The sequence below is a fragment of the Streptopelia decaocto genome, assembly GCF_964273445.1.
Source record: "Streptopelia decaocto genome assembly, chromosome: 21".
NCBI classification, from domain to species: Eukaryota; Metazoa; Chordata; class Aves; order Columbiformes; family Columbidae; genus Streptopelia; species Streptopelia decaocto.
This window is the reverse complement of record NC_138676.1, coordinates 5,916,708-5,987,898: the sequence shown is the minus strand read 5'-3', so window position 1 is coordinate 5,987,898 and position 71,191 is coordinate 5,916,708. Positions and strand designations below refer to the sequence as shown.

General features: G+C 50.7%; 3 protein-coding genes and 1 pseudogene across 4 annotated transcripts; 1 reads left to right on the top strand and 3 right to left on the bottom strand.

The window, feature by feature from the left end:
- Positions 1-4,399: 4,399 nt before the first annotated feature.
- LOC309448657 (olfactory receptor 14J1-like) lies at positions 4,400-5,332 on the bottom strand (annotated as a pseudogene). The gene has a single exon. The product of its transcript is annotated as an olfactory receptor 14J1-like (transcript).
- Positions 5,333-27,855: 22,523 nt separating this feature from the next.
- Positions 27,856-28,797, bottom strand: LOC309448656 (olfactory receptor 14J1-like; the record flags this gene model as incomplete). The annotated part of the gene is made up of 1 exon (XM_082070389.1): positions 27,856-28,797. One exon carries the CDS (start codon positions 28,795-28,797, stop codon positions 27,856-27,858), a length of 942 nt encoding a protein of 313 aa, XP_081926515.1.
- A 12,289-nt stretch (positions 28,798-41,086) lies between these two features.
- LOC309448590 (olfactory receptor 14J1-like) lies at positions 41,087-42,001 on the top strand (the record flags this gene model as incomplete). Its single annotated transcript, XM_082070284.1, has 1 exon — positions 41,087-42,001. One exon carries the CDS (start codon positions 41,087-41,089, stop codon positions 41,999-42,001), a length of 915 nt encoding a protein of 304 aa, XP_081926410.1.
- Positions 42,002-54,253: 12,252 nt separating this feature from the next.
- On the bottom strand, positions 54,254-55,195 carry LOC309448655 (olfactory receptor 14A16-like; the record flags this gene model as incomplete). The annotated part of the gene is made up of 1 exon (XM_082070388.1): positions 54,254-55,195. One exon carries the CDS (start codon positions 55,193-55,195, stop codon positions 54,254-54,256), a length of 942 nt encoding a protein of 313 aa, XP_081926514.1.
- Between the last annotated feature and the right edge of the window lie 15,996 nt (positions 55,196-71,191).

Here is a 71,191-nt window from a genome sequence, read left to right as displayed (position 1 = left end):
GCCCTTTGCCATCTCCACCACAGGCTGTTCTACACGGTGCTACCCCTGCCCCTCTTTCCCTGCAGGCTGCAGACACCCATCTCGCTTCCCCACCTGCTCTCACCCCAGCATTTCTGCACCTTCACTGCTGTGTCTGCACCCTCACTGGCTGCTCTTTGGAACACAAACCATGGGCTGATCCAGCTCTCTCTGGGTCAGCTCTTGCCCCACAGCACTGCCCTTCCAGCGACATTTCTTCCTCCTGATATCCAGTCTGCACCTTACAAATTGCACTTTGTGATATTTTTTTCCCTCTTCTGCTTTTTCCCACTATCAAGGAAAGCTCAGCCACCTCAGAAACTGCCCTTCATGCAGGGAACCCAACCCGTTAGGCTTCTTGTGGTCTTTTACCTGACTGGAGAGAAGTCACGTCACCATGATCTCCTAAATCCCATGAGTGCTGCTGGCCTTTCAGCTTCTCTGACAGACACGACCATGTCCCTGCCGATGTCCCGTCATTTTCTCAGTGGGGATGGACATGACAACCCATCTCCAAGGGCTCTTCCTGGGTAGGGCCTGTGGGTACCTTGGCAGAGGTTCTTTCCCAGCCATGTCCCTGCTGCTGGGCTGTCACCTCCAGACACAGAACTGACCTCACTGTCCCCTTCACAGCCACATGATTCTGACTGGATTATGAGTGTCTGAGACACAACTGACCTCCTAATACCACACTCGTCCATCCCCCTCCTCAGCAACCCAGACCTGACCAAGACTGAAGTGTGTTCTGCATCATCCTACACCTGCCCCTCTTTCTCACAGGCTGTAGACACCCCTCTCGCTTCCTCAGCGTATTCAAATTTGTCAAATATATTTTCTATTAACATTGTGAGTGAAAAGTGCTCCTCACTGGAACTCCTGTACTTCCGTTAACACCTTCTATATCTCCTCTTCTGCCTTTCTTTTTTTTTTTTTTTTTCCTATTCTTCTACCTATTCTCTCTCCAAAAACCTCTCCAAGGCAAAAATTCATTCAAATCACAGAATAACTCAGGTTTGCAGAGAGCCCTTGTCTCACTCATCTTGTCTCACTCTCTGGTTCAGGGCAGAGTGAACCAGGTGAGGTTGCTCAAGGCCTCCACCCAGGTTTGCGTCTTCCTCAAAGGCACCGAAAGTGCTCTCTGTTACATCATAGAAGGGGAGAATAAAGATGTTCAACAGTGTTGTCCAAGTGCTGGTCACTGAGAGATGACACCACTAACTGGCTGCACGGAGGACTTTGTACCATGCCTTGTACACAACATGCCTTTCTTTGTCCTTTCCGTTTAGGTTCAGCAATTTCTTGCTTGTCCTTCACATTCCTGGACATGGCTGCAAGAGGACATGTCCCAACACCTTCCCAGGATGGGAGGAAGGGTGGCCAGCCTGTAGTTATCCCAGTTACAGAATCACAGAATCACAGAATCGACTGGGTTGGAAAAGACCTCAGAGATCATCGAGTCCAACCCTTGGTCCAACTCTAGTCCGTTTATTAGATCATGGCACTAAGTGCCATGTCCAATCTCAGTTTAAAAACCTCCAGGGACGGCGAGTCTACCACCTCCCTGGGCAGGCCATTCCAATGCCTGACCACTCTCTCTGTAAAGAATTTCTTTCTAATATCCAGCCTAAATTTCCCCTGGCAGAGTTTAAGCCCATGCCCCCTTGTCCTATTGCTAACTGCCTGGGAGAAGAGACCAATCCCCACCTGGCTATAACTTCCCTTCAGGTAATTATAGAGAGTGATGAGGTCACCTCTAAGCCTCCTCTTCTCTAGACTAAACAAGCCCAGCTCCCTCAGCCTCTCCCCATAGGTCTTATGCTCAAGTCCCTTCACCAGTCTTGTTGCTCTTCTCTGGACTCGCTCCAGCACTTCAATCTCTTTCCTGACCTGAGGGGCCCAGAACTGAACACAATACTCCAGGTGTGGCCTCACCAATGAATAGTACAGGGGAAGGATCACTTCCCTTGTCTTGCTGACCATGCTATTTTTGATACAGGACAGGATACCGTTGGCCTTCTTGGCCACCTGGGCACACTGGTGGCTCATGTTGAGCTTCCTGTCCATCAGTCCCCCAGGTCCCTTTCTGCCTGGCTGCTCCCCAGCCACTCTGTGCCAGCCTGTAGCGCTGCAGGGGGTTGTTGTGACCAAAGTGCAGCACCCGGCACTTGGCCTTATTGAACTTCATCCCATTGGAATCGGCCCATTTTTCCAGTCTGTCCAGATCCCTCTGCAGAGCCCTCCTGCCTTCCAACAGGTCGACACTCCCTCCCAACTTGGTGTCATCAGCAAATTTGCTGATGATGGTCTCAATCCCTTCATCTAAATCGTCAATAAAGATGTTAAATAGGATTGGACCCAACACTGACCCCTGGGGAACACCACTAGTGACTGGCCGCCAGCTGGATGCAGCCCCATTCACCAGCACTCTCTGGGCCCGGCCCTCCAGCCAGTTCTTAACCCAGCGTAGAGTACACTTGTCCAAGCCATGGGCTACCAGCTTTTGCAGGAGTATATTATGGGAGACAGTGTCAAAGGCCTTGCTGAAGTCCAGATAGACCACATCCACAGCTTTCCCCTCATCCACCAGGTGAGTTACCTGATCATAAAAGGAGATCGGGTTGGTCAGACAGGACCTGCCTCTCCTAAACCCATGCTGGCTGGGTCTGATCCCTTGTCCATCCTGAAGGTGCTGTGTGATTCCATTCAGGATGATCTGCTCCATAACCCTGCCAGGCACCGAGGTCAGGCTGACAGGCCTGGAGTTGCCAGGGTCAGCTTTGCAGCCCTTTTTGTGGACTGGGGTAACATTGGCCAATTTCCAATCATATGGGACCTCCCCAGTGAGCCAGGACTGTTGGAAGTTCTTGTTTTGCTCCTCTTGAAGATGGGTTTGAGGTCTGCGTTTTCTAAGGACCCCAGAACCACTCTGGTTTCTATGGCACTTTTGAGAGCACAATCCAGAATCATGGGCAAGGGTGAGGTAGGAGACTGGAGCACTTGCAATGAGCCTGTCCAAGGTAGCTGAGATGAATCTCAGTGGGCCTGTGGAGTTTGTTCCTGGAGTCACACACAGAAATGTCAGGGTTTCATCAAGCACCCACATGTGACTGGACCTCATGGACTCCTTATGCACCCAGGGATGTTCAGAGACAGAGTCTGTGCCTTTTACACACAGAGGCAGGAGTCACAGTGTCCCTCTGGCCTCCTGTTGCCATTCAAAGGGATGGGATGCACCTCAGCCCTGTGGTGTGTCACCTGCTCTGCACTCACCTGAGATATCCCACACCATGAGGAATGGACAAAGAGACCTCAGTTCAAGGATGAAGATCCCAGTGCGTGGTTTCCCATGAGCTGTTACTCCCAACATGAAGTGACCTCGAGAAACTGTCTGTCCCACAGGCCTTCATGGAACCTCCAGGAATCGCTGATGGAATTTTTCCTTACTCAGGTTCATGTCACCTCACATACATGATCTGCATGCTCACATCTCATCTGAACAGTGCAAACATGGATTTCTGACCTACTCATTCAGGGTCCCTCTGTGGAGGGAAGAGCAAGCTCTGTGAGCTGGGGTGAGAGGCCAGTGCTGGAAATGGTGGCTGTGAGGGGCCAGTCCATGATGATTGACCTGAGGGTCCTTCCCTGGGGTGTCCAGTGCACAGGGGCACAGCCCAGCCCCTGCTCTGCTGGTCCTGCAGGTCTCTGGCAGGAGCCTGGCTGTGAGAGGACACTGCTGTGTGCCAGCCCTGCACACACACACTGTTCAGCTGTACCCTGGGGTTTGAATCTGTGGGACACTTTTGTACTCATATGCTTGAAGACATAAACCATCATGCACTGCCCTGAGGAGATCACCTTTCTATCTGGAAAGGCTGTTGTGAGGCCAGCTCTGTCACAGCAGTGCCCATTGCCTGTCCCTGCCTGCACCCACAGGACTGACACACAGCAGGATGGTGACCAAGCTGCCAGAGCACTCAGGCCTTGCACCAACACCAGGGATGAGAAGGAGAGTGTGGAGTGGAACCAGAACAGCTCTGGAAGAACAAGCGCTGCTGCTCCCTGGCAGGGCTGCCAGGTTGGACACGTTTCCCCTCCTCCCATCACAGGAACTGTCCCTGCAGCTCTAGAAAGGCCTTGGAGTTACAATGTCAGTAGAAAAAAAAATTGTGGAAGATCCTTTTATTTTACTTAAACACAGAGAGCACGAATTCCTCACTGACACAGCCACTCAGTGAGAAAAAAAAAGCAGGCAGTGAATTACAAAGGGAATTAAAATATTTTCATAATAAACAAACACAAGGAGAAATAAAAAATACTGCACACAGGATGAACCTGTAATGAGTTAGACTATAACTCTTATGTAGAAGAAGTTAGAGACAGTTTATAGCTTCAGAAGAAATCCAGTCATCTGTTTCCTCAGAGCATCCTTGAGCTCCTGGTTCCTCATGCTGTAGATGAGGGGGTTCACTGCTGGAGGCACCACTGAGTACAGAAAGGACAAAACCAGGTCCAGGGATGGGGAGGAGATGGAGGGGGGCTTCAGCTTAGCAAACATGGCAGTGGTGAGGAACAGGGAGACCACGGCCAGGTGAGGGAGGCAGGTGGAAAAGGCTTTGTGCCGTCCCTGCTCAGAGGGGATCCTCAGCACGGCCCTCAAGATCTGCACATAGGACACCACAATGAACACAAAACAACCAAAAGCAAAAGAAAAGCTGACAACAAGAAACACAGCTTCCCTGAGGTAGGAGTGTGAGCAGGAGAGCTTGAGAATCTGGGGGATTTCACAGAAGAACTGGCCCAGGGCATTGCCCTTGCACAGGGGCAGTGAAAATGTATTGGCCGTGTGCAGCAGAGCATTGAGAAACCCAGTGGCCCAGGCAGCTGCTGCCATGTGGACACAAGCTCTGCTGCCCAGCAGGGTCCCGTAGTGCAGGGGTTTGCAGATGGCAACGTAGCGGTCGTACGACATGACTGTGAGGAGACAATACTCTGCTACTACCAAGAAGGTAAAGAGAAAGAGATGTGCGACACATCCTGTGTAGGAGATGTTCCTGGTGTCCTAGAAGGAATTGGCCATGGACTTGGGGACAGTGGTGGAGATGGAGCCCAGGTCGAGGAGGGCGAGGTTGAGCAGGAAGAAGTACATGGGGGTGTGCAGGTGCTGGTCCCAGGCTATGGTGGTGATGATGAGGCCGTTGCCCAGGAGGGCAGCCAGGTAGATGCCCAGGAAGAGCCAGAAGTGCAAGAGCTGCAGCTCCCGTGTGTCTGTGAACGGCAGGAGGAGGAACTGGGTGATGGAGCTGCTGTTGGACATTGGCTGCTGATGGTCATTACTGTGGAAACAGGAGAGCACGTTGACAAATCAGGACAGAGGTCTCCCAGAAAATCTCTTCCCCCCCTCAACCAACATCCCTCTTCCACTCCCACCTGTGCCACCGCATACAGAAATGCAAATTGTTCTCTCCTTTTTGGCAGCCCCTGTGGTCACCTCCCTGGCTGGAGCGTTGGTTTGTGCTTTCTGACTGCACTGTGAGGATCAGGGCCTCTCCCCGTGGGCTCCCAAGGAGTCAACCCTGCCCTACAGCACCAGGACCTGGGAGAGGGGGGGAGTTCTTGTGTTTATACATAATCATAATCTACTTATATCATAATCATAATTCACAATATCATGCCAGGGAAGCACTGGGGTGTCCTAAAGCTGTTCTGGAACAGAATGGGCTCATTCCCCAGCCCCACACATCACACATTCCAGAGCCCCACAGGGCATGATGGGCTTAGGGACTTTGCTCCCACAGAGACATCTGCATGGCAGGACTTGCAGCATCAGTATCTGATCTTCAGCTGAAAGCCCAACTGCAGAGAGTTTGAGGGAAGAACACAGGCAGCGGAGCCACCGAGTGGACAAGGAGACATGGCCCAGCGCTCCTGCTGAGAGAGAACAGGGACACACAGACAGGCCCTCAGGAGCTTCTCCTTCTTGGCAGCTGGGCTGCCAAGGAAGTGCCTCAGCTCAAGACACCACAGACCTGAGGACAGAAGCCGTGGTGGGTGGGAGAGGAGCCTGGCAGCACTGCTAAGGGGTAGACATCAACACTGCAGGGGATGGCAGGGAGGTGCTCAAGTTCCCCCTGTGATGTCACTTTTGGCAGAAGGTCCCTCTCTCCCCCTGCCCAGGTCTCCACTGCCTGCAGCTGTTCCTGCCGGGAGCTGTTTCTCTGTCCCCATGTCTCCTCCCTGTCACTGCTCTCAGTGTCAGTCTGTCCCACCCGCTGTGTGCTCAGCTCTTCCCTGCACAAACCTCCTGGCAGCTCAGCACTGCCCAGGAACATCTCTATGTGTGTGCGGATTCTGCTGAGAACATCACACCAGCCCTAAAGGGGCTGCAAAGGAGATGTTGCTGCTCTGTGAGCCGGAGAGCATTGAATTGCGCTCTCAGAGAAAAATAAATATTTGGAGTTTCAGCACTTCCCCCGGAAATGCAAGACATATTTCCATCTTACCTTTCCTAGCCAGCCAGCCAAGAGTAGAGGACAAAAGGCAATAATTGCTTCCCCTTCAGATAATCCCTGCCTTGTTGTCCCTCTTGGAATGTCCCTGGGGGTGAGTTGTCAGCAACTCTGATCCACAGGGCACCCTCTCAAAGGCAGAAGGACCCTGTCCTGCCTGGGACCACTCCTTCCCCCCACACCTTCTCCCCTCCTTGTTGCTGGGATCTCCCGGGCAGGCTGAGCGCTGACCCTGGCAGGCGGCAGAGTCCCTGCCCGGCACAGCCCTGGGGTGCAGGGACCCTGCTCTGCAGGACAGCCCTGGGCACCCCTGGGTGCTCACCCGGCTTCACAGTGTTCAACATGGCCTGACAAGAGCCCCGTCCTTACAGATCCCACCAGCTGTGCCTGTGCCAGTTTCAGGAGGTGCCTCCAGGAGCTACAGCTGCACTGCCCTGCACCAGAGACTTACCATGGCAAGGGCTGCAAAGGTTTCTCCTCCAGTGAGCTCTCAGTCATCCTCCCGTCCTGACCACCTTGAATCTCTCTCTGCCTTGCTCGTCTGCTGAGATCCCCAGGCAGAGCCCTCAGCCCTGCTGCGTGTGCAGAGGAGCTGCTCCTGGGCAGAGATGTCTCTCTGCAGCGCTGCCGCTGCCATGAGCTCCCTGTGTCCCAGGAGCCCAGCCCAGCTCAGCAGCACAGGAGCAGCCCAAGGCGCTTTAATGACCCCTCTGGTGGGTTTGGTGCTGAGTCCATGGACCTCTGGCCCTGGAGGAAGTTGATGAAACCTCCCAAGAAGTCAAAGTCAGAATCAAACTCCAAAGTTTCTTGTAATGTTAATGGGTCCCACTGGGGTACAGTACTGAGCAACTTTCCCTAGGGCCAGTTAGAGCAGAAAACTGGAGGCAGTGATGACAGATCAGGAAAAGCGAAGTAAATGAATCTCTAATGCTGAGTAAACCTGGATATGTTTCATTAATCAAAGGGCAATGCCCTGACCCCCAGCACTGGGAAGGCAGATCCTGTTCCTCCCACGTTGCCCAGGGCCCTTCCTGGGACAGTGTGATGTGGGGCTGTGCAAGGCCAAGGGCAGGACTATGGTCCCACCCCTCCCAGGCTCCTGGCTGGGGACAAGGAGGCCATGAGGCCCCTGTGCTGCAAGGACAAGGTGTCTCCTCACAGGCATCAGAGGTGCAGACAACAGCCACAGCCAAGGGGAGAAGGAGCTCATGGCTGGTGGGGCTTTCAGCCTCTTTATATCCCGTGATCATCTCCACGACAGCCTGTCCTGTGCTGTGGCATCCCCTGCACCTCTGTCCCTGCAGGCTGGAGACATCCCCCCTGCTGCCCCACCTTGCTCCTGTCTAAGCATCTTCCTTCCTTTGCTGAGATCTCTCCATCCTCCCCAGCTGCTCCTTGAAGCACAAAGCCTTGGGCTGATGCAGACTCCCTCTGATGACCTGCTCCACCATAGCACTGCCCTTCCATCACATTCCTTTCTGCTCATGTCCAGCCTGGACCTCCCCAGCTGCACTTTGGGCCATTATTTCTTTCTCATGTGCTTTCCCACTATGAAGAAACCTCCACCATCTCTGAAACCACCCTTCAAGCACTCTCAGGCTACTCCTGCACTGCTGCAGCCTCCCCAGCGCTGCTGGGCCAAAGCAGCCCAGGTCCCTCAGCACCCCACACCATGTGCACAAGGTGCTGAACCTGCCTTGGCACAGCCCTGCACTCTCCAGTTCCTCCCTGCTGCTCCACACTGGGAAGCCACACACTGGCACACACCCGTGTGTGTGGGTCACACCAGTGCTGAACCGAATGGGATGAGAACTGCAGGTGTCTGGGTCCCCACGCTCCTCCTCATGCAGCCCCGTGTGCAGCTGCCTTGTTCATGGTGAGCGTGCACCACGGGCTGCTCTGGGGACCTTGTAGTGCCCAGGCCCTTCTCCTCAGGGTCACTGCTCAGCGTGTCAGGTCCTGCTCTGTCCTGATGGATGGGGTTATTGTGCCACCCTGATACAGAACTGGCCACTTCCCCTTATCAAACTTAGATCTTTCTGATGGGTGAGTTCCAGATTTCCTCAAAGTTGTGTCTCTCCCTGGACAGAAGCTCCATTCACTCAGCTGTTAATGTTTCCATGCAGATGGCTTGTCCTGATTAGGGTGTCTCTCCCAAGAAAACAGGATAAGGAGTTACAGGGCACTACAAATACCGTTTCCTGGAGAAACTGTGGAGTCTTGGGCGTCCAGTACTCATAATGCCAGAGGTCTGGATTTTCTGATATTTCCCTTCATATGGTAGAGCAGTAGGATTACGTGGAGCTCCGCCTGGGGACAGACAATGTCAGCTGAACTTTGAGGAGTCAGCATGAGAGGACAGAACAACATGGGCCGTGTTGTGGTGACTGGACATCAGCTACTGACTCACTGATGAGGAAGAGGAATGAGATGAGGCCTCCTTCAGACAAATGAAAGAAGCCTCATGTTTCCAGGGCTGTGTCCTCATGGCAGACCTGAGATATCCCAATATCTGCAAGGAACCAGCCATCCAGGAGGGTTTGGAACCCATTGACAACATCTTCCTGACACGGTGACTGAGGAGTCAGTGGGGTGAGGTGCCCTGTGACACTTCACACTACAAACCAGAAAGAGTTGGTCAGGATGGAACAGTCAGGGATGGGAAAGTGGAGCTGAGGCTCCTGGGAGATGAGAACAAGGCCAAGAGCAGGATTTCAGGAGAGCAGGATTTGGCTGCTGAGGGACCTGCTTCGGTGCTATGGGATATGACCTTGGTGTCTGCAGAGCTTTTCTCTCACATCTCCTCCCTCCTCTCTCCCACCTGCTGTTGTGCAGCGTTTTTTACCCTTTCTCAAATACAATATCCCAGAGGTGCTGCCGGCATCACTGAGTGTCTCAGATTTGGCAAGGAGTGGGTCCATCTTGGAGCAGCTGAAATTGGCTCTGACTGATGTCAGTGAAACTCCTGTTGTCCTCTCAGAGGTGACAACTGTAGCACACCCACACTCACCCTCAGACTTTGCCATGTAAACCCAGTACAGGGTGACAGTGTGTTGGGTGTAACAAACTGCTGCATCATGGAGAAGTACTGGAAAAGATCTTCTGTCAGCAACCTGAGGAAATCACCAGTCAAAGAGCAGGTTCCCATGGGAAATTGTAATTGTTCTGACATTCACTGGCGTGGCATATTTGCACGTGCATTTTCAAAGGCTCTTGGGCCAACTTCTTAACATGTCTGCTTGATGGGCAACACGGGTGATTCTCACCTGGATTGGGATCTGGGAAACAAGGAAACCCTGGTGAGGGATGTGAACATCAGTGTCCACCTTGGCTGTTGTGAGCAGGACACAGTGGGGTCCCAGGCACCAGAGGGGAGGGAGGAAGGCCAGCAGCAGAGCACAGGCTGGTGGAATCCAGAGGAGAAGACTTGGACATACTGGGTGATGGTGGGCAAAGTGGTGACATGGAAGTAGCTCTGAAGGGTGAAGGAGCTCAGGAAATATGACAAGTCTTACAGGACAGGCTGCTCCAAGCACAGGAATGATCTCCCCAAGCACACATGAGAAGAAGCATTTATCTTCTGAGGCTGCTCCTATGCACTGATGGAGCTCCAGGGCACAAAGGCAGAACACAGGAGGTGGGAGCAGGGGAAGCTGCAAAGGAGGAATTTAGAAACCTTGTCCATGGATGTGGGGATGATGACAAAGCTGCCCTGGACTTGACACCTGCACGGGAAGGGCAGCAATATGAGCTGGCACAGCTTCATTTGCAGTAAAAGAATAGACAGGGTGAATGTGGGCCTGCTGCTGAACTTCATAAGAGTAGAATCAGACGGGACTGAGGTTCTTCATGGCTTCTTTGCCTCCATCTTCACCAGCAAGGTCTCCTGGGACTTTGTTCCTGAAGGCAGGAGTCTGGAGAACACCCAGCAGTGGATGGGGCTCAAGTCAGGGGTGACCTGAGCAAACTCAGACACCATTACAGAACAGGAGATGGGTCACTTGACCAGCTCCTGAACACAAGTATCACTGTGCTGTGGCACCTGAGATTGCCAGGGACACCCACCTCTTGGTCCAGAGAAGTGTGACTCCTCTTGAGCTGTCCTGGCCTGTCTTCTCACTCACATGGTGATTTAGTTACGCACTTTTCTGACATATTCAGTCTTTATCAGGAGATGCAACACATCAGTATGGACTGGAGGCTGCTGATGCCACCTGTTCTGGAAAGGGAGGGAAGGGCGAGCAGGGAAGGAAATAGAAGAAATTTGGCTTAACTGCTATTTATTGTGGAAATGTTCTCTGTTTGGCTGTTCCTGAAATCTCTCTAATCATCCACACCAGACTTGAAGCCTTTAGGAAAATGATGCGCAGAGCCTTGGTTTGTAAGAGCATTTTCGATGTTAATGAGCCCTCTGCTGCCATGATCCTGAACTGCAGCTACTGAGAGAATGAACAAACCTCTAATGAAGTGAAAGGCAGAAGCAAACCCCAAGTTTCTGTTATGTCAGCCCTTGATGCTTGTTCATCACCAGAATGGCTGAGCCCTGACCCCTGGGACCTGGTAAATTTTTCTCCAATGTTTTTCAAGTCTTTTACTGTGGTCAGTGTCAGTGTTCTGTGTTTTGGTTGTGGGTCTTATGTCAAGTGCTGTTGCTTTAACTTCAAGGCTCTGGTTTTCTGTGGAGTTGGAAATGCCTGTGAGCAAATCACAACTCATCCAGCTTCTTTCATTCACCTGGCAATGGTCACCAGTCGCCTCAATGTCCCAGTCCCAAACTTGCTCAAATCCTCTATTTGGATCCATATCCGTCACTCCAGGAGTTTCATGTATCCACCAGGTTCATGGATGATCCCTGAGGACCATCCAAGTGTGGGCAGTGTAAGAGAGGAGCAGAGCAGGGTCAGCTCACGGGCCATGACTGAGCACAGACACCCCAGCAGCAGCCGTTCCCCATCTCCCAGGCACAGCCATGCCCACAGCATGGAAATTTCACTGCCATACATGATTAGCCCAAGAGAGGCTTTTCTCTTTCTTCCGTATTCCCAGGAAAATCTTCCTCCTATTCCTCCTCCACCTGCAGACATCAACTGCTTTCCATTTCTGGGCTCAGACATGGCTGGAAGGGTTCACTGAAGCCATCACCATCTCATTGCTTCTCCCTGACATGCCCTGACCCTCTCCCACACCTACAATGGCCAATCAGGGCTGCTCAGGCCTCCTGCTCTTCAGAAGAGGCCTCGAGCTTCTTGGTTCTACCTGGTGCTTATTATAAACTCCCTCGCTCTCTCCAGAGTTCACGGTGAGCTTTCTTGTCCATAACAGCCCCTTTATGACCATGTCTTACTAAATGGTTGTGTTTGTATGATCATTTGTGCAGAAAGGGCAGTCACAGGACAGCACCCAATATGTCAAAACTGATGCCCAGTGAAATGCCGTAAATCCCTGATGAGTTCCCCTGTGTCTGTGTCTCTCCTGGAAGGAGTCTGTCCCGAGAAGGGGATCCAGCTCCTGCCACTCTCTGCAGAGGCACATGAGCAGTGTCCATCACCTGGGGACACAAAGAGTGACGTTTGCCAGACCACCCTTCATCTGAACCACTTAGATGTGTGCTTGTGGATGGGGTATGGAGCCTTATATTGCAAATGCCTATTTAATTGTCGTTGCCAGAGGGGCTACCACAGATGCAGAGTACTATTTTACCAATATGTAAATATAAGAATATACGACTGACATTCCTAGACATATTACACAAACATTTGAAGAAGTATTGATGCCTTTTAACATGATTATCCACAGTAGCCCCACCAGCTTTGCATCTCAGGAAATGGGATCCAGAGTCAAGGGCAGGATGGTTTGGGCTCTGTGCTGCGATCTGGTAACTGAAACGTGCTCCCATCTCCCAGCCCCCTGCCCTCCTCAGTGAGGGTGTCAGACATTCTGCAGCGAGGGCTGAACTCACAGCCATGACCAGTATCTTCTGTCCAACTGCAGCCAATGGTGTCCTGCCAGCTCAGCATTGGAGCTTCCATTGCTGGACGTGTTTAAAAGACGTGGAGATGTGGCGCTTTGGGACATGGTTTGGTGGAGTACTTGGGAGTGTTAGATTTACGGTTGGACTCCATGTTCTTAATGGTCTTTTCCAGCATAAATGATTCTATGATGCTATGATTCTATGACTTGGGTTGAAACCATTTCAATCCCATCACCTCCAGCTTCCCTCGGAGGCTGCTGTTGTGTGGCACAACTGTCCTGGCTCTCCAGGCAGGTTGGGCACTGGTTCAGTGTCTGCATTGGCAGTTTTCCCCTTCCTGGGGTAAAAGGCTGTTGAGCAGAGACAGTTGTAGAGATTTGGGTCACAGGGGTTTGCAGCAATCATGTCAAACTCTGAGCAGGCTGAGCTTTGGAGCCCAGGAAAAACGGAGATGCTCTGAAGGATGTTTGTGAACAGTGGTGCTGTCACTGATAACAGTATGTCGAGGGTTAAGATTGCGGGGTGACAATAAAACCCTGGCAGGTGTATTGTTAACCTCCTCTCCCCCCCACTTCCTCCTTTTTGCCCCTCCCTCTCCCCCCCTCCCACTCAGGACAGGTGATCGGGAGGGAAAGAAGGACAGAGAGAAGAGAGTTGGAAAAATTAAAGATGTTTTACTAATGCTACTAATAAGAATAGAGAAAATAATACAAAATATACAAAACCAATCTTGAAAGTCTCAGCAACTGCAGAGCCGGCCACCAAAGTCCAGGATTAGACTCTGCAACCAAGCGGAGCTGGATTCAGTCTCTCACTAGGCCTCAGTTCTCAGGGACGACCAGCGAGATCCTCTCCTAAGGTCGGCCATAAGCAGAAGGGAAAAAAAAGGGAAAAAGGGACGAGATCCTCGTGGTCTCCCACTTTTATATGAGGTATTCACGTGAATGGAATGTTATACACAGTTGGTCAGTTTCTTAGTCACTTGTTTCTCGTCACCCCTCTCGCGAGATGTCCATCCATGCTTATCAATAAGTTTGCATTCCATTGCTAGGTTTACCAAAACATGTGTCTGGTTCTCCAGGAAAGTGCAGTTAATATGAAGGCTTTAGCTGACAGGCAAAATTCACTGAAAGAGAAACTTGTTTTTAACAAAACCAGGACATTCCACCCCTTATAATATGCCATTCACTGAATACTTAAACCTTATCAATACAATCTATCAACACAATCTAATTAATTACTACTACTATATATATATACACATATATACACAGGAGTAATTAATCAGTGGACCATCCTTTAAAAGGTTCATTAAGTTCATTTTGTCACGACAGTCTCCCAGGGCAGAAAAATGGTGCAAGTGCATCTCATGACCACTGTTTGTGGGTTAAAGACATCAACTTCGAGGAATTTGTCAGGCGCCACTCGAAGAAGCTAGCTCTGGTTTCATCATCACTGTCTTGATCTGAAAGACACTTATTAAATACTGTTAGTACGGCAATTCACATCATGCAGTTCAGTATTGAATATTTTCACCTAAACTCAAATCCCCTTGAGGTACACACCGAACTTCTCCATCCTTAGGCATCACCCACCAGGTGCTGCCAGGTCCCTGGGCAAAAACAATCCCACGAATGGACTTGCCTTTGCCTGAGGCAGGAGTAACCCAGACTGCCTTTCCTAGCATATTTTTCATGTGTACTACAGGGACTTTATCTCCTTCTACAGTCCGTAGAATTTCTGATTGGGCAGGCCCGGCTCGATTGGTTGATCCCCTGGTGTTGACCAACCAAGTGGCTTTTGCTAAATGTGAATCCCAGTTTTTAAAGGTTCCACCACCAAGTGCCTTTAGTGTAGTTTTTAGCAAACCATTGTACCTTTCAATTTTCCCAGAGGCTGGTGCATGATATGGAATATGATATACCCACTCAATACCATGTTCTTTGGCCCAATTGTCTACAATACTGTTTTTGAAATGAGTACCATTGTCTGATTCAATTCTTTCTGGTGTACCATGTCGCCAAATTACTTGCTTTTCAAGGCCCAAGATAGTATTTCGGGCTGTAGCATGAGGTACAGCATATGTTTCCAACCATCCAGTGGTTGCTTCCACCATTGTAAGTACATAACGCTTACCTTGACGTGTTTGTGGAAGTGTAATATAATCAATCTGCCAAGCTTCTCCATACTTATACTTTAACCATCGCCCCCCATACCATACAGGCTTTAAACGTTTCACTTGTTTGATTTCGGCGCAAGTTTCACATTCATGAATAACCTGTGAAATAGTGTCCATAGTTAAATCCACCCCTCGATCGCGAGCCCATTTATATGTTGCATCTCTACCTTGATGCCCTGAAGCATCATGGGCCCACCGAGCTAGGAACAGTTCACCTTTATGTTGCCAGTCCAAGTCCACCTCAGCTACTTTGATCTTAGCAGCTTGATCCGCTTGTTGATTGTTTAGATGTTCCTCGGTGGCTCGACTTTTAGGCACATGAGCATCTACATGACGAACTTTCACAGGCAGGCTCTCTAGCCGAGCAGCAATGTCTTGCCACAGTGTGGCAGCCCAAATGGGTTTACCTCTGCGCTGCCAGTTGCTTTTCTTCCATTGCTGTAGCCACCCCCACAAGGCATTTGCTACCATCCATGAGTCAGTATAGAGATAAAGTATTGGCCACTTCTCTCGTTCAGCAATGTCCAAAGCCAGCTGGATGGCTTTTACTTCTGCAAATTGACTAGATTCACCTTGTCCTTCAGTGGCTTCTGTAACTTGTCGTGTGGGACTCCACACGGCAGCTTTCCACCTTCGATGTTTTCCTACAAGACGACAGGATCCATCTGTGAACAGTGCATACTGCTTATCAGTCTCTGAAAGAGTATTATACGGTGGTGCTTCTTCAGCACGTTTTACTTCCTCCTCATCTGGAGACATCCCAAAGTCTTTGCTTTCTGGCCAGTCTGTAATCACTTCTAAGATCCCTGGGCGATTGGGACTTCCAATTCGAGCTCGTTGCGTGATCAATGCAATCCATTTACTCCACGTAACTTCGGTTGCATGATGTGGAGAGGGAACTGTCCCTTTGAACATCCAGCTCAGCACCGGCAGTCGAGGTGCCAGGAGGAGCTGTGCTTCAGTACCAATCACTTCTGAAGCAGCTCGAACTCCTTCATATGCTGCTAGTATCTCTTTTTCAGTTGGAGTATAGTTGGCCTCAGATCCTTTGTATCCTCGACTCCAAAAACCTAAGGGTCGACCTCGGGTTTCTCCTGGTGCTTTCTGCCAGAGGCTCCAGGTAAGTCCATTATCTCTGGCTGCAGTGTAGAGCACATTTTTAACATCTAGTCCAGTCCGAACTGGTCCAAGGGCCACCACATGAGTTATCTCACGCTTAATTTGTTCAAAGGCTTGTCGTTGTTCCGGGCCCCACTCAAATTGGTTCGTTTTACGAGTCACTCGATACAGAGGGCTCACAATGTGGCTGTAGTCAGGAATATGCATTCTCCAAAAACCTACAACACCCAAGAAAGTCTGTGTCTCCTTTTTATTAGTAGGTGGAGACATTGCTGCAATTTTGTTGATCACATCCATTGGGATCTGACGACGGCCATCTTGCCATTTTATTCCTAAAAACTGGATCTCTCGTGCAGGTCCCTTGACCTTGCTTCGTTTTATGGCAAAACCAGCATCCAAAAGAATCTGAATTATTCTCTCACCTTTCTCGAAGACTTCTGTCGCTGTGTCGCCCCATACGATGATGTCATCAATATATTGCATGTGTTCTGGAGCTTTACCTTGCTCCAGAGTGGTCTGGATCAGTCCATGGCAGATGGTAGGACTGTGTTTCCACCCCTGGGGCAAGCGATTCCACGTGTACTGGATGCCTCTCCAGGTGAAAGCAAACTGCGGCCTGCACTCTGCTGCTACAGGAATAGAGAAAAATGCATTAGCAATGTCAATTGTAGCATACCACTTAGCTGCCTTTGACTCCAGTTCAAATTGCAGTTCTAGCATGTCAGGCACAGCAGCACTCAGTGGTGGCGTAACTTCATTCAGGCCACGATAGTCCACAGTTAGTCTCCACTCATCACTAGACTTACGCACTGGCCAGATTGGGCTGTTAAAGGGTGAGCGAGTCTTACTGATCACACCCTGGCTTTCCAATTGACGGATCAACTTCTGGATAGGAATCAAAGAGTCTCGATTGGTGCGATATTGCCGGCGATGCACCGTCGTGGTAGCAATTGGCACCCGCTGATCGTCAACCATCAGCAGTCCTACAACAGAAGGATCATCTGAAAGACCAGGCAAATCAGACAGCTGTTCAATTTTCTCAGTGTCCACAGCTGCTATACCAAATGCCCACCTATACCCTTTTGGGTCCTTAAAATACTCTCTCTTGAGGTAGTCTATGCCAAGGATGCACGGAGCATCTGGACCAGTCACAATAGGATGCTTTTGCCAGCTTTTTCCAGTTAGGCTCATTTCAGCCTCTACAACAGTCAGTTCCTGGGATCCCCCAGTCACTCCAAAAATATTGATGGATTGCGTTCCTTTATAATTAGAAGGAATTATTGTGCACTGACCACCAGTGTCCACTAAAGCTTTGTACTCCTGGGGGTGTGTTGTACCAGGCCATAGTATTTGTACAGTCCAATAAACTCTGTTATCCCTTTCCTCCACCTGGTTGGAGGCAGGGCACCTCTAATTTCTGTTTTGCACAGTCTCTGGGTGTGAATTAGAGGTTCCTTCAAGAGCATCAGAATCTCTTCTGCTCCTTTTGTAAACTGGAGCAGCCACCTTCCTAGGAGTTTTTCCTTTGATCTCACGTACTCGTTCCTGAAGTTCTGAGGTAGGTCTTCCATGCCACTTATTCATGTTTTCTCCCTGATCATGTAGGAAGAACCACAGTGAACCTCTTTTTGTGGGCTGCCTCTGTCCTCTCTCTCGAGACTGGAAATGCCTTTTCCTAACAGCTGAAACATAGGTTTGTGCAGGTCGTGAATGGTATGTGTCTTCTCTGAGTTCTTTGATTTCTTGCAATAGCTTTTCAAATCGGTCATCAGATTTTTCACACAGTTTCTCTACAGCAGAGACACAAGCCCGTAGAGAACCAGCAAGGCTGTCCTCAAAGTTCCGGAGCTGCTCAATCACTTCAGTAATATCTTGTATACCTCGTGATGACCAGACCATTCCTGCCAATGACTTAGCATATGCAGGTGGTGCACTTTGTACAAATCTGCGCCACAGAGGTCGTGTACAATTGATTCTGTCTGGGTCTGTCCCCTCTTGGCTGTTTGGTTCAAAATAGATGATCTCTCGCACAGCTAATTCTCTCAGGAACTGAATACCTCTCTCCATAGTATTCCAGTTCCCTAACTTGGATATACAATCTTCCTTGTAGGGAAATCTTACTTTCATAGCTGCCAGGAGTCGGGCCCAGAGAGTAGTGGCATTAGACTCTCTTGAAATTGCCCTATCAATGGTGGAATCTCTTGACAGAGATCCCAGCTGCCTGGCTTCACCACCTTCCAATTCAATTGTTCCTGCCCCATTGTCCCAGCATCGGAGCAGCCAGGTTAAAATATTCTCGCCTTCACGACGACTAAAGTCTTTTCGCAGATCTCTCAGCTCACCTGGAGAAAAGGACCGAGTGGTGGTCACTACATCTCCTCCCTGTCCTGATGATGATGGCCCTTGGGTTGATGTTGGCCCTGTGCCATCATCTGCTGCACGGGTAGTCTTTCTAGTGACTTTCTTACAACCAGCAACTGATGCTGATATAGGTTTGCCATCATTTGATTCATTTCCAGAGTCTGAATGACTGTCACAGTGGTTACTGTGGTTACAGCAGCAACAGTGCCCAGTGTGTGAAGAAGGGGGGGCTGCCTTAGCCTGTGAGGCTGGAGAAGTAACGTTATCAGCATCGGCCTTGGTATGCGTAGGAGCTGTACCTTCAGCCGGCGAAGTGGCAGCAGCTGCAGCTTTTGCTGTTTTGCTCTTTCTCGAGCGGCTAGGAGAGCTTTTTGCTAAAGCTTCCGAAGATGCACCGCAAATCTCAGGACAACAAAGAGACGCAAACCTCCTGTTGAACGCCATTTCTCTTAACAGAAGCACAAACTGACACACATTCAGCAAACCAGATAACACCATCACAGTTCTGTCAAAACTCCAAGGATATTCAAAATTCTCTAAAACATTTGCAAACTCTCCTAGCGAAAAAACGAAAGTATTGTTAGTCAGCCTTTCTAAAGATTCGCTTGACCAATTAGCAAACACAGAGCCGTTCTGCTCTTTAATCTCTCCTGGAGGCTTTTCAAGGTAAAGCAGAAGCGAGTAGAAATTAATTAGCGGCTGCAGTACAATGAAATAAATCAGTGACAAACCACACAGTATCATCATGATCATTGTCCAGTTCCTTGTTGTTATATAATGAATACAGGCAAATGACAGGCAAAATTCACTGAAAGAGAAACTTGTTTTTAACAAAACCAGGACACAGTAACAGGGAACTCCTTATTCTTACTGGTGATTATGATGATGAACTAAAGCTCTTTAATTTCATTCTTAACAGTCATTCTTACTTTTGAAAACATGTCCTACACCTCAGTAGTTGCGTCTTGAAAGAAGTTCTTAGAACAATGATTTTTCTCTCACTTTTTTTTTTAAATAATTTAAAGACTACAACTCTTGGTCAGAATTGCCCCAAAATCATCCCTCTTTCATAACTTTTCTTCTTTTTTTTTTTTTCCTGGTGTGCAGTGGAGGTGGTGTAGGGGAATAGTTTATTTTTGAGACAAAGGTGGCCAAGGAGCAGATCCCAGGTCAGTGCAAAGGCCCAAAGGAAGCCAGAATCTTTATGTGTGTGCCCTGACACACACTGTCACCTGCATTTCCAGTCTCTGCAGTCCCAACCGTGCAGCAGAGTCTGGAGTTCTGAGCTCCCTTCATCTGTCCTGTGTGACACGTGCAAAATGGAACTACCCCAGTCCAATGGCTGGTTTTGATTCTCTTCACAGCCTGAAGCACCACATGGGTCAGCAGATCAGCCAGGATACCCAACCAGGACTCACATGCTCTGCTCTTACAGTTCAGGTGTTCCCGGGAATCTCAGCAGACATGTCACGCTGATATCTGGGTGCAAGGAGCTGGTCAAGTGTCTCGTCTCCATTTCTGTAATGGTGGCTTTGCTGCCTGGCTGCTGTGCAGACTCTGTACATGGATGTTGACACCTCTTGAACAACCTGCTCTGAAAGGATTAGCAAGATGGGCTGTTCATTCTGGAAGGGTATAAGGACAGCGAAAAAGAAGACCCTGGGTGGGGACATTGGAGAAGGGATGCACAAGATGTTGTCAGGGCTGTTTGGGGGAACTTGTAAAGCAGCTCTGGACCCTCTGTGAATTATTCCTGTGGTCAGGGAGAACCTGAGAGCTTTCTCTAAATTGAAAACATGAAGGGGAAGGAAGGACAGCGTCATTCAGGCTGCGTGGGACCTCAGGAGGTGTCCTGCTCAAAGCAGGTTCAGACCAGATTGCTCAGGGCTTTATCCAAACACATCTTGGTCATTTTCTGGGACAGAGTGTGTGCGCATTCCTGGGAAACAGCTTCCAGTGCTGGACTGTCCTCATGACTGGAAAGTTTCTCCCTTTCTACAGCACCTTTCCAAGCTCAACCATCCAGATGGCTTTTTACCCATCTACTTGCACACTGACAGAGACCATAATATCCTACCTTGGACACAAGAATATTGTGGGGGATTACACTGAATACCTTGCTGACTTCCAGGTAACAGACCATCAATGTTTTCCCAAAGTCCACAACCCTGTCCTTTCCTCACAGAAAGCAAAGAGGATGGACAGGCACAACCTGCCCTGGGCAAACCCCGTCACCTTCTCTTCCAGACACCCAGAAATGGGGTCCCAGTGGACATGCTCTGGGGCACAGCCCTTAGTTCCCCTGCTCACCCATTGGCCATTTTGAAAAGTGCACACACTGTGTGAGGGCTGCCAGTGGTCAGGGAGTCCCCCCAGTCTCCATGAGCTTTCACAGATGGTGGAGAGTGGCCTCACTGTGACATGGTCCTGCTGTCCCAGCTCCTGGGATGCTGCCCCTGCTGTCCCATAGACTGGAAAGGATTGTGTTAGTTCCAGTGACCCCTGACGTGATCCACATCCACTGCTGCTTGTTCTCCTGCAGATTCCTGTCTCAAGTCACAGATGCTCGGGAGGCAGCAATTTCTCAGAAGAAAGATTCTTCCATTCAGAGTGCTGGTAGGAAATGCATTTTGCTGAGTAACTGGATACAATTATATATTTTACTATATACTTACCAACACGTAAATATTTTTTTTCCTTATGATCACATAGACAGAAAACACAGATCTGTTGAGATCACTGTCAATATGGCATTCTAAAAGAGAACAGTTCAATTAACAGGTCAATTATCTTTCTTAATGCTGTAGGCTTTGCTAGGATAGAAATCTTGAGAACATTTTTTTTTTACATGGAGGTAAAAGGAAACCAAATGAAAGATTTAAATTGAAGATACTGTCTTCTTGCAACTTTAAAAATCAAATGTTATTGGTGTTTTATTTCTCTATTCTTTGTTTTGAATACTCTAAATATCAGTGTTTCCTCATGAGATCAAAATGAGACTTTTCAGGATGTGCATTAAGAACAAGAGAAGAACTTCTGATCCTGCACTAGATTTGCCTTCTCAGCACTCTCTCTGTTATCTGTGCATCTCATCTCCCTCATCCTCCAGGTATTTCCTCCTGCCCTGACTAAACTGACCATGTCTGCAGCCCCATTTCCAGCAGCTGATCTGCACACAACACTTGCAATTGCTCTCTGGGTTTCCCTTCCTCTTACTGTTTGATCACTCACACACTTGTCAACAACCCAGTTGCTGTTTTCAGCTTCAAGGAGTTAAAAGCTTCCTTGTCTTTCAGTGGTCTGCCTAATTATGTCTTTAGCCAACTCTTTTATTGTGTTATTTTATGATTTCCTATGTGTCTAAAACATTTCTTGCATGGTTCTGCCTTGGAGAAGGTGAACCTCAGTGGTGGCAGCTTGTCCTTGGTGTACAGTTGAGGAGTCTGTTTTCTTTTAATCATGACTGTCACCAGTTGTATTTTGTGTGTTCAAGGGTAAAGCAAAGTCCCTCTTTGCTGTGAGCACTTGGGTCTGCAAGGAGAGCAGGTGGGAGCTGGTGCAAAGGAGCTGGCACATCCAGCTGCAGATGCAGTGAAGTCTGGGGTGAGGAAAAGGGATGCAAGGCCCAGGGGGCCCATGAGAGAAACGATGGGGTTGGGGAGGTGAGGAGCAAGGTTGTCCACACGGTGTGAGACCTCAAGGGACAGCTTCTCCATCCAGTCCAGACCTCCTTAGGAGAGACCCCGGATCAACATCAGACAATGCTGCAATCACATCTTCTCCAAACTGAAAAGGATTAAAATACACCCTTTACAATAGAAAGACTTCTTTATCAGAAGCTTTTTGAAATCTTTCTCCATAATTACACAAAGAAAACTCTCTAATTAACTATATAAGATTGGAAGGACATTACAAGAAGAGACATGGTTTGTTAGAGCTTTCTTGAGTGTAATGAGCCCCATGGTGCATTTGGTGCTGAGTCCTTCAACATTACCCAGGTGCTGAGAGGAGACTGCACAAACCTTTCCAGAAGTCAAAGCCAGAAGAAAAAAGTACTAAGTTCTTTGAAGTATTAATGAGTTCCACTGAGGGCAAGTACCAGCAAAGCCTCCCCAGGGACTCGCTAGAGCAGAAAATTGGAGGCCATGATGGCAGATAAACAAAGGGAAACGTGCAGGCAGCTGAGGTGCTGGGAAAACCCTGGTTTAGTTGGATGAAGCAGAGAGGCCAAGGCCTGACCCCCAGCCCCTGGGAAGGCAGATCCTGTCCCTCACACATTGCTCAGGGCTCTTCCTGGGGCAGGGGATGTGGGCTGTGTGGTGTGAGTGAAGGACAAAGGGGTGACAGTTCCCGGCCTTCCTGGGGGTGTGCAGGAGGCCATGAGGTGCCCCAGTGCCTGAGGACAACACGTCTCCTCATAGGCCTCGGTGGCAGAGGCGATGGCCAAAGCCAAGGGGACAAAGACTTGGGTTCTCCTGGTGACATCCAGCCTTGCCAGTGCCCTTTGCCACCTCCACCACAGGTTGTCCTACACTGTCCCTCAGCTGCTTCTGTTTCCCTGCAGGCTGTAGACACCCATCTCGCTTCCTCCCCTTGCTCTCACCCCGGTATTTCCATACATTGACTGATGTGTCTCCACTCTCATGCTGTTCCTTGAAACACAAGTACATGGACTGATCTCCTGCTCCTTCTGGATGATTTCTCGTACCACAGCACTGCCCTTTGAGTGACATTTCTTCCTCCTCATATCTGGTCTCCACCTTCCATGCTGTGCTGTGTGTCAGTGTTTCTGCTGTAGAAAGGAGGATCCTGAAAACTACTGACCTGTCAGCCTCTTGCCTGTGCCTGGGAAGATGATGGAACAGATCCTCCTATAAACTGTGCTAAGGAACAAAGAATAGTGACACAACAACTTCCCTGGGCAGCCTGTTCCACTGCTTCACAACCTTTTCCGTGAGGAAATGTTCCCTAATATCATTTCTGAACCTTCTCTGGCACAAGGTGAGGCCATTTCCTCTCATCCTGTCACTTGCTACCCAGGAGAAGACCAACACCTCCAGCCTTGTCCCCCTCCTCTGCACTCACTGCAGCACCTCAAGGTCTTTCCTACAGTGGGGGGCACAAAACTGAACTGAAGATTCGAGTTGTGGCCTCGCCTGCACCAAGTACAAGGCAATGATCGTTGCCCTGGTTCTGCCCACTACACTGTTCTTGATGCACACCAGGAGGCCATTGGCCTTTTAGGCCACCTGGGCACATATTGGCTCACGTTCAGCTGCCGTTAATCAACACCCCCCAGCACTGTCAGGTTGGGGCCATGACACCTCCCTGGGGAGCCTGTTCAGTGTCCAGCACCTCTGGGGGAAGAACCTTTTCCTCATGTCCAACCTGACCCTCCCCTGTCACACCCTTCTTCCATTCCCTTGGGTATTGTCATTGGTCACCAGAGAGAACAGATCAGTACCTTCCCTTCATTCTCCCCTTGAGAGGAAGCTGTAGCCACCACGAGGTCTCCTCTGAGTCTTTTCTTCAGCTCTGATGCTCAGTAACCCCTTGGTTTGCTTTCTGAAGCAGAAAGGAGAAGCCATGAGCTCCAGGCAATGGGAAGGGGGACCCTGTCCCTCACACACGGCTCAGGGCTTTTCCTGGGACTGTGGGATGTGGGTGTGCAAGGCCCAGGGAAGGACAACACTGGGACAACAACTTCCAGCTTCTTCATGGGGCTGCAAGGAGGCACTGAGGCCCCAGTGCCATGAGGACAACATGTCTTCTCCTGGGCCTCAGTGGCAGAGACAACTGCCATGGCCAAGGGGACAGAGACCTGGGTTCTGTGGGTCCCTTCCAGCCTTACAGCGCCCTTTGCCATCTCCACCACAGGCTGTTCTACACGGTGCTACCCCTGCCCCTCTTTCCCTGCAGGCTGCAGACACCATCTCGCTTCCCCACCTGCTCTCAGCCCAGCATTTCTGCACCTTCGCTGCTGTGTCTGCACCCTCACTGGCTGCTCTTTGGAACACAAACCATGGGCTGATCCAGCTCCCTCTGGGTGACCTCTTGCCCCACAGCACTGCCCTTCCAGTGACATTTCTTCCTCCTCATATCCATTCCTCACCTTCCAAGTAGACTTCTTTTTTCTCTTTCCTGCTTCTTCCCACTATCAAGGAAAGCTCGACCATCTCATAAACTGCCCTTCATGCAGGGAACCCAAACCGTTAGGCTTCTTGTGGTCTTTTACCTGACCAGAGAGAAGTCACCTCTCCATGATCTTCTAAATCCCATGGCTGCTGCTGGCCTTTCAGCTTCTCTGACAGACACGACCACGTCCCTGCCGATGTCCCGTCACGTTCTCAGGTGGGATGGACATGAAAACCCATCTCCAAGGCCTCTTCCTGGGTAGGGCCTGTGGGCCCTTGGGCAGAGGTTCTTTCCCAGCCATGTCCCTGCTGCTGGGCTGTCACCTCCAGACACAGAACTGACCTCACTGTCCCCTTCACAGCCACATGATTCTGACTGGATTATGAGTGTCTGAGACTCAGCTGACCTCATAATACTGAACCCATCCATCACCCTCCCCATAGCCCGCGGCCTGACCAGATAATAGTATGCTTGTTGTATCAAATTAAACAAATGCATTTTCTTCTAAATGTTTGAGTGGACAAACTTTTTTTGCAGTAACTGTTGTTTTTATGTTGACATAATTTCTATCTCCTCTTCTGCCTCATCCTTTTTATTTATTTTTATTTATTTTTTTTTTCTGCAGATGTACCATGTTGAAAAACGTGTCCACGGGAAAGACTCATTGAATCATAGAGTCAGTCAGGTTTGAAGAGAGCCCTGAACATCTTCTTCCTTCACTCTCCTTCCCAAAGCAGGGTGACCAGGTGAGGTTCTTCAAGTTCTTCGCTCAGCTTTGCATCATCTCCATCACAGCACAGAAGGGACAATAAAGACCTTCAGCAGTTTTGGCCCAAATGCTGGTCACTGGGGGATGACACACTAACTGCACAGAGGACACTGCATCGCAGATTATATTTGGGCTTGAAGTTTCAGTGAACTTCCCACCAAGTATCCACTTCTTCAGCCCAAATGGCATCAAACGGGATATAAGGACACCACTGGAGACCATGTCCAAGGCCTGGCACAATTTCATACACACAACATGCCTGTCTTTCCCCTACCCATTTTGGTTCACAAGTCTCTTTCTTGTCCTTCAAGTGCCTGCAGATGGCTGCAGGAGGACTTGTCCCGTCACCTTCCCAGGGACAGAGACAAGCTGACCAGGCTGTGATTCTCCCCATTCTCCTTCCTGCCTTTCTTGAAGATGGGTTTGACGGATGCCAGGACCTCCTCGATTGCACTGTCCTTTTGAAAACGCAATCCAGGATCACAGGGTAACTGAGGTGAATCTCACTGGGTCAGTGGGGTTTGTTCCCAGAGTCACACACAGAAATGTCAGGGTTGTGCCAGGTGTCCATAACTGAGTTGGCTTTGTGGACTCTCATCTGAGGCAGAATCATAGAATCACAGAATACTCTGATAGGAAGAGAGCCTTGGGATCAATGAGTCCAACCATAGCCCAGCTCTTGCACTAAACCATGTCCCTGAGAACCTCGTCTAAACACCTTTAAACCCCTCCAGGGGTGGTGACTCCCCCACTGCCCTGGGCAGCCTGTTCCAATGCCTGACAACCCTTTCCAGGAAATACTTTTTTCCTAATATTCAATCTAAACCTCCCCTGGTGCAAATTGCGGCCATTTCCTCTTGTCCTATCACTTGCTACTTGGGAGAAGAGACCAAGACCCGCCATATTGCAACCTCCTGTCAGGCAGTTGTGGACAGTGAGAAGGTCTCCCCTCGATCTCCTGTTCTCCAGGCTGAACAGCCCCAGCTCCCTCAACCGCTCCTCATCATACTTGTGCTCCAGCCCCTCAGCAGCTTTGTCGCCTCCTCTGCAGTTTCTCTAGTACCTCAATGTCCTTCTTGAGATGAGGGGCCCAAAACTGAACACAGGATTCAAGGCGTGGCCTCACCAGTGCCGAGCACAGTGGCACAATCACTTCTCTAGTCCTGCTGGCCACACTATTCCTGATACAAGCCAGGAAGCTGTTGGTCTTTTTGGCCACCTGGGAACACGCTGGCTCCTGTTCAGCCAGCTCGATCAACACCTGCACATCCCTTTCTACCAGGCAGCTTTCCAGACACACTTCCCTGAGCCTCTAGCGCTGCCTGGGGTTGTTGTGACCCAAGTGTAGGACCCAGCACTAGGCTTTGTTAAGCCTCAAACAATAAGCCTCAGCGCCATGATCCAGCATGTCCAGATCCTTAGGCATGGCCATCCTCATGTCCTATGTCATGAGGAATGGACATGGGGACCTCAGTTCAAGGCAGCACATCCTAGTGCTGCATTCAGGACTTCATGGAACATGCAGGAATAGCTGATGGGGTTTGTACAGAGTCGGGTTAATCTTATATACATGATATGCATGCTCATATCTCATCCATACAGTGGAAACATGGGCTTCTGACTTACTCATTCAGTGTCCTTGTGTTGAAGGATGAACAACCTCTCTCAGCTGGGGTGAAGGGCCAGTACAGGAAAAGGTGGTTATGAGGGGCTGGTCTGTGGTGACTGTGCTGGGCCAGTTTCCCCAGGTTGTCCCATGACCATGGGCACACACCAGCCCCTGCTCTGCTGGTGCTTCAGGGCTCTCCCAGGAGGCCTGGCTGGGAGAGGACACTGCTGTGTGCCAGCCCTGCACACACACACTTCAGCCATTCGCTGGTATTTTCTTCTCTGGGGCATTTGCCAGTTCAGCCCTCCCACCCCCTCCTGAATTGTGCCACCCCCCTGCCCTCTCCCCAGCCCAGCCCGGCAGAGCAGCCACACTGGAACTGGAACTGGTCCCACAGCAGTGGGGACCAGTGAGAATGAAGGACAGTGAGAATGTTCATCCAGCCGGCATGCTGAGTGGGTCTGCAGCACAGGCAGCTTGCAGACCCAGGTCCAGACTGGCTCCCCAGCACAGCATGAGACATTTGGCCTTGGAGATACTCAGGAAGGTCCTGTGGCCACAGTGCCAGGGCCACCTGCCCCAAGCTGCCACCTGCAGCAAAGGGTTTCTCTTTCCATGTCTTCTCTGCACACATACAGTACCCCACTCTTCTCCTGGAACATCCCGTCTCCCCACAGAGCCCTTTCCCAAGAGACCTGAGCTATGCTGACCTGGCCAGCTGTTCCTGCCCCCCTTCCCATGCTCCATACAGCTCCGAGCTGGCGGTGCTGCTCTGCAGAGCAAGTGGGCTGCGGTGCCCAGGGCCATGGGGTGAGTCCGCAGATTCACGTTGGTCAGGATGGGAGGAAGACCCAGCTCAGGGTGGCTCCTGCTCACTCCGCCTCAGCACACAGACATGGCTCCTGCAGCCCCAGAGATCCCAGAGAGGATTCTGGGCAAACAAGGCACTGCAGGGTCTTTTATTTCATTTATACACACAGAGAGTACAGCTCTTTATTTAGAAAAAGACAACGGGTCACACCAGACAGGTAGATACGGACATAGATATAAGATGAAAAATAATTTTGCTTGCGGGTAGCATTAATACAACAAAGAATCCGTAAAACCAAAGAAAAAAATAAATAACGTACAAAACTCAGGTTGAACTAGTAATGCGTTATATTACAAGTGACATGCAGAAGCAGGAGGTCACTTCATTATTGCTTTTGAAAAATGAACAGTCATCACTTTCCTTATAGACTCCTTGAGTTCCCTGTTCCTCATGCTGTAGATGAAGGGGTTCACTGCTGGAGGCACCACTGAGTACAGAACTGACACCACCAGATCCAGGGATGGGGAGGAAATAGATGAGGGTTTCAGGTAGGCAAACATGGCAGTGCTGACAAACAGGGAGACCACGGCCAGGTGAGGGAGGCAGGTGGAAAAGGCTTTGTGCCGTCCCTGCTCAGAGGGGATCCTCAGCACGGCCCTCAAGATCTGCACATACGACACCACAATGAACACAAAACAGACAAATGCTAAACAGGCACTGACCACAATAAGCCCAAGTTCCCTGAGGGAGGAGTGTGAGCAGGAGAGCTTGAGGATCTGGGGCATTTCACAAAAGAACTGGCCCAGGGCATTGCCCTTGCACAGGGGCACTGAAAATGTATTGGCCGTGTGCAGCAGAGCATTGAGAAACCCAGTAGCCCAGGCAGCTGCTGCCATGTGGACACAAGCTCTGCTGCCCAGGAGGGTCCCGTAGTGCAGTGGTTTGCAGATGGCAACGTAGCGGTCGTAGGACATGACGGTGAGCATAGAATATTCTGCTTCTATGAAGAATGAAAATGAAAAAAGCTGTGCAGCACAACCCGAGTATGAGATGGCCCTGATATCCCAGAGGGAGTTGGCCATGGACTTGGGGACAGTGGTGGAGATGAACCCCATGTCGAGGAGGGCGAGGTTGAGCAGGAAGAAGTACATGGGGGTGTGCAGGTGCTGGTCCCAGGCTGTGGTGGTGATGATGAGGCCGTTGCCCAGGAGGGCAGCCAGGTAGATGCCCAGGAAGAGCCAGAAGTGCAAGAGCTGCAGCTCCCGTGTGTCTGTGAATGGCAGGAGGAGGAACTGGGTGATGGAGCTGCTGTTGGACATGTGCTGATTTTGGCTATGGGAGCTATCACAGAAGAAAAAGACAGTGAGAATTTTTGGGATATTTCTCTGAGCAAAGTCTAAGCCATTTCTCACACACCCTCCCCCTGCTCCACACACCCTTGTCCTTTTCCAGACCTTCCCTCAGCTCCGTGGCTGAGCCCTGGGTGGTGCTGGCTGGAAGTGCCATGAGGAGCAGGGCCTGTGCCCGCTGGCTGCTGAGGAGTCAGCCCTGCTCTGCAGCAGGGGCATGGGAACGGGGGGCAGGGGACAGTCTTGGGGTTCATCTTTGTCACATGAAGCTGCTCTTGGTCCAGAAAAACCTGTCAGCATCTGCACTCCCAGAGATAAGGAAATGAGATAGCAGAAGGCAGTCTGAGAGGTTTGGGGTTTTTTACAGCTCCTTCTCCCCTCTCACCCTGGGGAATGTTCTTGGATGTCAGAAACCATCAGCATTTCTGCTGCACTCAAGGAGAACAGAGTGAGTCCTGCAAGGCAAGAGGATGCCTGTGGGTCAGTGCAGAGTGCGGGGAGCTGGTCTGTCCCTCTGTCTTGCTCCAGCTGCCTTGGGCTGCCACCTTTCTGAGATGGAGGCTGATCACACTCCCACGTTACCCTGAAAAGCCACCAGGCACTGCTGAGAGCAGAGGGATCCACCTCAGACCACTGCACATCTCACTGTTTTCTAAGGTCTCAACAGCCCACATTTAGCCCAGGGCAGAAGTAGCTCATTTCACAAACCAAACAGCATTTTGTCTGTCACACCATCTCTGCGCTTCTCTGTGGGTCTTTCAGATAAAACAAAGATGCTATAGGATGGGTTTGCATCCTGGAGGGGAGCTCACAGCTGGGAAGGAAACCTCATGCAGATAGCCCAGTGTGCTAATGCTGGCATTTGATTCAGGGAGATTCAACCCCACAGACTGCATTGCCCACAGCCCACAGGCCAGAGCAAAGCTGGGACACGTGTGCCCATGGACACACCTGCAGGAAGGGACCCACAAGATCAGGCTGTGACTCTGCAGCTGAAACTGCCATCCCCAGAGAGCCTGACAGCAAGAACAAGATCCCAACAGCAGGGACCCAGAGCAGGGGAGCAAGAAGGAAAATGCGGTGAGGGTGGGTGTGAGAGAGGCCAGGGCAGAGGCAGCCGGGCACTCAGACAGCGTCACCCTTCCCCAGCTGTGCAGCCACCTCCCAGACACCAACACTGCCGGGCAGCTGCTCTCAGCCCCTGTGCTCTGCAGAGGAACTGCAGCTCTGGCTGCACAGGAGCTGCTTCATGCCTTGGAGCCCCCGGCCCTGAGGGCAGAGGCTTTGCTGGGTGGGACAGGAGGCCAGGGGGCTGCTCACAGGAGGGATCTGACCTGCAGGGGGTCACAGGGACTTTTCTCTCTTCTCCCTCCCATAACAATTCCGGGTTTGCTTTCCTCTCATTTCTGATCATTTCCCTGCTGCCTGGAGATTCTCCCCTGGGAGGTGTTTCCCTGTCCATGTCTGTTCCCTGTCAGTGCTCACAGACCATCCCACCCTCTGTGCCCTCCCCCTGGCCCTACAGATCCTGCCTGTTCACAGGGCACTGCCTGGGGGCATCTTCCTGTCTGCAGGCTGGAAAACAGGACAGGTCAGACTAAGGCTGACGGGTCCAGCCAAGGTGATGCAGGTGCTGTGTACAGGCAGAGGGGTGGGGAAGGGATGTCATGAGCCTGCTGGCAGATGTACTGATCACTCGGAGTTGCAGTTCAGGAGTCTCAGTGACTTGTTTAAGCATAAGAGCTCATTTTCATGTTATCCTTTCCTGCACCCCCCAGCCCTTGGGATTGGAAACTGAAAAGACCGGCTCAGGAAAGCTCCTTATCTGCCTGGTAATCCTTGCATTGATCTTCTCCTTGAGGCATCCACTTGGAAAAATGCTGGGGGTGATCTGGATGTGTGAGCAGCCCTGACCCACACAGCATCCCCTCCCCCGCAGTAGCACCTTTCCTGCACAATAGGGTTTGGTCTTTCCACCACATCTTCTCCCCTCAGTGTTGCTGGGCTCTCCCGGGCAGGCTGAGCGCTGACCCTGGCAGGCAGCAGAGTCCCTGCCCGGCACAGCCCTGGGGTGCAGGGACCCTGCTCTGCAGGACAGCCCTGGGCACCCCTGCCCGCACATTGACATTTACACCCCACAGCCACCCTGGGGAGAACGCAGCATTCACATCTTGTCACTGACAGTGCAGAAGGCAACCCCTGCTCTGCAGCACATCCTCCCCTCTGATCAGAGAACCTCTGAGAGCTGTACTTACATCTCTTGCAGGCTCTGCAATGTGACAGCTTTCTGAGATCCTACCAAGATTTGCAGATTCAATGCCCTGCAGCCACAGGATTCATATCTGAGAAGATTTTGTTTCTGCTGACCTCTCAGCATCCTCCCACCCCAGACTGCGTTTCCCTCTCCCTGCCTGGCTCCTGTGCCCTCGGTGCTGCAGGCAGAGCCCTCAGCCCTGCTGCGTGTGCAGAGGAGCTGCTCCTGGGCAGAGCTGTCTCTCTGCAGCGCTGCCGCTGCCATGAGCTCCCTGTGTCCCAGGAGCCCAGCCCAGCTCAGCAGCACAGGAGCAGCCCTTGATGTCCCTTTCTCTGTCCCCTCTGGGCTCCTCCAGCTGTCCCTGGGGCTCCAGGGGAACGGCCCATGAAACAGTCTGAAGTAACCAGTGATGTTTTTCTCTCACCTCTACAGAGACAGTTCTTTCCTGCAGTTGTATCTTTATATTAGAAAATAATTTTGGCACGAGAAACATATTTTCTTGTCCCATCATTAGACAGGACACCAGGAAGATTATAGCAAAGGATCTAAATGCTCCAGCCCAGATGTGAGGCAATGTCCTCAGCAGGGACCTGACCGGGGGAGCTGGAGCTGTCAGTGCTGCAGACAGAGCTGTGACACGGATGGAATGAACTGCCAGGCAGGGTGGCAGGAGTGAATTCATCTGGTCTGCAAGGACAGCAGCCTCCAAGCACAGCAACAGTCCAGATCAAAGCTCAGTCCAGACCTATAAGGCAATTCAAGGGCCCTATAATGAGCTGTTACTACTGCAGGAACAGCTAAAGGAGAAACACAGACACTGTGTGGCCACTGATGAATTTAATATGTGAAACAACTGATATTCTCTTTATCTCTTTTCCTCCATCTTCACCAGCAAGGTCTCCAAGGCCTCTGTGACTGGAGTCAGAACAACCAGCAGTGCATGGGGATCAAGTCAGGGTCACTGGAACTAACACAATCCTTTCCAGTCTATGGGACAGCAGGGGCAGCATCCCAGGAGCTGGGACAGCAGGACCATGTCACAGTGAGGCCACTCTCCACCATCTGGGAAAGCTCATGGAGACTGGGGGGACTCCCTGACCACTGGCAGCTCTCACACAGTGTGTGCACTTTTCAAAATGGCCAATGGGTGAGCAGGGGAACTAAGGGCTGTGCCCCAGAGCATGTCCACTGGGACCCCATTTCTGGGTGTCTGGAAGAGAAGGTGACGGGGTTTGCCCAGGGCAGGTTGTGCCTGTCCATCCTCTTTGCTTTCTGTGAGGAAAGGACAGGGTTGTGGATGTGGGGAGAACATTGATGGTCTGTTACCTGGAAGTCAGCAAGGCATTCAGTGTCATCCCCTGCAATATTCTTGTGTCCAAGGTAGGATATTATGGTCTGTGTCAGTGTGCAAGTAGATGGGTAATAAGGCATCTGGATGGTTGGGCTTGGAAAGGTGCTGTAGAAAGGGAGAAACTTTCCAGTCATGAGGACAGTCCAGCACTGGAAGCTGTTTCCCAGGAGTGCGCACCCACTCTGTCCCAGAAAGTGACCAAGATGTGTTTGGATCAAGCCCTGAGTAATCTGGTCTGACCCTGCTGTGAGCAGGAGGTTGGTCAAGACACCTCCTGAGGTCCCTTTGAGCCTGAATGATGCTGTTCTTTTCATCCCCTTCATGATTTCAATTTAGAGAAAGCTCTCAGGTTCTCCCTGACCACAGGAATAATTCACAGAGGGTCCAGAGCTGTTTTACAAGGCCCCCAAACAGCCCTGACCACATCTTGTGCATTCCTTTTCATATGTCCCCACCCAGGGTCTTCTTTTTCTCTGTCCGTATACCCTTCCAGAATGAACAGCCCATCTTGCTAATCCTTTCAGAGCAGGTTTTTCGAGACTTGTCAGCATCCATGTACAGAGTCTGCACATCAGCCAGGCAGCAAAGCCACCATTACAGAAATAGGAGATGAGACACTTGACCAGCTCCTTGCACCCAGATATCAGCGTGACATGTCTGCTGAGATTCCCGGGAACACCTGAACTGTAAGAGCAGAGCATGTGAGTCCTGGTTGGGTATCCTGGCTTGTCTCCTGACCCATGTGGTGCTTCAGGCTGTGGAGAGAATCAAAACCAGCCATTGGACTGGGGTAGTTCCATTTTACACGTGTCCCACAGGGCAGATGAGGGAGCTCAGAACTCCAGACTCTGCTGCACTGTTCGGACTGTAGAGACTGGAAATGCAGGTGACAGTGTGTGTCAGTGCACACACATAAAGATTCTGGCTTCCTTTGTGCCTTTGCACTGACCTGGGATCTGTTCCTTGGCCTTCTTTGTCTCAAAAAGAAACTGTTCTCCTGTGCCAATGACACCTCACACCAGGGAAAAAAAAGGTAGGGGGGACATATGAAAGAAGGATGATTTTGGTTAATTCTGTCCAAGAGGTGTACTCTTTATATGATAAAAAAGAGGGAAAAATCATCGTTCTAAGAACTTCTTTCAAGACTCAGCTACTGAGGTGTAGTAGATGTTTCGAAAAGCAAGAATGACTGTTAGGAATCACCAGTGAGAAGAAGGAGTTCCCTGTTACTGTTACTAGTGACAGCACCACTGTTTCATAAACATCCTTCAGAGCATCTCCGTTTTTCCTGGGCTCCAAAGCTCATCCTGCTCAGAGTTTGACAGGATTGATGCAAACCCCTGTGACCCAAATCTCTGCAACTGTCTCTGCTCAACAGCCTCTTACCCCAGGAAGGGGAAAACTGCCAATGCAGGCACCAAACCAGAGCCCAACCTGCCAGGAGAGCCAGGACAGTTGTGCCACACAACAGCAGCCTCTGAGGGAAGCTGGAGGTGATGGAATTAAAATGGTTTCAACCCAAATCACAGAATCAGAGAATCATTTAGGCTGGAAAAGACCGTTTAGAACATGGAGTCCAACCGTAAATCAAACACTGCCAAGTCCATCACTAAACCATGTCCCAAAGTGCCACATCTCCATGTCTTTTAAACACCTCCAGCAATGGAAGCTCCAATCCTGAGCTGGCAGGACACCACTGGCTGCAGTTGGACATAAGATACTGGTCATGGCTGTGAGTTCAGCCCTCGCTGGCAGAATGTCTCACACCCTCACTGAGGAGGGCAGGGGGCTGGGAGATGGGAGCACATTTCAGTTTCCAGATCCCAGCACAGAGCCCAAACCATCCTGCCCTTGGACTCTGGATCCCATTTCCTGAGATGCAAAGCTGGTGGGGCTTCTGTGGATAATCATGTTAAAAGGCATGAAAAGTCCTTCAAATGTTTGTGTAATTTGTCTAGGAATGTCAGTTTTATATGCTTATATATTCATATATGTAAAATAGCACTCTGCATCTCTGGTAGCCCCTTTAGCAATGACAATTAAACAGGCATTTGCACTATAAGGCTTCATATCTCATCCACAAGCACACATCTAAGTGGTTCAGATGACGGGTGGTCTGGCAAACGTCACTCTTTGTGTCCCCAGGTGATGGACACTGCTCATGTGCCTCTGCAGAGAGTGGCAGGAGCTGGATCCCCTTCTCGAGACAGACTCCTTCCAGGAGAGACACAGACACAGGGGAACTCATGGGGGCTTTACGGCATTTCACTGGGCATCAGTTTTGACATATTGGGTGCTGTCCTGTGACTGCCCTTTCTGCACAAATGATCATACAAACACAACCATTTAGTAAGACATGGTCATAAAGGGGCTGTTATGGACAAGAAAGCTCACCGTGAACTCTGGAGAGAGCCAGGAAGTTCATAATAAGCACCAGGAAGAACCAAGAAGCTCGAGGCCTCTTCTGAAGGGCAGGAGGCCTGAGCAGCCGTGCTTGGCCATTGTAGGTGTGGGAGAGGGTCAGGGCATGTCAGGGAGAAGTAATGAGATGGCTGATGGCTTCAGTGAACCCTTCCAGCCATGTCTGAGCCCAGAAATGGAAAGCAGTTGATGTCTGCAGGTGGGGGAGGAACAGGAGGAAGGTTTTCCTGGGAATACGGAAGGAAGAAAGGCCTCTCTTGGGCTAATCATGTATGGCAGTGACATTTGCATGCTGTGGGCATGGCTGTGCCTGGGAGATGGGGAACGGCTGCTGCTGGGGTGTCTGTGCTCAGTCATGGCCCATGAGCTGACCCTGCTCTGCTCCTCTCTTACACTGCCCACACTTGGATGGTCCTCAGGAATCATCCATGAGCCTGGTGGATCCATGAACCTCCTGGAGTGATGGACTATGGATCCAAATAGGGGATTGAAGCAAGTTTGGGACGGGGACACTGAGGTGACTGGTGACCATTGCCAGGTGTATGAAAGAAGCTGGATGAGTTGTGAGGAACTCACAGGCATTTCCAACTCTACAGAAATCCAGAGCCTTGCAGTTAAAGCAACAGCACTTCGCATAAAACCCACCCCAAAAACACAAAACACTCACAATGATCACAGAAAACCCTTGAAAAACACTTGAGAAAAATCTACCAGGTCCCAGCGGTCAGGGCTCAGCCATTCTGGTGATGAACAAGCATCAAGGACTGACATGGCATCAGAGCCACATCCACATGGCCCTCACCACCTGGAACCAGAGTCTCCAGGTCTTTCCTTCACCAGCCTCCAGGGACAGGGACTTGCATTGGTTGTTTCCTTCACAGCTGTGTCAGTGATGGCCCTTCATGGGGTCCCAAACACCTTCAGAAACTCGAGCTTTGCTTCCGCCTTTCACTTCATTAGAGGTTTGTTCATTCTCTCAGTATCTGCAGTTCAGGATCGTGGCACCAGAGGGCTCATTAACATCTAAAATGCTCCTACAAGCAAAGGCTCTGTGCATCATTTTCCTGAAGGCTTCAAGTCTGGTGTGGATGATTAGGGAGATTTCAGAATAGCAAACAGAGAGCATTTCCACAATAAATAGCAATACAGCCAAATTTCTTCTATTTCCTTCCCTGTTCACCCTTCCCTCCCTTTCCAGAACAGGTGGCATCAGCAGCCTCCAGTTCATATTGATGTGGAATGTCTCCTAGGAAAGACTGAATATTTCAGAAAAGTGCGTAACTAAATCACCATATGAGTGAGGAGACAGGCCAGGACAGCTCAAGAGGAGTCACACTCCTCTGGACCAAGAAGTGGGTGTTCCTGGGTATCTCAGGTGCCACAGCACAGCGATACTTGTGTTCAGGAGCTGGTCAAGTGACCCATCTCCTGTTCTGTAACGATGTCTGAGTTTGCTAAGGTCACCCCTGACTTGAGCCCCATCCACTGCTGGGTGTTCTCCAGACTCCTGCCTTCAGGAACAAAGTCCCAGGAGACCTTGCTGCTGAAGATGGAGGCAAAGAAGCCATGAAGAACCTCAGTCCTGTCTGATTCTACTTTTACAAAGTTCAGCAGCAGGCCCACGTTCACCCTGTCTATTCTTTCACTGCAAGTTAAGCTCTGTCAGCTCATCTTGCTTCCCTCAGCCTCCCCTACAGGTATCAAGTCCAGGGCAGCTTTGGCATATTCTCTGCATCCATGGACAAGGTTTCTAAATTCCTCCTTTGCAGCTTCCCCTGCTCCCACCTCCTGTGTGCTGCCTTTGTGCCCTGCAGCTCCATCGGTTCAGATCAGCAGCCTCATGAGATAAATGCTTCTTCTTTGCATGGGGACTTGGAGAGAACATTCTTATGCTTGGAGCAGCCTGTCCTGTAAGGATTATTAGATTTCCTGAGCTCCTTCACCCTTCACACCTACTTCCATGTCACCACTTTGCCCACCATCCCCCATTATGTCCAAACCTTCTCCTCTGGAGCCCACCAGCCTGTGCTGTGCTGCTGGCCTTCCTCCCTCCCCTCTGGTGCCTGGGACCCCACTGTGTCCTGGTCACAACACCCAAGGTGGACACTGATGTTCACATCCCTCACCAGCTCTTTCTTGTTTTCCAGTTCCAGATCGAGGTGAGCATCACCCTTGCTGGCCCACCAGGCAGACACGTTAAGAAGTTGTCCCAAGATCTTCTAGAATGTTGGCACCTACAGCTTTGACTGGTCAATGAATTCCAGGGCAATTACAGTTCCCCATAGGAACCTACTCATTGACTTCAGAATTCCTCAGGTTGCTGACAGAAGATCTTTTACATTTCTTCTCCATGATTAATTATTTTGTAACACCGAACATGTTATCACCCTGTACTTGGTTTACATGTCAAAGTCTTGGAACTGGGGGTGAGTGCGGCTGTGCTACAGTTGTCACCTCTCTGAGAAGACAACAGGAGTTTGACCGATGTCAGTCAGAGCTGATTTCAGCTGCTCCAAGATGGACCCACTCCTTGCCAAATCTGAGCCACTCAGTGATGCCGGCAGCACCTCTGGGATATTGTATTTGAGAAAGGGTAAAAAACGCTGCACAACAACAGGTGGGAGAGAGGAGGGAGGAGATGTGAGAGAAAAGCTCTGCAGACACCAAGGTCATACCCCATAGGACCCAAGCAGGTCCCTCAGCAGGCCAAAGCTTGCTCTCCTGAAATCCTGCTCTTGGCCTTGTTCTCATCTCCCAGGAGCCTCAGCTCCACTTTCCCATCCCTGACTGTTCCATCCTGACCAACTCTTTCTGGTTTGTAAGTGTGAAGTCCCACAGGGCACCTCACCTCACTGACACCTCAGTCACCCGTGTCAGGAAGATGTTGTCAATGGGTTCCAAACCCTCCTGGATGGCTTGTATCGTGCAGATATTGGGATATCTCAGGTCTGCCATGAGGACACGGCCCTGGAAACATGAGGCTTCTTTCATTTGTCTGAAGGAGGCCTCATCTCATTCCACTTCATGATCAATGGGCCTGTAGCTGATGTCCAGTCACCACAACATTGCCCATGTTGTTCTGTCCTCTCATGCTGACTCCTCAAAGTTCAGCTGACATTGTCTGTCCCCAGGCAGAGCTCCACGTAATCCTACTGCTCTACCATATGAAGGGAAACATCAGAAACTCCAGACCTCTGGCATTATGAGTATCAGACACCCAAGACCCCACTTTTTACCCAGGAGTTGATATTTACAGTTTCCTGTAATGCCTCATGATGTTATGTTGGGAGAGACACCCTCATCAGGATAAACCGTCTGTGTGCAAACATTAACAGCTGAGCTTCAGTCCAGGGAGAGTCCAGACCTTGTGAATATCTGGTGTTCACCCATCAGAAATGTCTGAATTTTGACAAGATGAACTGACGAGTTCTCAGTGGCCTTGAGGAGAAGGGCCTGGGCACTACAAGGTCCCCACACCAGCCCGTGGTGCACGCTCACCATGAACAAGGCAGCTGCACACGGGGCTGCATGAGGAGGAGCGTGGGGACCCAGACACCTGCAGTTCTCATCCCATTCGGTTCAGCACTGGTGTGACCCACACACACGGGTGTGTGCCAGTGTGCGGCTTCCCAGTTTGGAGCAGCAGGGAGGAACTGGAGAGTGCAGGGCTGTGCCAAGGCAGGTTCAGCACCTTGTGCACATGGTGTGGGGTGCTGAGGGACCTGGGCTGCTTGGCCCAGCAGCGCTGCGAGGCTGCAGCAGTGCAGGAGTAGCCTGAGAGTGCTTGAAGGGTGGTTTCAGAGATGGTGGAGGTTTCTTCATAGTGGGAAAGAGCTTGAGAAAGAAATAATGGCCCAAAGTGCAGCTGGGGAGGTCCAGGCTGGCCATGAGCAGAAAGGAATGTGATGGAAGGGCAGTGCTGTGGTGGAGCAGGTCAGCAGAGGGAGTCTGCATCAGCCCAAGGCTTTGTGCTTCAAGGACCAGCTGGGGAGGATGGAGAGATCTCAGCAAAGGAAGGAAGATGTTCAGACAAGAGCAAGGTGGGGCAGCAGGGGGGATGTCTCCAGCCTGCAGGGACAGAGGTGCAGGGGATGCCACAGCACAGGACAGGCTGTCGTGGGGATGATCACGGGATGGAAAGAGGCTGAAAGCCCCACCAGACACGAGCTCCTTCTCCCCTTGGCTATGGCTGTTGTCTGCACCTCTGATGCCTGTGAGGAGACACCTTGTCCTTCCAGCACAGGGGCTTCATGGGCTCCTTGTCCCCAGCCAGGAACCTGGGAGGTGTGGGACCATAGTCCTGCCCTTGGCCTTGCACAGCCCCACATCACACTGTCCCAGGAAGGGCCCTGGGAACGTGGGAGGGACAGGATCTGACTTCCCATGGTACAAGATCAGGGCTTGGCTTTTGGTTAAAGAAACACAACCAGGTTTCCTCAGCATCAGAGACATCTTTACTTTGCTTTTCCTGACCTCCAGTTTTCTTCTCTAACCAAACCTGGATATTGTTTCTCAGTAGGTTCCCTAAGTAGGACCTATTAACATTACAAGAAAGTTTCGAGTTTGAATCTGAATCTGACTTCTTGAGAAGTTTCTTCAACTTTCTCCAGGGTCTGAGGTTCATGGACTCAGCACCAAACCCACCAGAGGGGTCATTAAAGCGCCTTGGGCTGCTCCTGTGCTGCTGAGCTGGGCTGGGCTCCCGGGACACAGGGAGCTCATGGCAGCGGCAGCGCTGCAGAGACAGCTGTGCCCAGGAGCAGCTCCTCTGCACACGCAGCAGGGCTGAGGGCTCTGCCTGCAGCACTGAGGGCACAGGAGCCAGGCACAGAGAGGGAAACGCAGTCTGGGCTGGGAGGATGCTGAGAGTTCACTGGAAATGAAATCCTCTCAGATATGAAGCCTGTGGCTGCAGGGCATTGAATCTGCAAATCATGTTAGGATCTCAGAAAGCTGTCACATTGCAGAGCCTGCAAGAGATGTAAGTACAGCTCTCAGAGGTTCTCTGATCAGAGGGTCAATGTTCTGCAGAGTAGGGATTGCCTTCTGCACTGTCAGTGACAAGACGTGAATGCTGCGTTCTCCCCAGGGTGGCTGTGGGGTGTAAATGTAGATGTGCAGGCAGGGGTGCCCAGGGCTGTCTTGCAGAGCAGGGTCCCTGCACCCCAGGGCTGTGCCGGGCAGGGACTCTGCCGCCTGCCAGGGTCAGCGCTCAGCCTGCCCGGGAGATCCCAACTACACTGAGGGGAGAAGCTGTCGTGTGAAGGAGCAAACCCTATTGTGTAGGAAATGTCCTTTTGCTGTGGAGAGGGTGCTGTGTGGGTCAGGGCTGCTCACACATCCAGATCACTCCCAGCATTTTTCCAAGTGGATGCCTCAAGGAGGAGATCATTGCAAGGATTACCGGACAGATAAGGAGCTTTCCTGAGCCTGTCTTTTCAGTTTCCAGTCCCAAGGGCTGAGACTCCTGAACTGCAACTCTGAGTGATCAGTACATCTGCCAGAAGATTCATGACATCCCTTCCCCACCCCTCTGCCTGTGCACAGCACCTGCATCACCTTGGCTGGACCCGTCAGCCTTAGTCTGACCTGTCCTGTTTTCCAGCCTGCAGACAGGAAGATGCCCCCAGGCAGTGCCCTGTGAACAGGCAGGATCTGTAGGGCCAGGGGGAGGGCACAGAGGGTGGGATGGTCTGTGAGCACTGACAGGGAAGAGACATGGACAGGGAAACACCTCCCAGGGGAGAATCTCCAGGCAGCAGGGAAATGATCAGAAATGAGAGGAAACCAAATCTGGAATTGTTATGGGAGGGAGAAGAGAGAAAAGTCCCTGTGATCCCCTGCAGTGCAGATCCCTCCGGTGAGCAGCCCTGTGTGTGTCCTGGACCAAATGTGGATTCTAAGACTTTAGGAAAGGGTGAGACATTATGTGGTTCAATGTGACAAAGCTGAACCCCAGTTCTGGCCCCTGCCCCCCATTCCCATGCCCCCTGCTGCAGAGCAGGGCTGACTCCTCGGCAGCCAGCGGGCACAGGCCCTGCTCCTCACGGCACCTCCAGCCAGCACCACCCAGGGCTTAGACACTGAGCTGGAGGAAGGTCTGAAAAAGGACAAGGGGTTTGGAGCAGGGGAGGGTGTGTGAGAAATGGCTTTGATTTTGCTCAGAGAAGTCACTGATAACTTGCCACTGTCTTTTCCTCCTATGACAGGTTTTCCATGACCATCAGCAGCCAATGTTCAACAGCAGCTCCATCACCCAGTTCCTCCTCCTGCCGTTCACAGACACACGGGAGCTGCAGCTCTTGCACTTCTGGCTCTTCCTGGGCATCTACCTGGCTGCCCTCCTGGGCAACGGCCTCATCATCACCACCATAGCCTGGGACCAGCACCTGCACACCCCCATGTACTTCTTCCTGCTCAACCTCGCCCTCCTTGACCTGGGCTCCATCTCTACCATTGTCCCCAAATCCATGGCCAACTCCCTCTGGGATATCAGGGCCATATCATACTCAGGATGTGCTGCACAGCTCTTTTCATTTGCCTTTTTGATCACAGCAGAGTATTATCTCCTCACCGTCATGTCCTACGACCGCTACGTTGCCATCTGCAAACCCCTGCACTACGGGACCCTCCTGGGCAGCAGAGCTTGTGTCCACATGGCAGCAGCTGCCTGGGCCACTGGGTTTCTCACTGCTCTGCTGCACACGGCCAATACATTTTCACTGCCCCTGTGCAAGGGCAATGCCCTAGGCCAGTTCTTCTGTGAAATCCCCCAGATCCTCAGGCTCTCCTGCTCACACTCCTACCTCAGGGAACATGCGCTTCTTGTGGTTAGTGTATTTTTTGACCTCTGGTGTTTTGTGTTCATTGTGGTGTCCTATGTGCAGATCTTCAGGGCCGTGCTGAGGATCCCCTCTGAGCAGGGATGGCACAAAGCATTTTCCACCTGCCTCCCTCACCTGGCCGTGGTCTCCCTGTTCCTCACCACTGCCACGTTTGCCTACCTGAATCCCCCCTCCATCGCCTCCCCATCCCTGGACCTGGTGGTGTCTGTTCTGTTCTCAGTGGTGCCTCCAGCAGTGAACCCCCTCATCTACAGCATGAGGAACCAGGAGCTCAAGGATGCTCTGTGCAAACTCATATCTTAGTGTTTTCTGAAGCAATAAATTGCCCATCTGCTTCTATTTAGCAGTTTTAATGTAACTAGTTACAGGTCCAGCCTCTCATCTCTATTTTCTGTTGTTATTGACATTGGTTTTGATGTGATAATGTTGTCATCCCCTTTCTAAGTCACTGTCTGCTTTTATTTTATATCCACTGGTTGTGTAAATGAGGAGCCATGATCTGTTTGTATTTAAACAACATAAAGGGTTCTGTAGTGACACTATATCACTCTATCCTTCACTATATCCTTCCTGCAAGGCCTTTTGGATCTGCAGGGACAGTTTCTGTGATGGAAGGAGAAGAAAAGAGTCCGTCCTGGCAGCACTGTCAGGAAGCACCAGCGCTTGTTCTTCCAGAGCTGTTCTGGTTCCACTCTCACACTCTCCTTCTCATCCCTTGTGTTGGTGCAAGGCCTGAGTGCTCTGGCAGCTTGGTCACCGTCCTGCTGTGTGTCAGTCCTGTGGGCGTAGGCAGGGACAGGCAATGGGCACTGCTGTGACAGAACTGGCCTCACAACAGCCTGTCCAGATAGAAAGGTGATCTCCTATGGGCAGTGCATGATGGTTTATATCTTCTTGCAAAGTTTCTCTCTAAGCATATTCCTACAAAAGTCACCCACATATGAAACCCCAGTGTGCAGCTGAACAGTGTGTGTGTGCAGGGCTGGCACACAGCAGTGTCCTCTCACAGCCAGGCTCCTGCCAGAGACCTGCAGCACCAGCAGAGCAGGGGCTGGGCTGTGCCCGTGTGCACTGGACACCCCGTGGAAGGAGCCCCAGGTCAATCACCTGGACTGGACCCTCACAACCATCATTTCCAGCACTGGCTTCTCACCCACAGAGGCTCCTTTCTCTCCATGGATGGACACTCAAGCAGTAGTCTGTGTTGCTTTGTACAGATGAGATGTGAGCATGCACATCATCTATGTGAGGTGACATGAACACGAGTGAGCACAAACACCATCAACTGTTCCTTGGGGTTCCATGAAAACCTGTGGCACACACAAGGTCCTGAGGTCACTTCCTGTTGGAAGTAACACCCCATGGGAAACTCCCTGAATGCAGCACTGGGTTGTGCTTCCTTAATTGAGCTCCCCGTGTCCATTCCTCATGACGTGGGACATCTCAGATTAGTGCAGAGCAGGGTGACACACCACAGCACTGAGGTGTCTCCCACCCATTTGGAGTGGCAACGGGAGGCCAGAGGGACACTGTGACTCCTGCCTCTGTGTGTAAAAGGGACAGAATCTGTCTCTGAGCATCCCTGGGTGAACAAGGAGTCCTGAGACCAGCTGAGATATAGATGCCTGTTGGAACCCTGGCATTTCTGTGTGTGACTCCAGGAACAAACCTCAGTGGCCAAGTGACATTCATCTCAGCTGCTGGGACAGGCTCATTGCAAGTGCTCCTGTCTGCTCTGTCACCCTTGCCTGTGATTCTCGGTTGTGCTCTCAAAAGTAAGACAAAGTGGTAAGGGGGTTTCCGAGGTCTTTGGAAAAGGCAGATATCGAACCCATCTGCATGAAGAGCATGAAGGAGAATTAACAGCTGGTCAACCTGCCGCCATACCCAGAATTTTGCAGGGTCACAGACATGGTGTTCCTTGGTGTCCTAGTAGCCAGATCAGTGATCTCTGGGCTGGAGAATTGGAAGCTGGGTGGGAAGTTGGCTGGACAATCAAGTCAAATGTCATCAGCGGTACAAAGCCCTCCATGCAACCAGTTACTAGTAGCATCCCTCAGTGACCAGCACTTGGACCAACACTGTTAAACATCTTTATTCTCCCTCTGTATGATGTGACGAGTGCACTTTCCGCTTCTCTGTGGATGACGCATAGTTGTGAGGAACCCTTGAACAACCTCACCTGGTTAACCCTGCCTGGAGCAGGACAGTGAGACAAGTGAGACAAGGGCTCTCTTCAAACCTGAAGTTACTCTGCGATTCAATGAATCTTTCCCTTGGAGAGGATTTTGAAGGCAGAATAGGCAGAGGAAGAATAAAAAGAATAAAAGACAGAAAAGGAGTTCTAAATGTTGTCAACAAAAATACAGCAGTTCCTCTGAAGAGTGTTTTTCAACTCAAATTTCTAGTAGGGAATATATTTGATAAATTTGATAAAACAAGTATACTTTTATTTGATCGGGTCCTGGGCCATAAAAAAGGTGATGGATAGTTATGGTATTATGAGGTCAGTTGTGTCTCAGACACTCATAATCCAGTGGCTGTGAAGGGGACAGTGAGGTCAGTTCTGTCTCTGGAGGTGACAGCCCAGCAGCAGGGACATGACTGGGAAAGAACCTCAGCCTAAGTATGACAGATCCTACCCAGGAAGAGATCTTGGAGACAGGTTGTCACATCCATCCCACCTAAGGACATGACGGGACAGCAGCAGGGACATGGTCGTGTGTATCAGAGAAGCTGAAAGGCCAGCAGCACTCATGGGATTTAGGAGATCATGGTGAGGTGACTTCTCTCTGATCAAGTGCAAGACCACATGAAGAATAACAGGTTGGGATCTCTGCTTGATGGGCAGTTTCTGAGGTGGTGAAGCTTCCACAAATAGTGGGAAAAAGCAACAGAGAAAAAAAAAACAAAGCCACCAAGTGCAGATTGGGAAGTAGAGACTGGTCATCAGGAGGAAGAAATGTCACTGGAAGGGCAGTGCTGTGGGGCAAGAGGTGACCCAGAGGGAGCTGGATCAGCTCATGGTTTGTGTTCCAAAGAGCAGATGGTGAGGGTGCAGACACAGCAGTGAAGGTGCAGAAATGCTGGGGTGAGAGCAGGTGGGGAAGCAAGATGGGTGTCTGCAGCCTGCAGGGAAAGAGGGGCAGGGGTAGCACCGTGTAGAACAGCCTGTGGTGGAAATGGCAAAGGGCGCTGTAAGGCTGGAAGGGACCCACAGAACCCAGGTCTCTGTCCCCTTGGCCATGGCAGTTGTCTCTGCAGGAAGAGAAGACATGGTGTCCTCATGGCACTGGGGCCTCGTTGCCTCCTTGCAGTCCCATGGGGAAGCTGGAAGTTGTTGTCCCAGTGTTGTCCTTCCCTGGGCCTTGCACACCCACATCCCACGGTCCCAGGAAGAGCCCTGAGCCATGTGTTTACATCTCTTCTGTACAACGAAAACATGGACTTTTGACCTAGTGTTTCATAGAATCATAGAATGTCCTGAGTTGGAAGGACCCAAAGGATCATGGAGTCCAACTCCTGTCCCTGCACAGGACACCCCACAGGTCACCCCGTGTGTCTGAGGACGTTGTCCAGTCTCTTCTTGAACACTGTCAGGTTGGGGCCGTGACACCTCCCTGGGGAGCCTGTTCAGTGTTCAGCACCTCGGGGTGAAGAACCTTTTCCTCATGTCCAACCTGACCCTTCCCTGGCACATCTTCCTGTCATTGAGTAGAGCAGGAATTTCAAGGATGTTTGAGGAGGTGCCTTTAAGATTTCACAAGTCTATGTTCTATGAAGACAGAGGTTCAACTTGTGAAGCACACAAGGCTAAACCTAAATTAGTGTGATTTGTGTTTTCTAAACTCTGGGTACAGTCACTTAAGTGTATTTACAAATCTCCTTCTTGCTGATCTTCCCTTATAGTCCCACACCTACAATTAGTGTCATGCTCAGTATAAAGCTGGAGCTGACATTTCTGGCTGGTTACTTCCGTTAGTTCAGATTTGCCAGGAACTTTGGTTAGTTTAGTTTGGAAGTTCCATTCTGCTGGGAGTTTTGAGTGAGTTTTTTGCTGTTCTGCCATTTTGCAGTTGGCCCTTGGGCCTTTTTGCTCTGTCTTGCTGGGATTGGTTGTTTGGGACCAAGGTGCTCCCTTCTCCAGGACTGTCTGTTCCGTGTGACTGGAGTTACATAATGGATTGCACTGAGTATATTTTCTTAATTTAATTTAGTTTGATTTTTTATATTTCATTTTAGTTTTTAAATTTCATTTCATTTAATTATCTACATAGTAGTAGTAGTATATTATACTATTTTTATTATCTTATTAAAATGCTATTTCTGAACCCATGAGATTCTCCATTCCCTTCGGTTATCTTCCATATTGCACTTAATAGGTTGGGGGAGTACGTGAGCACCTATTGTGGTCTTAGTTGCTGGCTGGGGTAGAACATTGACAGGGAAGGATAGTAGTGGCTCAAGAACTCTTGAAAATCACTTTCCAAGATGATGGCACTTTTCTTTTTTTTTTTTTTGTAGTGGGAAACAGCATGAGAAAGGAAAACCATCAGAAACTGCAGCTCTGGAGGTCCAGAGCTGAGCTCAGGATAAAGAAATGTCATTCTCAGCACAGTGCTGTGGTCATTCAGAAGGACTCTGGATCAGCCATGGCTTTGTGTTTCCAGGAACAGCTGGTGCGGATGGAGAGACAGCAGCACAGGTTGGGACACACTGTGGTGAGAACAAGGTGGGGAAGCTCATGGGGTGTCTGCAGCCTGTGGGGAAACAGCCATGGGCCTGGGACAGTGCAGGATGGACTATGGTGGAGATGGCCAAGGGCATTGGCAAGGCTGGATGTCCCTGAAAGACACAAGGTCTTTGTCCCCTTGGCTATGGCTGATGTCCCTGCCAGTGAGGCCTAAGAGGAAACACATGGTTGTCATGGCCATGGCACCCATTGCCTCCTTGCACCCCCAGGGAGTGTCACACCATTGTCCTGCACTGGGCATCACACTCCCCACAGCCCCAGGAAGAGCCCTGAGCCACACGTGAGGGACAGGATCTCCCTTCCCAGGGGCAGGGGCTCAAGGCTTGGCCATTGTCCTTCATCAGACAAACCAAGGGCTTTCTCAGCATCAGAGCTGCTGCACTTTGCCTTTGCCTGATGCAATCACTGCTTCCAATTATCTGCTCTAACAAGACCCTGGGGAGGCTTTGTCAGCAACAGCCCTCAGTGGGGCCCATTAATGCTTCAAGGTACTTGGAGTTCTGGCTTGGACTTCTTGAGCAGATCTTCAGTCTGTGCTTGGTATCTGAGGTTCATGGTCTCAGCACCAAATACGCCATGGGGCTCATTAAAACACAGAAAGCCCTAACGAGCAATGTTTCTTTCTGTAATTTCATTCAAATCTTCCAGACTTTTAGAACTAACTGTAGAGGTTTCAATGGGACACATGCTGATGAAGGTTTCAAAGAAGATTTAATGAAGGAGGTTTATTATTTCAAGGTTGTTTTCTGTCATTTTCCAGAGTATAGAAGAAGTGACAGCAGCATTCTACACTGGACATTGATCCCGAGGGTCTCCTGGAGACATCTGGACAGGCAGGAGAACAGTCCCTTGAGGCTGGACACTGTATGGACAACCTGGCTCCTCACCCCCACCCCCAGTCTGCCGCTTCCCTCATTGGCCACCAGAGATTGCATCACTTTTCCTACATCAGACTTCTCCACTGAGCTCTGCAGGAGATGCTGCAGCTCCTGTGCACCAGCTCCACCTGCTCTCCTGTGCAAACACTGCACAGTTTAATAAACAGCAAAACACTTTCCTCAGCTGTGTGTGTAAGCTGGATCTGATGAGGTCCAGCATCCACAAGGGACATCCACATAGGAATTGTTTTAGACCAAGAGATAGGAAAGGATAGAAATAAACACAATGAACGTGTTGACTGCCATGTTAATAAGAGCTCTGAAGAATGGGGCAAGTTTGTAACTCCCTGAAGCTCAAAGCAGAAACCAGACAGTTGAGAGGCCACTGAATGACCAAAGAGCAAGTGGAGGAGAATCCTGAGAGCACTGGGAAGGGCAAACGTCCAGACAGTGCTGGAAAGTTGTCCTTGGACAGGGACATTTAATCAGGAGAGGTGGGAACTCCTGAATAATGAGGGAGATGAAATAATAGAATGCTGGTAATAGAAGTACAGAGGAAGACCAATATTTCTTCTCCTTCCCTTATTAAACTTACCCATAATTCCCTTTTTGGCTTTTTTCTTTTAAATTTTAATATTTTAAAAAAACAACTAAACAAAAATCTCCAATCAAAGAAAATAACAAACCAAACAAAATAAACAAAAACACACACAATACCAAAGCAAAACAAAAACCAAACCAACCAAGAACAACAACCAAAAACAAAACCCAAACCAACCAATGAACCAACCAAACAAAAATCCCAAAACAAAAACTCAACAACAAAAAAGTGGAGGTTTCCAGACAGACATCAGTCATCAGCTGTCTCACCATAGACAACCAGGGCCATTTTAGGGGCCCAGTGTACCTGAGGTGCTGGCCTGGGATTGGCATCTGTCACACAGGACCTGGGGAGACCAGAGCACCTTGCAGTGCAGGTGGAGCCTGGGCAGGGGTTCCCGGGGCATGTACAGTGGCACCAGGTGTTTGTGTCCCTGGAGCTGAAGACATTTGTGTCCTAAATCCATGCCCAGTTCTGGAGAACCCTTTCCTTTCCAAAGAAAAGAGAATCCCCTACAAAGACTTTTAACTAACTAAATAAATAAATAAATAAATAAATAAATAAAGAAGTAAATAAGTAAGTAAATAATTAAGTAAATAAGTAAATAATTAATTAAATAAGTACATAAAAAAGTAAATAAATAAGTAAATACATACATAAATACATGAATAGATAAATAAATACATAAATAAAAACATAAAAAGGACGAAAGGACGAAGGGAAGGAAGGAAGGAAGGAAGGAAGGAAGGAAGGAAGGAAGGAAGGAAGGAAGGAAGGAAGGAAGGAAGGAAGGAAGGAAGGAAGGAAGGAAGGAAGGAAGGAAGGAAGGAAGGAAGGAAGGAAGGAAGGAAGGAAGGAAGGAAGGAAGGAAGGAAGGAAGGAAAGAAGGAAGAAAGGAAGGAAGAAAGGAAGGAAGGAAGGAAGGAAGGAAGGAAGGAAGGAAGGAAGGAAGGAAGGAAGGAAGGAAGGAAGGAAGGAAGGAAGGAAGGAAGGAAGGAAGGAAGGAAGGAAGGAAGGAAGGAAGGAAGGAAGGAAGAAAAAGAAAGAAAGAAAGAAAGAAAGAAAGAAAGAAAGAAAGAAAGAAAGAAAGAAAGAAAGAAAGAAAGAAAGAAAGAAAGAAAGAAAGAAAGAAAGAAAGAAAGAAAGAAAGAAAGAAAGAAAGAAAGAAAGAAAGAAAGAAAGAAAGAAAGAAAGAAAGAAAGAAAGAAAGAAAGAAAGAAAGAAAGAAAGAAAGAAAGAAAGAAAGAAAGAAAGAAAGAAAGAAAGAAAGAAAGAAAGAAAGAAAGAAAGAAAGAAAGAAAGAAAGAGAAAGAAAGAAAGAGAAAGATGGCACCTTCCTTTGCTTTGGATCTTTGTCTTCAGTTCTTCTTATTTTAATATTCATTGACATCAACTGACATCTGATGGCTCTACAAACATTAAGCCAAGATCATGTTGTGTCTTACACAGCGCCCCATGCACTCTGAACCTTCCCTGCACAGGACTCCTCACACGTTGCCCAGAGCGAGTCACACTGAGGTGTTGGCTGGTTCACGGGCTGAGATGTTGGTTTAGATGGTCACCTACAGCACAGGTGGATCCTGCCCCATCATCGCCTGCTCTGCTCCAGTCTGAAACAGAGCCCAACATCACAATGGGATCGTAAGAGAACTGAGGTTGAAGCGGCCTCAGGAGTCTGCAATCCAACCTGTCACCAACTGGGTCACACCAAGGTGTTCAAGCCTTGATTCAATCAGAGCTTTAGCAGGACTAGAGAAGTGATCATCCCTTTGTACTGGGCACTGGTGAGGCTGCACCTTGAATCCTGGGGTCAGTTTTAGGCCCCTCATGGCAAGGAAGACATTGAAGTGATGGAGAGAGTTCAGAGGATGGTGACAAGGCTGGTGAAGGGTCTGGAGCACCAGTCTGACGAGGAGCGGTTGAGGGAGCTGGGGCTGTTCAGCCTTGAGAACAGGGGGCTGAGGGGAGACCTTATTACTCTCTACAGCTGCCTGAAAGGAGGTTTTATCATGGAGGGTGTTGGTCTCTTCTCCCAAGTAGCAAGTGATAGGACAAGAGGAAATGGCCTCAGGTTGCACATGGGGAGGTTTAGATTGTATATGAGGAAAAAATTCTTCAGGGAAAGGGTTTTGAAGCAATGGAGCAGACTGCCCAGTGAGGTTGTGGAGTGCCCATCACTGAAGGTGTTTAAAACACAGATAGATGGGGCTCTTAGGGACATGGTTTAGTGCCAGAATTAGGTTATGGTTGGACTCAATGATCTTAAGCGTCTCTTCCAACCACAATTATTCTATGATTCCATGATAAGTCATTTTTGCAATTTTCTTTCTCAGAGGACCATGCAGCCTCCCTGAGAGCCAGGACTTTTCTGAGGTGTTTGGGAGACGTCTCACGGTCACACCAGCCAGTTCCACAAGCCCCTGTCTGTCCCTTCCCAGACCAAACCTTTTCTCCATATCCCAACCTTCCAGGCGAGTTTCTGGGACACAGCAAATGCTGTGCTGGTCTTCTGGGCTTGTTCAGAGAGAGCAGTTTGCCAAGATGTTGATGGGCTCTCTGTGCACCTCAAAGCTTTCCTGACCATTTTTCTCAGTGCCCCACTTGATTGATCAGGGATGTGGGGAAGGTGTAGAAAAAAGACTTTGTCTTGCGAGGGCTGTTCTGGGCATCCCAAAGTCCAGGATGAGGCTGCTGGAGAAAACAGTGGCATTGGTGGGAGGTCCAGGAGGAGAAGGCCTTGTGTCTGTCTACACTGGGGTAGAGCAGTGATGCATTCATGGGATGCCCATGTGAACAGGAAGGGGACAAATGGCTCCAGGGGACAAAATGCCTTCCAGCCAGTTCTTTACCCATCGCAGATACACCATCCAGGCCATGAGCTGCAGCTTCTCCAGGAGATGCTGTGGGATACGGTGTCAAAGGCTTTACTGCAGTCTAAGGACACAACACCCACAGCCTGTGTGGCGGATTCACTCCCCACGACAGACTTTCCCTCATCTGCTCAGCCGGTCACCTTGTCACAGAAGGAGATCAGGCTGCTCAAGCAGGACCTGCCTTTCATCCAGCCATGCTGATTGGGCCCGATAGCTCGTCTCGTGTGTGTGACCTCACAGTCCTTTGCCATCCATGTTCCTGCTGTTGGCCAATCCCCTGCAGAGGCAAAAGTGACCTCACAGTCCCCTCCACACTCATTGGTTCCTACTGGACTATGAGTTCCTGAGACACAGTGACCACATGACATCGTACCTACCATCACCCTCCTTGTGGTCCAATGTGTGAGCAGATCAAACTAAGCTACTTTCATCAAACTTATCTAATCGATTTCCTATCAAGGGTTTGAGTGGAGAAACGTTCCTCAGAGAGCTGCTGTATTTACTCTGGGACATTTTACATCTCTGCTTCTGCCTCTGATTTTTTCTTCTCCTTCCTCTGTCTATTCTGACGTGAAAGAGCTCTCCAGGGAAAAGATTCATGGAATCCTACAATAACACAGGTTGGAAGAGACCCCTGAACACCATCTCTGTCCCACTGACCTTTATGGCACCCCAAGGAACAGCTGATGGATTTGTGCTCACTTGGGTTCGTCTCACCACATGCACACAGTGGACATGCACATGATGTGTGTGTTTACAACTCACCTGCACAATGAAAACATGGACTTTTGACCTAGTGTTTCAGAGAATCATAGAATGTCCTGAGTTGGAAGGACCCACAAGGATCATGGAGTCCAACTCCTGTCCCTGCACAGGACACTCCCCAGGTCCCCCCATGTGTCTGAGGACATTGTCCAGTCTCTTCTTGAACACTGTCAGGTTGGGGCCGTGACACCTCCCTGGGGACCCTGTTCAGTGTTCAGCACCTCGGGGTGAAGAACCTTTTCATCATGTGCAACAGACCCTCCCCTGGCACATCTTCTGCCATTCATTCGGGTTCTCTCATTGGTCGCCAGTGAGAAGAGGAGAGTTTACAGGTCATGGAAGCAGGGGCTGGCCACTTGGGAGGAATATAAGGCTGCTGTTAGAGGATGTAGGAAGGCAGCTAGGATAGCCAAAGCCTCCTTAGAATTACAGCTGGCGAGAGGGGTCAAGGACAGCAAAAAGAACTTTTTCAAATACATAGCAGATAAAACTAATACCAGAGGCAACGTAGACCCACTGATGAATGGGGTGGGTGCCCTGGTGGCAGAAGATACAGAGAAGGCAGAATTACTGAATGCGTTCTTTGTCTCTGTCTACTCTGCCGGAGGCTGTCCTGGGGAGCCCTGTACCCCTGAGACCCCGGGTGAAGCCAGGTCAATGGAGGAGTTTGCTTTAGTCGATGAGGACTGGGTTAGGGAGCAATTAAATAGTCTGGACATTCATAAATCCATGGGTCCAGATGGGATGCACCCGCGGGTGCTGAGGGAGCTGGCTGAAGTCATTGCTGGAGCGCTCTCCATCATCTCTCCATCACGCTTGTGCTCCAGACACTGAACAGCTTCGGCACCTCCTCTGCAATCTCTCTAGTGCCTCACTGTCCTTCTCAAGATGAAGGACCCAAAACTGAACACAGGATTTGAGGTGCAGCCACACTAGTGCTGAGTGCGGCTGCAAAATCACTTCTCTAGTCCTGCTGGCGACACTATTCCTGATACAAGCCAGGATGCTGTTGGTCTTTTTGGCCACCTGGGAACACGCTGGCTCCTGTTCAGGCACGGTCAGTCAATACCCACAGATCCCTTTCCACCAGGCAGCTTTCCAGACACACTTCCCTGAGCCTGTAGCATTCATAGAGTTGTTGTGACCCAAGTGTAGGAACCAGCACTTGGCCTTGTTAAACCTCAGACAACTGGCCTCAGCCCCATGATCCAGCATGTCCAGATCCTTAGGCATGTCCATCCTCATGTCCCAAGTCATGAGGAATGGACATGGGGACCTCAGTTCAAGGCAGTACATCCAAGTGCTGCATTCAGGCCTTCATGGAACCTGCAGGAATAGCTGATGGTGTTTGTACTGAGTCGGGTTCATCTTACGTACATGATATGCATGCTCATATCTCATCCATACAGTGGAAACATGGGCTTCTGACTTACTCATTCAGTGTCCTTGTGTTGAGGGATGAACAACCTCTCTCAGCTGGGGTGAAGGGCCAGTGCAGGAAAAGGTGGTTTTGAGGGGCTGGTCTGTGGTGACTGTGCTGGGCCAGTTTCCCCAGGTTGTCCCATGACCATGGGCACACACCAGCCCCTGCTCTGCTGGTGCTTCAGGGCTCTCGAGGAGGCCTGGCTGGGAGAGGACACTGCTGTGTGCCAGCCCTGCACACACACACTTCAGCTGTTCACTGGTATTTTCTTCTCTGGGGCATTTGCCAGTTCAGCCCTCCCACCCCCTCCTGAATTGTGCCACCCCCTGCCCTCTATCCAGACCAGCCCGGCAGAGCAGCCACACTGGAAGTGGAACTGGTCCCACAGCAGTGGGGACCAGTGAGAATGAAGGACAGTGAGAATGTTCATCCAGCCGGCAAGCTGAGTGGGTCTCCAGCACAGGCAGCTTGCAGACCCAGGTCCAGACTGGCTCCCCAGGACAGCATGAGACATTTGGCCTAGGAGATCCTCAGGAAGGTCCTGTGGCCACAGTGCCAGGGCCACCTGCCCCAAGCTGCACCTGCAGCAAAGGGTTTCTCTTTCCATGTCTTTCCTGCACACATACAATGACCCATTCTTCTCCTGGAACATCCCATCTCCCCACAGAGCCCTTTCCCAAGAGACCTGAGCTATGCTGACCCGGCCAGCTGTTCCTGCCCCCCTTCCCATGCTCCATACAGCCCCGAGCTGGCGGTGCTGCTCTGCAGAGCAAGTGGGCTGCGGTGCCCAGGGCCATGGGGTGAGTCCACAGGCTCATGCTGGTCAGGGTGGAAGGAAGACCCAGCTCAGGGTGGCTCCTGCTCACTCCCCCTCAGCACACAGACATGGCTCCTGCAGCCCCAGAGATCCCAGAGAGGATTCTGGGCAAACAAGGCAGTGCGGGGTCCTTTATTTCATTTATACACACACGTGGTACAGCTCCTTATTTACACAAAGGCTATGGGACACATCAGACAGGTACATATGGACACAGCCATAAGAAGACATCATTTTGCTTGTGGATAGCATTAATACAACGAAGAAAAAAAACACCAAAGAGAAAAACAAAAACAAAAACACAAAAACAAAAACAAAAACAAAAACAAAAACAAAAACAAAAAAACAAAAACAAAAACAAAAACAAAAACAACAAATAAAAGCTACAGAACTCAGGCTGAACAAGTATTGCGTTATATTACAAGTGACATGCAGAAGCAGGAGGTCACTTCATTACAACTTTGGAAAAGCGAACAGTCATCACTTTCCTTATAGACTCCTTGAGCTCCTGGTTCCTCATGCTGTAGATGAGGGGGTTCACTGCTGGAGGCACCACCGAGTACAGAACAGACACCACCAGGTCCAGGGATGGGGAGGAAATGGATGAGGGTTTCAGGTAGGCAAACATGGCAGTGCTGATGAACAGGGAGACCACGGCCAGGTGAGGGAGGCAGGTGGAAAAGGCTTTGTGCCGTCCCTGCTCAGAGGGGATCCTCAGTACGGCCCTCAAGATCTGCACATAGGACACCACAATGACCACAAAACAGCCAAATACTACTAATATACAAACCACAATAAGCCCAAGTTCCCTGAGGGAGGAGTGTGAGCAGGAGAGCTTGAGGATCTGGGGGATTTCACAGAAGAACTGGCCCAGGGCATTGCCCTTGCACAGGGGCAGTGAAAATGTATTGGCCGTGTGCAGCAGAGCATTGAGAAACCCAGTGGCCCAGGCAGCTGCTGCCATGTGGACACAAGCTCTGCTGCCCAGGAGGGTCCCGTAGTGCAGGGGTTTGCAGATGGCAACGTAGCGGTCGTACGACATGATGGTGAGGAGAGAATATTCTGTTGAAATGAAAAAGGAAAACAGATAGACTTGGGCAGCACAGCCCATATAAGAAATGGTCCTGGTATCCATGAAAGAATTGGTCATAGACTTGGGGACAGTGGTGGAGATGGAGCCCAGGTCGACATGGACGAGGTTGAGAAGGAAGAAGTACATGGGGGTGTGCAGGTGCTGGTCCCAGGCTATGGTGGTGATGATGAGGCCGTTGCCCAGGAGGGCAGCCAGGTAGATGCCCAGGAAGAGCCAGAAGTGCAAGAGCTGCAGCTCCCGTGTGTCTGTGAACGGCAGGAGGAGGAACTGGGTGATGGAGCTGCTGTTGGACATTGGCTGCCTGTGGGCATGAGGACCTGTGCAAGGAGGAAAGGACAGTGACAATTTAGGGGAGACTTCTCTGAGGAAAATAAACATGCTGTTTCTCATGGAAAACCCCCTCCCTGATGATGGGATGTATCCGCTCATTCTCTCTTCCTACCAAGTGAGAAAAACAGTTCATCACAGTTTAAAGTGCAGCTTGGGCATCTGGTTTGCATGAACACACCTCTGGGTCAAGACGCCCTGTGTTGGTGTCAGAACAAAAACTGACCCACACTCCCACCCCAACCCCAGAGAGCAAGAGCAGCAGGGTCAGGTGGAGAAACAGGGAAGGGTACTGCAGTGCTACCAGAAAATAAAGCAAGGACAGAAAGGCAGATGGGCATGCTGTGGAACCGTCTCCTGACCCGGCTGTGCTGCTGCCACTCACATAATGACACTGGAGAGCAAGTACTTTTAGCACCTTATTTGTGTACCACATTCCAGGAACCCTTCAGCTGCTGAGGTGGAGACTCGTGACCTGGACCCCATGGCTTTGGGGCAGAGGGTCTGCTGGGGAGGAGAGGAGACCAGGGGTTGCACTGGGTAATGTGTCTGCACTGCAGGGGATGGCAGGGGGTCCTGAATCCTGTCTCAAGCGTTTCAGGTTGTAGCTCCCTCTGCCTGCCCATGTCTGTGCTGCCTGCAGCTGTGTCTCTGTCCCTGGTCTGCTCCCTGTCAGTGTCACAGACCCCGTCCCACCCGCTGTGTGCTCAGCTCTGTCCTGCTCACACCTCCTGGCACTGCCCAGGGGCAGCTCTGTGTGTGCAGGGGCTCAGGAGCAGCTCAGACAAGTCCCAACGAGAACTGGGGTCTCAGTGTCTTCTCCAAAGAGAGAAATAAATCCCCATCTCGCACTGCACACCCAGACGAGCAAGAGTGGAAAACTGAAAGCACAGACTCCTTCCCTTGTGGCTGTTCCTATATCAGTGTCCCTATTCTGAAGGACCTTCTGCCATGTCTGTGGGGGGATCTGGAGCTCTGTGCAGCCCTGACCCACACAGCCCCCTTCAACCCCACAAGCTCCCTGCCTGCCCTGCCGGGGGTCGCTCCTTCCCGCCACAGCTGCTGCCATGGGATCTCCCGGGCAGGCTGAGCGCTGACCCTGGCAGGCGGCAGAGTCCCTGCCCGGCACAGCCCTGGGGTGCAGGGACCCTGCTCTGCAGGACAGCCCTGGGCACCTCTGGGTGCTCACCCGGCTTCACAGCTGTTCAACATGGCCTGACAAGAGCCCCGTCCTTACAGATCCCACCAGCTGTGCCTGTGCCAGTTTCAGGAGATGCCTCCAGGAGCTACAGCTGCACTGCCCTGCACCAGAGACTTACCATGGCAAGGGCTGCAAATGTTTCTCCTCCAGTGAGCTCTCAGTCATCCTCCCAGTCCTGACTACCTTTAATCTCTCTCTGCCTTGCTCGTCTCCTGAGATCCCCAGGCAGAGCCCTCAGCCCTGCTGCGCTTCACAGAGGAGCTGCTCCTGGGCAGAGCTGTCTCTCTGCAGCGCTGCCGCTGCCATGAGCTCCCTGTGTCCCAGGAGCCCAGCCCAGCTCAGCAGCACAGGAGCAGCCCAAGGCGCTTTAATGACCCCTCTGGTGGGTTTGGTGCTGAGTCCATGAACCTCAGACCCTGGAGGAAGGTGACGAAACTTATCAAGAAGTCAGATTCAGATTCAAACTCCAAAGTTTCTTGTAATGTTAAAGGGTCCCACGGAGGGAACCTACTGAGAAACAATATCCAGGCTCGGTTAGAGAAGAAAACTGGAGGTCAGGAAAAACAAAGTAAAGATGTCTCTGATGCTGAGGAAATCTGATTGTGTTTCTTTAACCAAAAGCCAAGCCCTGACCTTGTACCATGGGAAGTCAGATCCTGTTCCTCCCACATTGCCCAGGGCCCTTCCTGGGACAGTGTGATGTGGGGCTGTGCAAGGCCAAGGGCAGGACTATGGTCCCACACCTCCGAGGTTCCTGGCTGGGGACAAGGAGGCCATGAGGCCCCTGTGCTGCAAGGACAAGGTGTCTCCTCACAGGCATCAGAGGTGCAGACAACAGCCACAGCCAAGGGGAGAAGGAGCTCATGTCTGGTGGGGCTTTCAGCCTCTTTACATCCCGTGATCATCTCCACGACAGCCTGTCCTGTGCTGTGGCATCCCCTGCACCTCTGTCCCTGCAGGCTGGAGACATCCCCCCTGCTGCCCCACCTTGCTCCTGTCTGAGCATCTTCCTTCCTTTGCTGAGATCTCTCCATCCTCCCCAGCTGCTCCTTGAAGCACAAAGCCTTGGGCTGATGCAGACTCCCTCTGCTGACCTGCTCCACCACAGCACTGCCCTTCCATCACATTCCTTTCTGCTCATGTCCAGCCTGGACCTCCCCAGCTGCACTTGGGCAATTATTTCTTTCTCATGCTCTTTCCCACTATGCAGAAACCTCCACCACCTCTGAAACCGCCCTTCAAGCACTCTCAGGCTACTCCTGCACTGCTGCAGCCTCCCCAGCGCTGCTGGGCCAAAGCAGCCCAGGTCCCTCAGCACCCCACACCGTGTGCACAAGGTGCTGAACCTTCCTTGGCACAGCCCTGCACTCTCCAGTTCCTCCCTGCTGCTCCAAACTGGGAAGCCGCACACTGGCACACACCCGTGTGTGTGGGTCACACCAGTGCTGAACCGAATGGGATGAGAACTGCAGGTGTCTGGGTCCCCACGCTCCTCCTCATGCAGCCCCGTGTGCAGCTGCCTTGTTCATGGTGAGCGTGCAACACGGGCTGGTGTGGAGACCTTGTAGTGCCCAGGCCCTTCTCCTCAGGGTCACTGCTCGGTGTGTCAGGTCCTGGTTTGTCCTGTGGGATGGGGTTATTGTCCCACCCTGATACATCACTGCTCATTTCTCTATGTACAAATTAGAGACCTTTCTGTTGGGTGAATCCGAGATTTTCTCAAGGTCTGGACCCTCCTTTGACTGAAGCTCCATTTGCTCAGCTGTTTAATATTTGCGTGCAGATTGTTTATCCTGATAGGTTGTCTCTGCCAACATAACAGTATGAGGAGTTATAGAATACTATAAATGCCATCTCCTGTAGAAACAGTAGGGTCTTGGGGCTCTGGCGCTCGTAATACTGGAGATCTGGATTTAGAGAGCAAGTTTCCGTTCATGTGGGAAAACAGCAGGAATGCGTGGAGCTCTTCCTCGGGACAGACAATGTCAGCTGAACATTGAGGAGTCAGCATGAGAGGGAAGAACAACATGGGCAATGTTGTGGTGACTGGACATCAGCTACCGACTCACTGATGAGAAATTGGAATTAGATGAGGCCTCCTTCAGACAAATGAAAGAAGCCTCATGTTTCCAGGGCTGTGACCTCGTGGCAGACCTGAGATATTAGAATATCTACAAGGTACCAGCCATCCAGGAGGGTTTGGAGCTCATTGACAACATCTTCCTGACATGGGTGACTGAGGAGTCAGTGGGGTGAGGTGCCCTGTGGGACTTCACACAAACGAGAAAGAGTTGGTCAGGATGGAACAGTCAGGGATGGGAAAGTGGAGCTGAGGCTCCTGGGAGATGATCACAAGGCCAAGAGCAGGATTTCAGGAGAGCAGGATTTGGCCTGCTGAGGAACCTACATGAGTCCTATGACATATGACCATGGTGTCTGCAGTGCTTTCTCTCACCAGGATCTGGAACTGGGAAACAAGGAAGAGCTGGTGAGGGATGTGAACATCAGTGTCCAGCTTGTCTGTTGTGACCAGGAAACAGGGGGTCCCAGGCACCAGAGGGGAGGGAGGAAGGCCAGCAGCAGAGCACAGGCTGGTGGGCTCCAGAGAAGAACACTTAGACATACTGGGGGATGGCGGCCAATAAAGGTGGTGGCATGGAAGTCGGTCTGAAGGGTGAAGGAGCTCAGGAAATCTGATCAGCCTTACAGAACATCCTGCTCCAAGCACAAGAATGATCTCTTCAAATACCCGTGAAAAGAACCATTTATCTCATGAGACTGTTTGCCTGAACTGTTGGAGCTGCAGGACAGAAAGGCAGCACACAGGAGGTGGGAGCAGGGGAAGTTGCAAAGGAGGAATTGAGAAACCTTGTCCATGGATGCAGAGAATATGCCAAAGCTGCCCTGGACTTGATACCTGTACCTGAAGGGCAGCAAGATGAGCTTCACTTGCAGTAGAAGAATAGACAGGATGATCATGGGCCTGCTGTTGAACTTTGTGAGAGTAGAATCAGACAGGACTGAGGTTCTTCATGGCTTCTTTGCCTGCATCTTCACCAGCAAGGTCTCCTGGGTCTTTGTTCCTGAAGGCAGGAGTCTGGAGAACACCCAGCAGTGGATGGGGCTCAAGTCAGGGGTGACCTGAGCAAACTCAGACACCATTACAGAACAGGAGATGGGTCACTTGACCAGCTCCCTGAACACAAGTATCGCTGTGCTGTGGCACCTGAGATTGTCAAGAGAACCCACCTTTGACCCAGAGGAGAGTGACTCCTCTTGAGGTGTTCTGGACTATCTCCTCATTCAAGTGGTGATTTAGGCACCCACTTTTCTGGCCTATTCAGTCTTCTCAGGATGCGTTCCACATCCATATGAACAGGAGAGTGGTTATACCACCTGTTTTGGAAAGGTAGGGAAGGGTGAACAGGGACAAAAATAGAATAAATTTGGCTTTCCTCCTATTTATTATGGAAATATTTATTATGGAAATTTATTATGGAATGAACAAACGTCTAATGAAGTGAAAGGCAGAAGCAAACCCCAAGTTTCTGAGGGTGTTTGGACCCCATGAAGGGCCATCACTGACACAGCTGTGAAGGAAACAACCAGTGCAGGTCCCTGTCCCTGGAGGCTGTTGAAGGCAAGACTTGGAGACGCTGGTTACAGGTGGTGAGGGCCATGTGGAGGTGGCTCTGATGCCATGTCAGCCCTTGATGCTTGTTCATCACCAGAATGGCTGAGCCCTGACCCCTGGGACCTGGTAGATTTTTCTCCAATGTTTTTCAAGGCTTTTCCTGTGGTCAGTGTGAGTGTTTTGTGTTTTGGGGTGGGTTTTATGTCAAGTGCTATTACTTTAACTGCAAGGTTCTGGATTTCTGTGGAGTTGGAAATGCCCGTGAATTCCTCATAACTCGTCCAGCTTCTTTCATACACCTGGCAATGGTCACCAGTCACCTCAATATCCCAGTCCCAAACTTGCTTGAGTCCTCTATTTGGATCCATAGCCCATCACTCCAGGAGGTTCATGGATCCACCAGGCTCATGGATGATTCCTGAGGACCATCCAAGTGTGGGCAGTGTAAGAGAGGAGCAGAGCAGGGTCAGCTCATGGGCCATGACTGAGCACAGCCACCCCAGCAGCAGCCGTTCCCCATCTCCCAGGCACAGCCATGCCCACAGCATGGAAATGGCACTGCCATATAGTATTAGCCCAAGAGAGGCCTTTCTTCCTGCCATATTTCCAGGAAAATCTTCCTCCTGTTCCTCCCCCACCTGCAGACATCAACTGCTTTCCATTTCTGGGCTCAGACATGGCTGGAAGGGTTCACTGAAGCCATCAGCCATCTCCTTGCTTCTCCCTGACATGCCCTGACCCTCTCCCACACCTACAATGGCCAATCACGGCTGCTCAGGCCTCCTGCTCTTCAGAAGAGGCCTTGAGCTTCTTGGTTCTTCCTGGTGCTTGTTACAAACTTCCTCACTCACCCCAGAATTCATGGTGAGCTTTCTTGTCCATAACAGCCCCTTTATGACCATGTCTCACTAAATGGTTGTGTTTGTATGATCATTTGTGCAGAAAGGGCAGTCACAGGACAGCACCCAATGTCAAAACTGATGCCAAGTGAAATCTCGTAAAGCCCTGATGAGTTCCCCTGTGTCTGTGTCTCTCCTGGAAGGAGTCTGTCCCGAGAAGGGGATCCAGCTCCTGCCACTCTCTGCAGAGGCACATGAGCAGTGTCCATCACCTGGGGACACAAAGGGTGACGTTTGCCAGACCACCCTTCATCTGAACCACTTAGATGTGTGCTTGTGGATGGGGTATGGAGCCTTATAGTGCAAATACCTATTTAATTGTCATTGCCAGAGGGGCTACCAGAGATGCAGAGTACTATTTTACAGATATTTAAATATAAGCATAGAAAACTGACATTCCTAGACAAATTACACAACCATTTGAAGGACTTTTCGTGCCTTTTAACATGATTATCCACAGAAGCCCCACCAGCTTTGCATCTCAGGAAATGGGATCCAGAGTCCAAGGGCAGGATGGTTTGGGCTCTGTGCTGCGATCTGGAAACTGAAACGTGCTCCCATCTCCCAGCCCCCTGCCCTCCTCAGTGAGGGTGTGAGACATTCTGCAGCGAGGGCTGAACTCACAGCCATGACCAGTATCTTATGTCCCACTGCAGCCAGTGGTGTCCTGCCAGCTCAGGATTGGAGCTTCCATTGCTGGAGGTGTTTAAAAGTTGTGGAGATGTGGCGCTTTGGGACATGGTTTAGCGGTGGACTTGGGAGTGTTAGATTTATGGTTTGACTCCATGTTCTTAAGGGTCTTTTCCAGCCTAAATGATTCTATGATGCTATGATTCTATAATTTGGGTTGAAACCATTTCAGTTCCATCATCTCCAGCTTCCCTTAGAGGCTGCTGTTGTGTGGCACAACTGTCCTAACATTCCTAACATGTCCTAACATACCTAACAGTCATTCTTGCTTTTCAAAACATCTACCACACATCAGCTGTTGTGTCTTGAAAGAAGTTCTTAGAACAATGCTTTTTCTCTCTGTGTTGTTTTTTTGTTGTTTTTTTGTAATCATATAAAGAGTACACCTCTTGGACAGAATTAACACAAAATCATGCATCTTTCATGACTTTTCTCTTTTTTTTTCCCTGTTGTGAGGTGTTGTTGGAATAGGAGAATAGTTTCTTTTTGAGACAAAGAAGGCCAAGGAACGGATCCCAGGTCAGTGCAAAGGCCCAAAGGAAGCCAGAATCTTTATGTGTGTGCACTGACACTCACTGTCACCTGCATTTCCAGTCTCTGCAGTCCCAACAGTGCAGCAGAGTCTGGAGTTCTGAGCTCCCTCATCTGCCCTGTGTGACACGTGTAAAATGGAACTACCCCAGTCCAATGGCTGGTTTTGATTCTCTTCACAGCCTGAAGCACCACATGGGTCAGGAGACAAGCCAGGATACCCAACCAGGACTCACATGCTCTGCACTTAAAGTTCAGGTGTTTTCTAGCATCTCAGGAGACAAGTCGTGCCAATTGCTGGGTTCAAGGAGCTGGTCAAGTGTCTCATCTCCATTTCTGCAATGGTGGCTTTGATGTCTGGCTGATGTGCAGACTCTGTACATGGATGCTGAAACCTCTTGAGTAACCTGTTCTGAAAGGATGAACAAGGTGGGCAGTTCTTTCTGGAAGGGTATTAGGACAGCAAAAAAAACCCTGGGTTGGAGCAAATGAAAAGGGATGCAAAAGTTGTGGTCAGAATCATTTAGAGGCACTTGCAAAGCAGCCCTGCACCTCATGTGAATTATTGCTGTGCTCCGGGAGAACATGAGAGCTCTCCCTAAATTGAAAATGTGAAGGGGAAGGAAGGACAGCATCATTCAGGCTCAAAGGGACCTCAGGAGTTGTCTTGACCAACTTCCTGCTCACAGCAGGGTCAGACCAGATTACTCAGGGCTTTATCCAACACATCTTGGTCACTTTCTGGGACAGAGTGAGTGCGCACTCCTGGGAAACAGCTTCCAGTGCTTGACTGTCCTCATGACTGGGAAGTTTCTCCCTTTCTACAACACCTTTCCAAGCCCAGCCATCCAGATTGTTTTCACCAATCTACTTACACACTAACACAGACCAGAATTTACTGCCTTGGACACAAGAGTGTTGTGGGGGATGATGCTGACTTGCTGACTTCCAGGTAACAGACCACCACTGGTAACAAACCATCAATGTTCTCCCAACATCCACAACCCTGTCCTTTCCTCACAGAAAGCAAAGAGGATGGACAGGCACAACCTGCCCAGAGTAAACCCTATCACCTTCTCTTCCAGACACCCAGAAATGGGGTCCCAGTGGACATGCTCTGGGGCACAGCCCTTAGTTCCCCTGCTCACCCATTGGCCATTTTGAAAAGTGCACACATTGTGAGAGAGCTGCCAGTGGTCAGGGAGTCCCCCAGTCTCCATGAGCTTTCCAAGATGGTGGAGACTGGCCTCACTGTGACATGGTCCTGCTGTCCCAGCTCCTGGGATGCTGCCCCTGCTGTCCCATAGACTGGAAAGGATTGTGTTAGTTACAGTGACCCTTGACTTGATCCCCATGCACTGCTGGTTGTTCTGACTCCAGTCACAGAGACCTTGCTGGTGAAGAGGGAGGACAAGAGGACACAGGGATTCTCACCTCTTATTATATTTATCAGTGTCCACACAGTGTCTTTGTTTTTCCTTTAACTGTTCCTGCAGTAGTAACAGCTCATTATAGGGCCCTGGAATTTCCTTACAGGTCTGGACTGAGCTTTGATCTGGACTGTTGCTGTGCTTGGAGGCTGCTGTCCTTGAGACCAGATGAACTCACTCCTGCCACCCTGCCTGGCAGTTCATTCCATCCGTGTCACAGCTCTGTCTGCAGCACTGACAGCTCCAGCTCCCCAGTCAGGTCCCTGGCTGAGGACATTGCCTCACATCTGGGCTGAGCCACCCCAACTGTGGCACCAGCCCAGCTCTGACCTGCCACAAGAAACCTGGTACCAAGTGTCCAGGAGCCCATGTGTGCAAAGGCTTTGAATCAGAGCACAGACATGACATGGCCAGAGATTGATGAATGTCTCTCTAGACCTAGGAGTATAAAACCAGAACAAAATGCCTAAAGTCATTCAGCTGAAGATATTCCTTCCCCATTTTGCAGAAATTAGATAATTTGTTGTAACATTCCTGGTGTCCTGTCTAATGATGGGACAATAAAAGATGATTCTCATACCGATTCATCTTTTAAAATGAAAATTACAATGCTGGAAAGAAGTGTCTCTGAAGAAGAGAGAGAATCAACATCACTGATTACTTCAACTTCGAAGCTTTGCCATTGGAGCCCCAGGGACAGCTGGAGGGAGCCCAGAGGGGACAGAGAAAGGGACATCATGGGCTGCTCCTGTGCTGCTGAGCTGGGCTGGGCTCCTGGGACACAGGGAGCTCATGGCAGCGGCAGCGCTGCAGAGAGACAGCTCTGCCCAGGAGCAGCTCCTCTGCACACGCAGCAGGGCTGAGGGCTCTGCCTGCAGCACCCAGGGCACAAGAGCCAGGCACAGAGAGATTAAAGGCAATGTGGGGTGGTTGGTTGCTGAGGATTCAATGAGACAAATCACAGTTCTAACACGGTAAGTCTCTGGCTGTAGGACAATGCAGCTGCATTTCCTGGAGGGAGACCTTAAGCTGGTACATTCCATGATTTACAGGATTTGTCAGGTCTCTCTCACAGTATCTCTGTTGTAGAGGAGAGGAACACACTCCAGAGCAGGGCTTCCCTGCTGCACTGTCAGAGGGACAGGGAATGAGACAACTTCTGCTGAGGGTGACTGCAGGGGGAGCACCCAGGGGTGCCCAGGGCTGTCCTGCAGAGCAGGGTCCCTGCACCCCAGGGCTGTGCCGGGCAGGGACTCTGACGCCTGCCAGGGTCAGCGCTCAGCCTGCCCGGGAGAGCCCAGCAACACTGAGGGGAGAAGCTGAGGGGAAGAAGCGACCCCCATCAGGGAATGGTCCTGCTGCTTGTGTACAGGTATTACTTTAATGATAAGGAGGTTACCTGAGTCTGTCCTCTCAGTTTCCTATTCCAATACTGGAGTTGGGGGGCACAGAGGGGCATGTGTGAAAGGATAAATGCAAAATGAGCTCTCATGCTTAAACAAGTCACTGAGACTCCTGAAATGCAACTCTGAGTGATCAGTACATTTGCCAGAGGGCTCATGACATCCCTTCCCCACCCCTCTGCCTGTGCACAGCACCTGCATCACCTTGGCTGGACCCGTCAGCCTTAGTCTGACCTGTCCTGTTTTCCAGCCTGCAGACAGGAAGATGCCCCCAGGCAGTGCCCTGTGAACAGGCAGGATCTGTAGGGCCGGGGGGAGGGCACAGAGGGTGGGATGGTCTGTGAGCACTGACAGCGAAGAGACATGGGCAGGGAAACACCTCCCAGGGGAGAATCTCCAGGCAGCAGGAAAATGATCAGAAATGATGGAAACCAAACCCAGAATGGTTATGGGAGGGACAACAGAGAAAAGTCCCTGTGACCCCCTGCAGGTCAGATCCCTCCTGTGAGCAGCCCCCTGGCCTCCTGTCCCACCCAGCAAAGCCTCTGCCCTCAGGGCCGGGGGCTCCAAGGCATGAAGCAGCTCCTGTGCAGCCAGAGCTGCAGTTCCTCTGCAGAGCACAGGGGCTGAGAGCAGCTGCCCGGCAGTGTTGGTGTCTGGGAGGTGGCTGCACAGCTGGGGAAGGGTGACGCTGTCTGAGTGCCCGGCTGCCTCTGCCCTGGCCTCTCTCACCCCCACCCTCACCGCATTTTCCTTCTTGCTCCCCTGCTCTGGGTCACTGCTGTTGGGATCTTGTTCTTGCTGTCAGGCTCTCTGGGGATGGCAGTTTCAGCTGCAGAGTCACAGCCTGATCTTGTGGGTCCTTTCCTGCAGGTGTGTCCATGTCTGAGGTGGAACCCTCTGCTCTCAGCAGTGCCTGGTGGCTTTTCAGGGTAACATGGGAGTGTGATCAGCCCCCATCTCAGAAAGGTGCCAGCCCAGGGCAGCTGGAGCAGGACAGAGGGACAGAGCAGCTGCCCTCACTCTGCACTGACCCACAGGCACCCTCTGGTCTCGCAGGACTCGCTCTGTTCTCCCTGAGTGCAGCAGAAATGCTGAGGGTTTCTGACACCCAAGATGTAAAAAAAAACTGGAACTCTTAAACTGCCTTCACCATCTCTGTTCCCTATCACTGGGAAAGCAAGTGCTGACAGCCCTTCTGTGTTAGCAGAACCAGGACAGTCCCCACCGTTCCCATGGCCCCACTTCTGCAGAGCTGGGCTGACTTATCGACGGCCCATGGGCACAGGCCCTGCTCTTGGTTCTATGATTCCATGATAAGTCATTTTTGATATTTTCTTTCTCAGAGGACCATGCAGCCTCCCTGAGAGCCAGGACTTTTCTGAGGTGTTGGAGAGACGTCTCACGGTCACACCAGCCAGTTCCACCAGCTCCTGTCTGTCCCTTCCCAGACCAAACCTTTTCTCCATATCCCAACCTTCCAGGCGAGTTTCTGGGACACAGCAAATGCTGTGCTGGTCTTCTGGGCTTGTTCAGAGAGAGCATCTTGCCAACATGTTGATGGGCTCTCTGTGCACCTCAAAGCTTTCCTGACCATTTTGCTCGAAGCTCCACTTGCGCCCAACCTTTCTGGTCCTTAAGCTGTTGATGAGGCGATTGAGCAGGGATGTGAGGATGGAGTAGAAAAAAGGCTTTGCCAAACTGTCTTGGGAGGGCTGTTCTGGGCATCCCAAAGTCCAGGATGAGGCTGCTGTAGAAACCAGTGGCACAGGTGAGGTGAGAGGTCCAGGAGGAGAAGGCCTTGTGCCTGTCTACACTGGGGTAGAGCAGTGATGCATTCATGGGATGCCCATGTGAACAGGAAGGGAACAAATGGCTCCAGGGGACAAAATGCCTTCCAGCCAGTTCTTTACCCATCACAGATACACCATCCAGGCCATGAGCTGCAGCTTCTCCAGGAGATGCTGTGGGATACGGTGTCAAAGGCTTTACTGCAGTCTAAGGACACAACACCCACAGCCCGTGTGGCGGATTCACTCCCCACGACAGACTTTCCCTCATCTGCTCAGCCGGTCACCTTGTCACAGAAGGAGATCAGGCTGCTCAAGCAGGACCTGCCTTTCATCCAGCCATGCTGATTGGGCCCGATTGCTCGTCTCGTGTGTGTGACCTCACAGTCCTTTCCCAGCCATGTTCCTGCTGTTGGCCAATCCCCTGCAGAGGCAGAAGTGACCTCACAGTCCCATCCACACCCATTGGCTTCCTACTGGACTATGAGATCCTGAGACACAAGTGACCACACGGTATCGTACCCACCATCACCCTCCTTGTGGTCCAGTGTGTGAGCAGATCAAACTGAGCTGCTTTCATCAAATGTATCTGGTAGATTTCCTATGAAGGGTTTGAGTGGAGAAACGTTCCTCAGAGGAGCTGCTGTATTTACTCTGGGGCATTTTATATCTCTGCTTCTGCCTCTGATTTTTTCTCCTTCCTCTGTCTATTCTGACATGAAAGAGCTCTCCAAGGAAAAGATTCATGGAATCCTACAATAACACAGGATGGAAGAGACCCCTGAACACCATCTCTGTCCCACTGACCTTTATGGCACCCCAAGGAACAGCTGATAGCGTTTGTGCTCCCTTGGGTTCATCTCTCCACATACACAAAATGGACATGCACATGATGTGTATGTTTACAACTCATCTGCACAATGAAAACATGGACTTGTGACCTACTATTTCATAGAATCATAAAATCATAGAATGTCACAAGTTGGGAGGGACCCACAAGGATCATCAAGTCCAACTCCTGTCCCTGCACAAGACACCTCACAGGTCAGACCGTGTGTCTGAGGACATTGTCCAGTCTCTTCTTGAACACTGTCAGGTTGGGGCCGTGACACCTCCCTGGGGAGCCTGTTCAGTGTCCAGCACCTCTGGGGGAAGAACCTTTTCCTCATGTCCCACTGACCCTCCCCTGGCACATCTTCTGCCATTCCCTTGGGTTCTGTCATTGGTCACCACAGAGGAGAGATCAGTACCTTCCTCTCCTTCTCCCCTTGTGAGGAAGCTGTAGCCACCATGAGGTCTCCTTTGAGTCTTTTCTTCAGCTCTGATCCTCAGAAACCCCTTGGTTTGCTTTCTGAAGCAGAAAGGAGAAGCCATGACCTCCAGGCAATGGGAAGGGGGATCCTGTCCCTCACACACGGCTCAGGGCTCTTCCTGGGACCGTGGGATGTGGGTGTGCAAGGCCCAGGGAAGGAAACACTGGGACAACAACTTCCAGCTTCCCCATGGGGCTGCAAAGAGGCACCGAGGCCCCAGTGCCATGAGGACAACATGTCTTCTCCTGGGCCTCAGTGGCAGAGACAACTGCCATGGCCAAGGGGACACAGACCTGGGTTCTGTGGGTCCCTTCCAGCCTTACAGCGCCCTTTGCCATCTCCACCACAGGCTGTTCTACACGGTCCTACCCCTGCCCCTCTTTCCCTGCAGGCTGCAGACACCCATCTCGCTTCCCCACCTGCTCTCACCCCAGCATTTCTGCACCTTCACTGCTGTGTCTGCACCCTCACTGGCTGCTCTTTGGAACACAAACCATGAGCTGATCCAGCTCTCTCTGGGTCAGCTCTTGCCCCACAGCACTGCCCTTCCAGCGACATTTCTTCCTCCTGATATCCAGTCTGCACCTTACAAATTGCACTTTGTGATATTTTTTTCCCTCTTCTGCTTTTTCCCACTATCAAGGAAAGCTCAGCCACCTCAGAAACTGCCCTTCATGCAGGGAACCCAACCCGTTAGGCTTCTTGTGGTCTTTTACCTGACTGGAGAGAAGTCACCTCACCATGATCTTCTAAATCCCATGAGTGCTGCTGGCCTTTCAGCTTCTCTGACAGACACGACCATGTCCCTGCCGATGTCCCGTCATTTTCTCAGATGGGATGGACATGACAACCCATCTCCAAGGGCTCTTCCTGGGTAGGGCCTGTGGGTACCTTGGCAGAGGTTCTTTCCCAGCCATGTCCCTGCTGCTGGGCTGTCACCTACAGAGACAGAACTGACCTCACTGTCCCCTTCACAGCCACATGATTCTGACTGGATTATGAGTGTCTGAGACACAACTGACCTCCTAATACCACACTCGTCCATCCCCCTCCTCAGCAACCCAGACCTGACCAAGACTGAAGTGTGTTCTGCATCATCCTACACCTGCCCCTCTTTCCCACAGGCTGTAGACACCCCTCTCGCTTCCTCACCGTATTCAAATTTGTCAAATATATTTTCTATTAACATTGTGAGTGAAAAGTGCTCCTCACTGGAACTCCTGTACTTCCGTTAACACCTTCTATATCTCCTCTTCTGCCTTTCTTTTTTTTTTTTTTTTTTCCTATTCTTCTACCTATTCTCTCTCCAAAAACCTCTCCAAGGCAAAAATTCATTCAAATCACAGAATAACTCAGGTTTTCAGAGAGCCCTTGTCTCACTCATCTTGTCTCACTCTCCTGCTCAGGGCAGCGTGAACCAGGCGAGGTTGCTCAAGGCCTCCACCCAGGTTTGCGTCTTCCTCAAAGGCACCGAAAGTGCTCTCTGTTACATCATAGAAGGGGAGAATAAAGATGTTCAACAGTGTTGTCCAAGTGTTGGTCACTGAGAGATGACACCACTAACTGGCTGCACGGAGGACTTTGTACCATGCCTTGTACACAACATGCCTTTCTTTGTCCTTTCCGTTTAGGTTCAGCAATTTCTTGCTTGTCCTTCACATTCCTGGACATGGCTGCAAGAGGACATGTCCCAACACCTTCCCAGGATGGAAGGAAGGGTGGCCAGCCTGTAGTTATCCCAGTTACAGAATCACAGAATCACAGAATCGACTGGGTTGGAAAAGACCTCAGAGATCATCGAGTCCAACCCTTGGTCCAACTCTAGTCCGTTTATTAGATCATGGCACTAAGTGCCATGTCCAATCTCAGTTTAAAAACCTCCAGGGACGGCGAGTCTACCACCTCCCTGGGCAGCCATTCCAATCCTGACCACTCTCTCTGTAAAGAATTTCTTTCTAATATCCAGCCTAAATTTCCCCTGGCAGAGTTTAAGCCCATGCCCCCTTGTCCTATTGCTAACTGCCTGGGAGAAGAGACCAATCCCCACCTGGCTATAACTTCCCTTCAGGTAATTATAGAGAGTGATGAGGTCACCTCTAAGCCTCCTCTTCTCCAGACTAAACAAGCCCAGCTCCCTCAGCCTCTCCCCATAGGGCTTGTGTTCCAGTCCCTTCCCCAGCCTTGTTGCTCTTCTCTGGACCCGCTCCAGCACTTCAATCTCTTTCCTGACCTGAGGGGCCCAGAACTGAACACAACACTCCAGGTGTGGCCTCACCAATGCAGAGTACAGGGGAAGGATCACTGCCCTTGTCCTGCTGACCATGCTATTTTTGATACAGGACAGGACACCATTGGCCTTCTTGGCCACCTGGGCACACTGGTGGCTCATGTTGAGCTTCCTGTCCATTAGTCCCCCAGGTCCCTTTCTGCCTGGCTGCTCTCCAGCCACTCTGTGCCCAGCCCGGGGCGCTGCAGGGGGTTGTTGTGACCAAAGTGCAGCACCCGGCACTTGGCCTTATTGAACTTCATCCCATTGGAATCGGCCCATTTTTCCAGTCTGTCCAGATCCCTCTGCAGAGCCCTCCTGCCTTCCAACAGGTCGACACTCCCTCCCAACTTGGTGTCATCAGCAAATTTGCTGATGATGGTCTCAATCCCTTCATCTAAATCGTCAATAAAGATGTTAAATAGGATTGGACCCAACACTGACCCCTGGGGACACCACTAGTGACTGGCCGCCAGCTGGATGCAGCCCCATTCACCAGCACTCTCTGGGCCCGGCCCTCCAGCCAGTTCTTAACCCAGCGTAGAGTACACTTGTCCAAGCCATGGGCTACCAGCTTTTGCAGGAGTATATTATGGGAGACAGTGTCGAAGTCTTTGCTGAAGTCCAGATAGACCACATCCACAGCTTTCCCCTCATCCACCAGGTGAGTTACCTGATCATAAAAGGAGATCAGGTTGGTCAGACAGGACCTGCCTCTCCTAAACCCATGCTGGCTGGGTCTGATCCCTTGTCCATCCTGAAGGTGCTGTGTGATTCCATTCAGGATGATCTGCTCCATAACCCTG